The sequence below is a fragment of the Carassius carassius genome, chromosome 16 (assembly GCF_963082965.1).
Source record: "Carassius carassius chromosome 16, fCarCar2.1, whole genome shotgun sequence".
Lineage (NCBI taxonomy): Eukaryota > Metazoa > Chordata > Actinopteri > Cypriniformes > Cyprinidae > Carassius > Carassius carassius.
In genome coordinates, this window is record NC_081770.1 from 28,784,515 (window position 1) to 28,856,603 (window position 72,089).

Here is a 72,089-nt window from a genome sequence, read left to right on the forward strand (position 1 = left end):
ATTTAAAAAATGAGGAAAACGCATCTCTTGGTTTTATTACTAAAAAGTCCTCATTATTTTCTATACAACACTGAAACACAATTTCTTAAATGAAATCCACACAGTATTTTTAATTATCACCTTAATTTTTTAAATGAAAATTACAAGACCCATGATTCATTTTTTAAAGTGCTGAAATAGAGGTTCTCTCTTTCTCTCTCTCTATAGAAAATACAGTTTGTACATTATAAGAACCATTATGCCTATGGTAACCCTACATGTGTATTTGCATTGCACCGAAGAAAGATCAAACCAATTTGGAACAAAATTTTCATTTTTAGGTGACCTGTCTATGGAAACAAAACGTAACTGAGCCCTTTCGAGTTTCCTGAGCAATAAAAATGTCCTCAAACCCCTGAGTCTTTAATTTTCTAAGTAGACAGGTGCTGCCCTTTAAAGCCTCCTTCCAAACCAGCATCTCTTATACGAGTCAACGTCCTCTCAGATGTTTATCTTGGCCCTGTGTCATATGATATCAGAGCCTTCCAGCTACCTGAGGGTGACCCTCCCATAATGTCATCTTTTGTGCGCTCGGGTTGCGTTGTGAAGAGACGTGAGGAACGTGGGTGTGAAAGTGTGTTTTTGTGCATGAGTGTCTGCTTCACGGGCATAATCAGAGTGATTATTCTCATTGTTCCCTTGTTGTTTGCTCAGCTGCTTGAATGTATGCTTTTCGGTGCATTTTCTGAGCCTGACTGCTGATGCCTACAACACCTATTAAAGATTGAGAAAACAGAAAATTAAATCAAAGCCAAATTTGTCTAAAGATTTTAAAAGGAAAGCAATGTTTTTTTTTAAAAAGTTAGCATCAGTGTTTCTATTTGTAAATAATTGATCTTTAAGGACATTTCAAAATAATAAAGACAATGTTTTATGAGTTAGGTTTACTTAAAATTACTGAAAAACTGTAACTTGAAGACCTTGCTTTTCTCTTGCTAAATACTTACACAAAACTTAGTTCTGATCCACTAATCTGAACAATGTGGAAAAGTGACATGCTGGCATTATTGAAAGTTAGTCAGCATTAACGTCTCAAGGTTACGTATGTAACCCTAGTTCCTTGAAGGAACGAGACGCTGCGTCGAAACGCTTTTGGGGAACGTCCCTGACGAGACCGACTCTGAATATCGTGTGCAATCAGTCCATCGGAAAGGCGTGACGTCACGGGCGGGGTGACGTAGCGACCAGGAAGCTATAAAAGCACGTGCCGTGCAGCTGGCTTCAGCTTCGAGTAGGGAAGCAAGCGCCGGCAGGGGTGCCGGGAGTATGGCTCTGCGACGCAGCGTCTCGTTCCTTCAAGGAACTAGGGTTACATACGTAACCTTGAGACGTTCCTTTTCAGGAACTCGAGCTGCGTCGAAACGCTTTTGGGGAACGATGTGCCCAAGCTGCCAGACTTCCAAATCCCTGCCTAGTGTGTAGTCAAAAGAGCACAGCTAAGACGAGAGAACAGAAGAGCCCGGCGTGGCTCGCATGTCAAGATCGTAAAATCGGACAAATGTGGAGGGCGTGGACCACCCCGCAGCGTTGCAGATGTCCAAGAGGGACACACCTGCTGAGAAGGCCTTGGAGGCCGCCATACTCCGAGTAGAGTGAGCCTTGGCCCCCAAAGGAGGGGGAAGACCAGAGGACTCATAGGAGAAGTTGATAGCCTCGACTATCCAACGACTAAGGGTCTGCTTGGTGGCAGGAGAACCCTTGTTAGAAGGACCGTAGCAAACAAGCAATTGGTCTGATTTCCTCCACAGGGCAGCTCTGTGGACGTATGCGTCCAGTGCTCACACTGGACACATACAGTTTAGCTTCTCTTGGTCTGGCTCCCGAAAGGGAGGAGGACAGAAGGCCTGCAGTACGATAGGCTGTGGTGTAACAGAGGGAACCTTCGGAACGTAACCCGCTCGAGGGTATAAGAATGCTTTGGCCATACCAGGGGCAAAGTCTAAGTAGGTAGGGGGCACCGAAAGGGCCTGAAGATCTCCAACTCTCTTTAGTGAGGTGATTGCCAGTAATAGGGCAGTTTTAAGTGTCAGATGTCTATCTGAGATATCTTGTATTGGCTCGAATGGAGCTTTACAAAGAGCCTCTAGAACCACAACCAAATCCCAGGGGGGAACACGGGATCGTACTGGAGGTCTCAGCCTCAGCGCACCGCGGAGGAAACGTGTAACTAGGGGGTGTCTACCCACTGACTGACCATTGAAAGGGACGTGGAAAGCAGCTATGGCCGCCACGTAAACCTTTAAGGTGGAGTGGGATAACCCCGCAGAGAGCCTGGCTTGTAAAAACTCCAGAACTGTACCAACTGGGCAGTCTGCTGGGTCAAGCTGGCGGTCTCTGCACCATGAAGTGAAGAGCTTCCACTTCAGGGCGTACAGTTTCCTCGTAGAGGGAGCTCTGGATTGGAGTAGGGTCTCAACAACCTCGGTTGAGAGACCAGCTGCTAACAGCTGTGCCCCCTCAGGGGCCACACCCACAGCTTCCACAACTCCGGGCGAGGGTGAATTATCGTGCCCTGCGCCTGTGAGAGTAGGTCTGTCCTGATCGGTATCTCCCACGGAGAGCCGTCGAGGAGCGAGACTAGATCTGAGAACCATACTCGGCCCGGCCAGAACGGGGCTACTAGTAGTAGACGGGCCCCGTCCCGGCGTACTCTCGCCAGAACTCCCGGGAGCAGAGCGATAGGGGGAAAAGCGTACAGACGAAGCCTCGGCCAGGTCTGTACCATAGCGTCCAGTCCCAGAGGAGCTGGATGAACTAGAGAGAACCAGAGGGGACATTGCGATGTCTCCTGAGTCGCAAAGAGGTCCACCTGGGCTGTCTCGACAGTATGTCTGCTCCCACATTCAATCTCCCAGGAATATACGCTGCTCTGATCGAGAGGAGCTTGCCCTGGGACCACAGAAGGATCTGGTGTGCCAGCTTGTACAAGGGGCGCGAACGCAGACCCCCGTGGTGATTGATATAAGAGACCACTGATGTGTTGTCGGTGCGCACCAACACATGGTGACCTCTCAGGTCTGGGAGGAAATATTTCAATGCTCGATAGACCGCTAGTATCTCTAGGCAATTGATGTGCCATGTTAGATGGCGACCACTCCACAGACCGCGGGCAGGGTGACCGCTCATGACCGCACCCCAACCGGTGAGGGACGCATCTGTCGCTAGCGTTACACGGCGACAAGGAACTCCCAGCACCGGGCCCTGATTCAAGAACCAAGGTTCTCTCCACATGTCTAAGGCACGAAGGCACCGCCGCGTGACCTTGATAACTCGACGTGGATTTCCCCTCGGGGAAAGCCCTTGGACTTGAGCCACCACTGTAGGGGTCTCATGTACAGCAGGCCAAAAGGTATCACGTTGGACGCAGCTGCCATCAGGCCTAACAATCTCTGGAATTGTTTGACAGTGAGTGACTGGCCTTCTTTGACTCTCTCGACTGATGTGAGGATCGACTCGATCCGAGCAGGAGACAAGCGTGCCTGCATCGTGGTCGAATTCCACACTACGCCTAGATAGGTGGTTCTCTGAACTGGAGAAAGCACACTCTTCTTGGCGTTTAGTCTCACACCCAGCTCCCCCATGTGTGCGAGAGCCGCATCCGCGCGGGCAGGGTGGCCACTCATGACCGCACCCCGACCGGTGAGGGACGCATCTGTCGCTAGCGTTACACGGCGACAAGGAACTCCCAGCACCGGGCCCTGATTCAAGAACCAAGGTTTCCTCCACATGTCTAAGGCACGAAGGCACCGCCGCGTGACCTTGATAACTCGAAGTGGATTTCCCCTCGGGGAAAAGCCCTTGGACTTGAGCCACCACTGTAGGGGTCTCATGTGCAGCAGGCCAAAAGGTATCACGTTGGACGCAGCTGCCATCAGCCCTAACAATCTCTGAAATTGTTTGACAGTGAGTGACTGGCCTTCTTTGACTCTCTCGACTGATGTGAGGATCGACTCGATCCGAGCAGGAGACAAGCGTGCCTGCATCGTGGTCGAATTCCACACTACGCCTAGATAGGTGGTTCTCTGAACTGGAGAAAGTACACTCTTCTTGGCGTTTAGTCTCAAACCCAGCTCCCCCAAGTGTGCGAGGACGACATCTCGATGTCGAACCGCAATCTGCTCTGATTGAGCTAGAATCAACCAATCGTCGATATAGTTCAGAATGCGGATGCCCTGCATACGGAGGGATACCAGAGCCGCATCTACACATTTCGTGAACGTGCGGGGTGAGAGTGCGAGGCCAAAGGGAAGTACTCAGTATTGGTAGGCTTTGCCCCCAAAAGCGAACCTCAGAAACTTCCTGTGTTGTGGAAGGATGGATATGGAAGTATGCGTCTTGAGATCTATTGTGACAAACCAGTCCTCGGATCTGATTTGAGCTACAATCTGTTTGACAGTGAGCATTTTGAACTTCAGTGACATTACTGAGAGGTTTAGATGACATAAGTCTAAGATCGAACGCAACTCCCCATCCTTCTTTGGAACTATGAAATACCGGCTATAAAACCCGGACTCCCTGACTAGAGGAGGGACCACCTCGATGGCCTCCTTCCTAAAAAGGGTATTCACTTTTTTTGTTCCATAACCAGAGCCTGCAGGAGGCCGACTATTGTCTTTCCACTGTGCGCAGGACCCATTGAGATACATTGGCAGTAGTTTCCACGCTGCTAGCTAATGTACTAAGGGGATCAGTCTCTCGAGACTGATCTCTGGAGTAAGAGGCCCCCGAAGGGGAGGCGAGTATCCCAGCTCCGCTACGCTCACGGGCGGAAATAACTGAGTAGTGCTCGCTGGAGGCCGCTGCACCCTGAAACTCCGGCAGGGTTGGCAGACCCACCTCCCGAGGGCACTGAAGTGAGCCGGGCACCGTGTAATGAGGTGGACACCGCTCTACCCCAGTAGGGGCTGCCCTCTGTAGTCGTGACTGTTTGTACGCGGAGGGGGCTGCTCCCGCCCAGCAGTCCCTCCAGTACATCTAACTTCATGAGTCAAATAACTGTCATTATATTCCTCAGAATTTAATGAAATCAAGCAATCAGACAAGTAAATACGGTCTGGATTGTGATACAATACACATTGAAGTGATATATTGAACTTCTCGAAGTTAGATAACAGTCGTTAGATTCCTCAGAATCTAATGCAATCCAAATTCCTCAGAATTTAGTGAAATCAAACAATCAGACAAGTAAACACGGTCTAGATTGTGATAAGGTACACATATAGTGATATATTGACTTCTCAGAGTCATATTCCTCAGAATTTAAAAATAATTAAACAATCAGACAAGTAAACACGGTCTAGATTGTGATAAAGTACACATTGAAGTGCTAGAACCAACTCCTCGTTTTTAAATGGAGTTAAAATAACCAGACACGCGGTCGGGTATGGAAAAGTTCACATCAAAACTGAAAATGATGTAATACACGCGTTGCCTCGACAGCGCGCGAATAGCTTAGTCACACAAACAATATTAATCCCCTCGGAGATTAAATAGCTGCTCACTAACGCTGCCCGTATAATGACACAGTTTGTTTTATACTGTGCTTATGCAACTTTGTTTGTGCAACTACAAGCTCGCCGACGCTCTCCGTGTCAATCTCCCCGGAGAAAGAAAGGCGGAGCGTCAAGCCCGACGCTCGGGGGGAAGAGCCGAAGCTCGGGCTTCCAAACCCCGGAATCAGGCAGATCTGGTGGAAACGTAGGCGATAAGGACGTGCCCGTCTCCATACCTTCCAGCAGATCGATCTGCGAACCCAACGAATGCCGGCGCGGCTTCGCCTCGGCGAAAGCGGAACCGGCATCGCGAGGAACGCTTGCGAAGGCTCACTTCTCGAAGAGAGCCCTGCGGGATCGCCCTTCATATGTTAGGTCTTTTGCTTTTGTTTTGGCATATTAAGCTGTTTTAGCGATCTTTTAATGGCTAAGGGACAGACAACAATAAATAGGACCAACAGGACAGACTTTGACATGCACACACAGAGCGCTTGCTGACAGATTCGAAGGTGAAGCCAGCTGCACGGCACGTGCTTTTATAGCTTCCTGGTCGCTACGTCACCCCGCCCGTGACGTCACGCCTTTCCGATGGACTGATTGCACACGATATTCAGAGTCGGTCTCGTCAGGGACGTTCCCCAAAAGCGTTTCGACGCAGCTCGAGTTCCTGAAAAGGAACTCATTTATTCATTTATTTCATTGCATTTGTGCAGTAATCACACATTTTATTTTGTCATATTTTTGGTTTGTGTACCTAATGTATCTAAAAAAAAAAACAAAAAAAACACCCCACCTTATTTTTAATATATTATGTTATTTTGTTGTGTTTTCTTTTACTTAGATTTGTGTTTTGTTTAGTTAAGTTCTATTTTGCTTACTTTGCTTACCTTTTTTCTATTTAAAATAGTTTGTGCTTTGATTAAGTTTGTGTGTGTTTGTTTAATAATTGTATTTATTTATTTAGTTGTTTTTTCTTTGACTTGTTTTGTTTTGCTTGGTAATGTTTTGTTTTATTTAATTGTTTTTATTTTGCTTTGATTTTGTGTTTTGTTTCATTGTGTTTTATTTATGTAGTAAGTGTGAAACTTCACCCATGCTTCAGAATCAGTTTAATGCAATGGACTGTGATATTATATTGTGATTATTTTAATTCCTTCATACTCCTCTTATTTATGTTTAGATTTGCTGACATTAATTCGAATTCATCTAATTTTGTTACAAAGTTTTAAAATTGTGATCGTTTTGTGATTTTGTTTTAAGGAAATAAGATAAAACTTCACCCATGTTTTAGAATCAAGTCAACAAATCCATATAATGAATATAATTAGCATTATTATCATTATTTAATTCCTATAATAAAGACTCCAGCTTGTTTGATCAGATCAAACCATTTCAACCAATGCACTTTTGATTCATATTTGATGCCAGCATCATCATTTTAAACATCTTTACCAAAATTAAATGAAATGGCTTAAGCAACACAACTACATCATTTATCTGAATATAAATAATAGGATTAAAAAAAAAACATTATATTTGCTTTAGTAAAATTAGAATGTAATTATGTCAAAGTTAAACAGGACCACTGTGGTGGAGATTTTTGATGGAGGATGAAATGTATTCTAAAAAAGACTGGTAATAAAGTATTTTAAGGAATATGGAAATTCTTATAATTATTAGTTTAATCAATGCAGCAGTGGGGAATTTTATCTGCTCTGTAACAGAGTCGTGTCTGGTACTGCAGCATAGCAGGTTCGCAGGACACTAGAGATATTTAATTCCCAAATGATAGTGTCCATAGGGGTCTGGACGTATCCGACTCAGAGTGGGGATAATATTAGATTGGGGTCAACCAATCTTAGGTGTCTGGGGCAGATACCAGGTATGTGAACCCCTGCATACGGTGCAGGTCAATTTGACCTTATCGAGTTTTGAGTTGTCAAAAATACTAGTTAACCTATGTTTTCTTTTCTTCTTGATATTATTTTTGCTCATTTAGTATAATGATCATGCATACAAAGTCTCAACCGTTTTGATTCAACATTTTTAATACAATTGATATTTATGAGTCAAAAAGTAATGTTCTTATGTTTATATATATATATATATATATATATATATATATATATATATATATATATATATATATATATTTGTTATGTGTGAGAACCATTAATGTTAAAGGGTTTACTTTTTTTTACATGCTTTTTTCTTTTCTTTGTTTTCTTTTTTTTTATTGTGTGATTTCTTGGAAATTATATTGAAACAAATTAGGGTCAATTTGGCCCGCACCTGATGCAGCTTCTCTAACATTATGATGGGTGCGGTCTAATAGGATATATAAAACGATATAGATTACATATTTATGTAATTTCTCACCCTCTGACACACCATTTAGATGATAATGTGATTCTGTCTCTCATTTTCCATCAAATGTTTTTAGTTGCAATGGAAGTACACAAGTACTTATTCCTTCTTAGAGAAAAATGGTATATGTGAGGATTTCCAGTCAGGATTTAGACCGTATCATAGTACTGAGACTGCTCTCCTTAGAGTTACAAATCTGCTCTTATCATCTGATCGTGGGTGTATCTCTCTATTAGTTTTATTGGATCTTAGTGCTGCGTTTGACACAATTGCCTACAACATTCCTTTGCATAGACTTGAACACTTTGTTGGCATCAGTGGAAGTGCATTAGCATGGTTTAAATCGTACTTATATGACCGCCATCAGTTCGTAGCAGTGAATGAAGATGTATCATATTGATCACAAGTGCATTTTGGAGTACCTCAAGGCTCAGTACTAGGGCCGCTACTCTTCACGCTTTATATGTTACCCTTGGGAGATATCATCAGGAAACATGGTGTTAGCTTTCACTGTTATGCTGATGATACTCAGCTCTATATTTCTTCGCGGCCCGGTGAAACACACTAATTTGAAAAACTAATGGAATGCATAGTCAATATAAAAAACTGGATGAAGAGTAATTTCTTACTGCTAAATTCTGAAAAAACAGAGGTGTTAATTATAGGACCTAAAAACTCCGCTTGTAATAACCTAGAACACTGTCTAAGACTTGATGGTTGCTCTGTCAATTCTTCGTCATCAGTTAGGAACCTAGGTGTGCTATTTGATCGCAATCTTTCCTTAGAAAGCCACGTTTCTAGCATTTGTAAAACTGCATTTTTCCATCTCAAAAATATATATCTAAATTACGGCCTATGCTCTCAATGTCAAATGCAGAAATGTTAATCCATGCATTTATGACCTCAAGGTTAGATTATTTTAATGCTTTATTGGGTGGTTGTTCTGCACGCTTAGTAAACAAACTACAGCTAGTCCAAAATGCAGCAGCAAGAGTTCTTACTAGAACCAGGAAGTATGACCATATTAGCCTGGTCCTGTCAACACTGCACTGGCTCCCTATCAAACATCGTATATATTTAAAAATATTGCTTATTACTTATGAAGCCCTGAATGGTTTAGCACCTCAGTATTTGAATGAGCTCCTTTTACATTATAATCCTCTACGTCCGCTACGTTCTCAAAACTCAGTCAATTTGATAATACCTAGAATATCAAAATCAACTGCGGGCGGGTTGCGGGCAAGACCTTTTCCTATTTGGCGCCTAAACTCTGGAATAACCTACCTAACATTGTTCGGGAGGCAGACACACTCTTGCAGTTTAAATCTAGATTAAAGACCCATCTCTTTAACCTGGCATACACATAACATACTAATATGCTTTTAATATCCAAATCCATTAAAGGATTTTTAGGCTGCATTAATTAGGTAAACCGGAACCGGAAACACTTCCCATAACACCCAATGTACTTGCTACATCATTAGAAGAATGGCATCTACGCTAATATTTGTCTGTTTCTCTCTTGTTCCGGGGTCACCGTGGCCACCAGATCCAGTCTGTGTCCAGATCAGAGGGTCACTGCAGTCACCCGGATCCAGTACGTATCCAGACCAGATGCTGGATCAGCACCTAGAAAGGACCTCTACATCCCTGAAAGACAGTGGAGACCAGGACAACTAGAGCCCCAGATACAGATCCCCTGTAAAGACCTTGTCTCAGAGGAGCACCAGGACAAGACCACAGGAAACAGATGATTCTTCTGCACAATCTGACTTTGCTGCAGCCTGGAATTGAACTACTGGTTTCGTCTGGTCAGAGGAGAACTGGCCCCCAACTGAGCCTGGTTTCTCCCAAGGTTTTTTTCTCCATTCTGTCACCGATGGAGTTTCGGTTCCTTGCCGCTGTCGCCTCTGGCTTGCTTAGTTGGGGTCACTTCATCTACAGCGATATCATTGACTTGATTGCAAATAAATGCACCGACACTATTTAACTGAACAGAGATGACATAACTGAATCCAATGATGAACTGCCTTTAACTATCATTTTGCATTATTGACACTGTTTTCTTAATGAATGTTGTTCAGTTGCTTTGACGCAATGTATTTTGTTTAAAGCGCTATATAAATAAAGGTGACTTTGACTTTGACTTTGACAAGTCAAGTCAACTGCTCAAAGTATCAAAGTCATCATTAAAAATAATTTCAATAAATTACAATTGAATGAATGGATGAATGAATAAATGAATGAATGAATAAATAAATGTTCATCTATTTTATTTATTTGTTCAGTTCATTTATTTCACGAGCTGCTAATTTTTTTTTTTTTTTTGTAGTTTTATTTATTTATTTTGTATTTTTTTTGTAAATTTAACAAAATGCATTTCTTACCATAAAAAGTAACTAAGTAATGCAATTAGTTACTTTTTTTCATTGAGTACCACAATATTGTAATGCATTACTTTTAAAAGTAACTTTCCCCAACACTGGAAATATATGATCACTGGGTTAAGAAATCATAATATTTGTCGCCACATTGTTTATGTTCACATAACTGATCTTATCAGGTTCATAATTGATGCCAAGCTCTGCATTTTCACAACCGAATGTGGAAAATACTGCATGTCAGGACGGGCCACCCACAAAGATATGATAATTTCATTTATGAATCTGGATGTGTGTGTGTGTGTGTGTGTGTGTGTGCGTGTGTGTGTGTGTCTGTGTAGTACAATGTTCTAGTCTGAGAGGGAAGCCACACAGATTGACACTATGCATTATGGGCATGCCACATCGCATATGTCAGCATTCATATTGCAGCTGTTTTTTATTTTTCAGACATGGATGAACAAAGCCATGTCCTCGTATGCTCCGCTGAACTCATTTAACCTAGTAATTGAGACATTTTTGGCCACTTTACAAATAAATTGACCAACAGAGCTATATATACAAACAGTTGCTACAGAGCAAAGATGCCAAGTTTTGGGGCATTCAGTTGTCCTCTTTGTCTGCTAGCTTCCCTCATGCAGCCCATTTGTGGAGGCAATAAATTATTAATCAGAAAGACACCGTGTTCACCGAGATGTCCTGGTGTGACTGGGTTAATCGCCTCTGGAGCGGAAAACTAAATGGGCCGGCACAGGTAGGCATGTGCAAAATCAACGCAGACATTTTGCCCATCTGCATCTCGGTGTTTGCTGAACTATAGAAGCAAAACTAAAGCAGACACATCCGTTATGAGCAAGTGCTCATGCATCAAAGCATGTAAATGTCATTTTTTAGCCGACGCACTTTAACACAACCTGAGAAGTAAGCATAACCTCTGTATTAAATATTCATGATGCTCTATAACCCGGGTAAGCATGCTTAATGCTGAGTGCTGATGCTTCCTACTGTGAACAAACTCAATCCTTACAAACACTCACAATCGGTTTATCACAAATCTGATGTAAAACTGGTATATATGTATATATATATATATATATATATATATATATATATATATATATATATATATGTATATATATATAATATATATATATATAATTTGTTTTTTAATTTAACATAAATATAAATGATATTGATATTATGATAAATGGGAATAAAGATGTCACACAATTATTTTCATAAAACATAATTGTTTTGATAATTAAGCCCATTTTCTCCAACACTTCGTATTACTGTAGTGTTTCCGGATGATTTACTTTTGAGTTTGCTTGTAAATGTAATCATTTGCTTTGATGATTCTCTTTGGATTCTCATTACTGCAGTACAATTACATGTGTTTTATTCATTATAATAAAATATTAAATTCAGCATAAATTAAAGATAGTCTAAACGTACTATGTTGCCATGATGTAAAAATTAGTAAAATGTTTATTAAATAACAATATAACATATAAATGATAAGATAATGTATGAAAACATTTACTTATATATACATTTATATCATAAGTTTTAAGATATGCTTTGAGACAGCCCATGTCAATTATATTATATTATATTATATTATATTATATTATATTATATTATATATTTTTGCTGATTGTATAATTCTACAATATCAAATATATACTATGAAAATTGTGTAAACGTAATAATAATAATATTTAGGTAAAAAATAAACATAATAAATACAATTAGGCTAAAAGTGTTTTTATGAAACAGATAGGGAAACGCCTGCAAATGCATATTCAATAAGGTCAAGTGCAAAAATAACTGTCCACAACTTTTCAGCGCTAATTCATCACTGCGCATCTTTAGTAAAACCTCACAGTATTATTTAACACTGAAAGATAGTTTTCACTGGTGCAAGCTGTTGGTAAAACTGAGTCTATGTTTCTTAAGTCTTTCTTGTCAGTTTTGTACATTAGGGTTGTATGTTACATCTAATGTTGATAAAATAATGTTTATTGTGTTTATTCTGTTTCATGGGTTACCGTGATAGTGTTTAGTGTTTAGTTTAGTGTTTTGTGTGAAATGCATACTGTGCACCTTCTGTATATGTATGTTTTTTTGTTTGTTTTTTTTTTTACATATAAAAGAAGATGTTTAGCTGAATATCCAATATGCTTTTTTTTGCAGTACCACTAATGACCTGCAGTTGGAGCAATTCTAGATTCAAATTCAGATTTCTGTACAAAAATGGCCTGTGTTTGATCTAAAATTACAAAAATAAATAAAAAAGGCATGACTACTAAAGCACTTGAATTGTGGCAATGTTGGTTTCTTTATACTTGTTTCTCATCTGCACTTAGATTAAGTTGTATGTTCTTTTGTATACCAAATATCCAGGTATGAACCACACAATATGGTTGCTTTCTACTCAGCTTTATATTTCCAATCAAGCTTTCTGGAAGCTCTCAGGCGTTTCCCCATCAATCAAATGTCTGGTTGTTTCTGGGCTGTTTCCTTTAAATGTGATCGCAGGTACTTCGGGGACATTCGCCCTTATTAAAGATGGCCTTTATTGATCTGTGATAGCCACCCCAGGTTGTCTCTCAGATGAGCACCCTTTAAATCCAGAAATGACTGGATATTGATTGCAGAATGAGAAACTGTGGAGATGTTGCTAATCTTATCCTCTGCAGAAATACAGAGAAACACCAGGGACCAAAGGTCTCCTCGTTTCCCCTCAAATCTGGGTATTCGCTGTCCAACTCAAAGTCTGGCTGATAGAGTATAAAACTACTGCTGTACTACTGATGACATCCGAGCTGGTCCTGAGACAAACATTGTGCACGACTGCATCTCTGTGTCTAAGGGGATTATGTGACCTGTGTGAGACATACAGGGGCCTGGAGACCTTCTGAGGAATGAGAAACCTTATCTTACTCCGTCCTAGTAAGACATGTAGTGTCAAAGTCAGGGAAGATGTAAGGTTAAGCCTTAACATGGGTGAAGAGGTTATGAATGCGTGGAAACAATATATAGAAACTCACAATATCAAACGTTATAGGTGGATAGATAATATCTATCTATCCATCTATCTATCTATCTATCTATATATATATATATATATATATATATATATATATATATATATAGTGATATATAGTGTATATTGTATTACATAAAACATTTACTACATTAAATGAAATTTTGAAATTGAATAATGTAACTAAACACATTAAGCATTTGTATAATCTGATACTGGCTAATATTAACATTAATAATATTAATAATAATGTTTTTCTATTAGAGTATAACTATTGTTTAATAAAATGTGTCAGTAAAAATGTTAATGTTAAGCCTTTTTATAATGTAATATTGGCCAAAGTTACTATTCACATTTTTTTTAAATATAGAGTTTTATATAATATCATATCATATCAAATATAAAAAAAAGTTTAATTAATAATAATATTATTAACATAATAATCGTTCATTTATACATACAAAACATTATTATAAATTATTTTTGTTGTTGTTTATATCATATATTAAAATATTATATAAAACCTTCCTATAATCTACATAATAGCTCAATAATAACATGCATGCCAAGCATTTACTAATGTTATGCTAATTTTATTAATTACAGTTTGCGAGTTTTATATAGCCTAATATAGCAAATATAAGAGGTTTGGTTTAGTATATAATAATCATCATATTTTATCAATATTATATATATACAAAAACCTCTATTATTATAAATTATTACATTATATTAAATGTATTGCTACACAATCTCTCTCTCACTCTCTCTCGCTCTCCCTCCCTCTCTCTCCGTGTGTGTGTCTCTCTCCCTCGCTCTCCCTCTCTCCCTCTCTCTCTCCCTCTCTCTCTCTCTCTCACTCCCCCTCTTTCTCTCTCTCGTCAGGTCTGTGTACAGTAGCGCTGAGGTGGAGTCGTGTGAGGGGTGGAGTGTGAAGGTACTCGCTGCTCCTCCTCCATCTGAAGGAGCAGCTCTTCTTCTTCTTCTTCTTCTTCACAGCTCAGACAGGGAGTTATTAAACAGCAAGTGCAGAGCAGCTCATACACACACACTGCGAGGCTGGAGAAACCCTCGACATGTGACCGCTGCTGACTGTCGACACGTACTTTCATTTTATCTTTCTTTTCCAGTTTGATTTCCTTCGCCCTAAAGACTCCAAGCAGGACTCGTAATCAAGCGCCGCGCAGTCGTCCCGTGGATTTCATCAGGAATAATTCATCCTCGTTTGGCAATCATCGCTCGTTTCTCGGACGAACCTCCTGTAGGACGAGGAGCGAGTGTGAACACAAGAGAATAAAAGCGTCTCACTGACCCCCAGCAATAACCGCCGCCGACCCACGACGACACCTGTGCTTTAACAGCACTATTTATTTATTTTTCGCCACTGGAGAAGCGTTGAAAGGGATTTTTTATCACTTTCGGAGTCAAGTCGGTTCATCTCCGGCAGTGTGGACAGCTAAATCAGCTTGTTTTTGCTGCGGTGTGGGAAATGATTCGTGAATCATCTTTATGTTAAAGGGCTCTGGGATCGAGTCTTCAAACTGGACAGCGACAGTACAAAACGGTACAAATCAGGTCTCACAAATTTAATTGTGTTATAAGACAAAAAATAAAAAATAAAAGCTGCATCCAGAACTAACACTACTACTACCGCTAATAACAACAACAATTAAGTTATTACTATGTTAGTTAAGCTAAAAATAGAAGGAGTAAAAATATAAAAATGGGAAGCAGGCAATTCATTTCAGAGAGGCTAAATTGTTATAAGGTGTACATGTAAAAAAAAAAAAAAAAAAAAAAAACCTATCTTTCTCTCTCTCTCTCTGTTGAACATTTTATGTTTATTATTTATTTTTTTTATTCAAGCAGTATGTTTCATGAAGTTGAAGTGATAGGTAGGTAGATAGATAGATAGATAGATAGATAGATAGATAGATAGATATTTTCCTAATATGTATTTATTTCAAGGCAAAGAAAAAAGCTGTACATTTCATAATACGTAAAAAACAAAAATAAAATAGGAAGAGCAACATCAAAATACAAAGTAATAATATATATGTACAAAATAACAGGAATGAATGAATACAAATTGTGGGGAGTTGCATACATTTGAAAACCTTTCAAATTGTAATTGTTTTCTCTTTATAAGTTTCTTGTTTTGTATTCTGATTTTTGAAAGGGGTTTTAAGCACATTGTGAGATCAGCATTATAAAAGGTAGCCTAAAGATTAGTTTTTTTTTGAGCAATTGAATAATTAATATATATATATATATATATATATATATATGTATGTATGTTAATTACGTAATTTAGTTTTTCAGAAAAACAAAGTTTTTGTAAATTCAATTTAAAAAAAGACTGAAGTTTTTTTTTTGGGACAGTAAAAAAACTGCAGATTGGTGTGAGTTCATCTGGGCTCGGCTGGTCGCGTCTTGAGGTTGCACAGTGAATTGTTCAATCGATGTAGGTGACTCTGGGCTCGACTGGCCGGGTCTCGAGGCTGGACAGTGAAAGTGTGTGTGTGCAGATTTATTCGTGTAGATGGAGAGAGAAGAGAGCTAGAAGGGCGAGATTTCTTCTCATCCTTGCGCTCGGATGCGTTTATAAGCGTGACATCCAGACATGATTATAGCTGCGATGTGACGCCGATCTTCGACCGAGGTAAGACGTCGCGTAGAGGACACTGGAGACAGTTGGGCTGAATTATAGCGATATTTTTGGCTTGGCTGTGTTTGTGCTGCAGAGCGACTGACGCTCCTAAAGCAAACCAAATGCAAACAGGTGTAAGACCCCCCGAGCGCCGACGCGACGCGATAAACTATTTGGAATCGAATAAGCTTCGTTTAGTTTTTCGCGTCGCTACAAAAAAACGAACGCGTCGCGTCACGAACTGGGCTTCTGCGAAAGCTGTAACGCTCATATTTTGAACCAGAATTCAGATTAGATCCTAAAAAAAGGTCTCAGACGATTAATTGATTAATTCATGTGTCAAGTTGTTTATCATTTGAAATCGATAACCTGACTTTTTAAATTATGTGCTGAAATAGCTATATAGATAACTCGTTTCTGGTGTAGAATTTTCGTTGTTGTCATTATCTGGTGATTTATTCCGCTTATTGCTATTTTAAACGACATTATCGGGTCGTTTTAGATGTCATCGATCACCAACAGATAACAAATAACCTCAGTCCAAGCGGAAAAAGGTTTAGATTTGTTATTGTACATGTTATGTACAAATATATTGCAGCCGACTTTAATTTCCGCGTAGAATTTGGTTTCTTTTTTTGAGTTTATAACCTATTCTGGTGCTTGGGCTTTTGAAGATTGTGTTATTTTAATACACTGTCTCATTCATGGTGTTTACACGTCAGGTTTGGCTTTGAGCTGTCGTTGCAAGATGTAAATAATATAGTATTGTTGTGTCTGACGCTTTAGTATAAAGATGTTGATAAAAGGGGTTTACATTTGGGTTTAAATCAAAGTGTAGCTCATGGGGTTTGTGAATTAGTTTTTGTCTCTTCAACCTTATAACCTCAGTGTGTAGCACTAATGAACTATATATATATATATATAATCTCTTATTGGCTTGTTTGGCTTTTTAGCATGTCCATCACGTCAGCCTCTCCATGGAGACGTTTTTAAAACCTTTCAGCTGTGTGAGGGTTTTTTTCCCTACTTGTCAAGGGACAAGAAGACCTCCATGAGCTTGCCAGGCATTTGTTTTCCACGCTATCCTTCAGTATTTGACTTGATCATCCTATGCTCTTCGGTGAAGAGGCAAATGCTCTTCATGTGTTGTCGGTTTTAACTAAACACGAGATTCACTCCAACACAAGGCAGTGGTGAAATTGTGGGAAAAAAATACATAGTTTATACATTTTGTTTACGATGATTATAATTAAAAGAATTCTGAACCTTTATTATCCAGACACTCTTGGATTGCATGTTTCCTTGTTTAATTTAAAGAAAACTAAAATAGTTTTGGACACAAGTACTGATATTTAAATGTCTTTTAAATGAATTTTACTAACGACCGAACAATCATTAGTTTCCAACATAGAAACATGACATGATTTATGAATGTTATTAATAATAATATGCTATGATATTTATTCTAAGTCGTTTTTGATTCGTTTTGGCTTACATGTTCGTAATGTTAACGATGGTAGCAAAGAGTTGCGTTTAAAATGTTATGCATTTGCAAACTAATGGATGATGTGTAAAATGTGCGCAATTTATGCAGTCAACACATTACGTAAGTTACTTTAGCATTAATGAGACCATAAAACCAATATTGAAGATCTCCTAACTAAAAAAATAAATAAATTATATTTAACCCAAAGCTGAGTGTAACTGTACGTCCAGTTTTTATTCATGTTCAGTCTGTCAAAGACAGATTTTAAAAACAAAAAAACACCCACATCACTTTCTCAGTGTTGAGTCGGTTGGATGTTTAGTCACCGAATGTCTCATGTCAACAAGGTTTAAAGTTGTTCTGGAATAAGGCCATATCTCTGTCTTGGCATGTAGTTGAGTCTATTTCTGCAACCCCCTCATTTCGTACCAAGGGAAAATCCAGTGAGTAAAGGGGGTTAAAATTAGAGGACAGGTATAAGTTTCCTTCCTGCCCTTTTTTATTTCTTGTGTAAGTTCTCCAACGTGTTGTATTTCACGTCTTCTGCGAGTTTCATATTGTTACTAGCTCAGACCAGGATCTCTGTTGAAATTCTGAAGTGGGAGACTCATTTAGTCCAATTTTTTTCTCAGGTGCCCTTAATTGAATTGCGATTGCAGGTATTGCAATACCCTTTGGGCTGATCGTCTTGCAGAAGATGTTCTGGCCTGTTGTACTGTTGCACTTGTCAAGTGTTATTGATTCACTTGCCCCTGAGCAGAACTCTCTTGGCTCTGTAATTGCATGTTCATTTATGCCTTAATTTGTTTGAGCTAACCAGTCCACCGAGATATTTATTCCTGGTGTACCTTGCAAAACGTCCTTTTATGGTGCAGTCCTTCTGAAGGAGTGCTGAGATAACATTAGCAGAGGGTGACTGTATTGATTTACTTCCAGCACACGTGACTCCGTTGTTTTCGGGTTTTAAAGATAGACAAAGTATGAGATGCTCCACCCCCCACCCCGGCATGCAGGTGCCCAAAAGTTTATTGTAGATGATTGCACAGTCGAGTCTGCAAAGTGCCTCTTTGGGCTTTGCACAGATCTCTCTACACAAATAAAGACTTAAACTTGGATTACGGCACACAAAAGGTGCGCCCAGGAGAAAATTCCCAGCTTGTGTAGAGTCATGCACCGGACCTCTCATAACTCCCGTGCTTTCGTAATCAGACACGTAATCTTGCAGGCTGATTGGATTTGAGATGATGCCGCAGCCCGAGTCGGTGGCTGGCTGCTCTTAGCATGAGCATGTCTTTTTTCGCGCATTCATACACATGCAGATCTCTTGTTTATTTTCCAGTAAGCTGCTTCAGTCTTTGGAGGCACTGTCTGCTGCAGTTTGCTATAGTTCACACTTCAATTGCAGCCTAACCTAGATTTCTGTAGCACTGCTTGTAAATAACCCTGGGGCTCTGTTCAGAGGGAGGGGCTTTAAAGGCAGTGGGAAACGGCTCTAATGCAAGGCTGCGTACTATCGGTACTGTGATAAGACTTGCATCATCAGCAAAGGTGTGGAGCTGAGAAGAAGATAACCGAGAAATATCCGCGTTACTGACTGGCACCAAGCGAATAGTATTTCTGTCGAATACTGTGCACTTCTGTAATATGCAATAACATGCATTCCCGCCAAGGAGACGTGCGTTTGCTTAATGAGTTAATGTTCTGCCACGTTGCTTTACCCATGTGGCCCGAGCTTAGTTTGCAATCTCCTAGTGTGCCATAATGCCAGAATTGACCAATTGAGGTTTAGCGTCGACAGGAAATCAAACGTGACCCTTTTTACATGTTCTTGGGTTTATAGTCAACGATTTAGCAGTGCACGTTATATTTTTCAGCTGATGTTAATAAACCATTGTTTTTTTTTTATGTTTTTTTTAAATCAGTTTGTATTCAATTTACACTTTTTATATTCAATATCTTGCATATTTGTAGTAGTTCATCCAAAAATAAGAATTGTTATTATTTACTTAACCTCATGTTGTATTTGTAAAGTGGCACCGTTTAAAAACATATGACGCATAATATTCATTTTGTTTCATGTTGAGCATAACCACAATAGAGATGATTTCAATTAAGTTTCTACCATTTTTTTATGTTTATGTCAGCTACCCTATTTTATCTGTGTATGTTATGTTGTAAAATGTGAACCAATTTTTCTGTCCCTTATTAAAGTCTCATGTCAGCAATACTGCATGTTTAAAGAGTAAAACAATTTGCATGCCAAGACAACTTATTTCCTTTTATATAAATGGATTTCATGTCTACAAGCTCTGCGTTTAAAATTATCCAGCAGAATTCTAATTGGCAAGGTTCAGCTGTATAATTTGTAATTGTAAGCAGTTCTTAACGCTTAGTTTTTTTGGAGAGATTGGAGAGATAAAGCAAAAATAGTACAGTGTTAGGAAGAAAAAATAAAAACGACCCAACATGTTGTTTCATGTAGCTGTAATGCTGCTGCACAACTCGGGTCAAGACTTTCCGCGCTGTCAGAGGCCTTAAGACCAAAGCTGCACTTTGACATTTTGGAGGGAAAACAGCTTTGAGTACATCGTGCAACCTTTTCCTCCATGCACCTCGAACACAAAGCGGCGATTAAAAAATAGCAGCTTTTCATCGGCGCTCGACATGCCGAGCTCTCGCTACGGTGTTTTTCAGGTGGATTTCTATGGGCTCAATGGAGGTGTCCTGGCCTGTGGTCTCAGCAGAGGGAAAACAGGAGGGAAGATCTGTCTTACAGAGAAGACGGCATGATTCACTAGCTCAGCACGCTGTAGAAATGCGAGTTTAATGTAGCATAGGATGTTAACGCGATGGCCTGGAGACTCAGACATGTTGTCAGCACTGGATGGGAGAAACTGGGCAGATAAAGGCCACCTCTCACAGACACACTTAAATTACCTGCTTACAAATGCAATAATATTGATTTTTAAAGATGTTGTTTACATATTACCATGCCTGATGTTGTGTCTGGCTGATCGATAACAGTTGGGGGTTGCGTTTAAGGATTTGAGAGGAAAATTAAACATTGGGCCTGTTTAATGTTTGCAAGCACCAATTTGTGTCCAGCAGCCTTTTGGATGAAGGGAGGCTCTCTGTTTACCCCTCCTGAGCCGCCGGTTTGAGTTGATCTTTGACTCCCACACAAATTGCCTGCTGTTTACCGAAGTGCGACTCTGTCTGTCGTGATCTTTGCGAGAATGCTTTAGGAGGGTAATTGTGGAGTTGAGTGAGCTTAGAGCTGCTACTACCTCCAGAACTACGCCAAGATGGGAAGAAATCAGTTAACGCTTGTTAACAGATTAGCCCGGTAAACCGTAAAGAGTGAGCTTGGTTTGGACTAGAGTGCCAGTTGTTCTCTGGCCACCTGCGCGATCACGTCGCCTTAGGCTTTTTAAAAAAACATCTACTTGGAGTTAGTGATTTACAGTGTGCTGTTTAAACAATGATATATTAACCTTTTATGATTTGGCCCGGATGTTTTCTTTCCATCTTCAGCTACTTATTGCAGTGGAAAGCAAATTTAGGTTGAAACATAAATCTAGGCGTCAGTTTAAGTATGTCAAGCATGTTCTTGCTTCTGGTGTTCACTGTTATATGGACTGAAGGTCTGCCTTTTCTATAGAGTAGTGGTTATCAACCTGAGGGCCTCAAGGTGACTTAAAAACATTTAAAATTAGATTACAAAATCAAGATGTTTCTTGTTTTCATTACCCCTCCATAACAACTATTTTATTCCATTGAAGAACAAGGATTCCCACTGTCTTGGAAAACCATATGATGGAATTATAAAGGTGTGATATCTAGACCTTGAGAAGTCATGGAAAGTATTAACATTTTAAAAAGCATTTTTATACTTTATTTATTTATATATATATATATATATATATATATATATATATATATATATATATATATATATATATATATATATATATATATATATATATATATACATTTATTTATTTATTTATTTTATTTATATTTATTTTGTATTAATTTTTTTTTACATATATCAAGCTCAAAAATATTTGGAAATGGAAATTGAGTAAAAAAAATATTTAAAATTCTTATCCAGTAATTGACAAATAACAAGAAAAGTCACAAAGTCTTTAAAGGGATAGTTCACCCCAAAATTAAATTTGTCACTAATCATTCACCATTGTGTCATTCCAAACCCATAAGACCTTTGTTCATCTTTGGAACACACAGATATTTTTTATGATATCTGAAAACTTTCGGACTCTCCATAGACAAAAAATGCAACTGACACGTTCAAGGCCCAGAAAGTTAGTAAGGACATCATTAAAATAGTCAGTGGTGACATCAGTGGTTCAACCGTAATTTTATGGAGCTACAAGAAAAAAAAAATCAAATCAAGGTTGTATCACTGATATCACATGGACTATCTTAACTATGTCCTTACTACCTTTTTGGGCCTTGAATGTGTGAGTTGCGTTTCTGGCTATGCAGGGTCAGAAAATTCTTAGATTTCATCAAAAATATCATAATCTGTGTTGCTAAGATGATCAAAGGTCTTATGTGTTTGGAATGACATGAGGGGGGAGTAATTAATGACACAATTGCCATTTCTGGGTGATTTATCCCTTTAAGTGTTGTTGTGGACAATGGGGGCCCTGGAATCAAAAAGAAACCACTAAAATAGAGTGGAAACTCTTAGCCCACCATTTTCAGTGGGTCGTCTTTAAGATGTGGAAAAATAGCACCCTTCACCGCCAACATACAATCATAATACTCTTTCAGCAGAAGCCCACTCTGGAATATTCCTCTATGGTTTTACGCTTGTCATCGATCACAGGTTTTAACATTCATACGTCCTTGGTCTAGGCCATTTGCTCTTTCTTCTCACATTTAGAGAGGTTTCCTTAATCTTCTCTTTTTACCCCCTGTCTATAATAAATCCTAGAAGTATGCGACACCATAAAGCGGACACTTCTAAGAAAATTTCTTCTGATATCTTTCCAGAGTCTGTGTTCAGCTACGCCATTTCCACCACCAATTGAAATCAGTGTGGGCAATAAGCAAGGGGTCTGATTAGAGTTTAATATTCAGGGCATGTGCCAGGCTGTGCTCCGTCCACTCCTTGTGAATCTTAAATCCGTCAATTTAATTTTCTTTGAATGGCACTGGTGTAGAGGACGGGGGTGTCCTCGTGCTGCACGACTTGTCAATTTTGTGGGATATTGCTTGAAGGAATCGTACAGAGTGCCTAGTGGATTTTACAGTAAAACCCAGAAACGACCCGTTTAAAATACCTGCATTTTATAACTCATTAGGGATGTTTGTTAAAACAAGAATCACTATTATTGCTCATTATTATACTTAACTCCAAGTATTTCATTTTGAGGTTGGATCTAGCACATATGTGCCCACACTAATAATTAGTTAGGCCTCATCTAACCCAGCAGTCCTTAAATCATTAAACAACTCGGACAGCAAAGATCACTCTGACTAGAATGCGCTTTTCACACCGGCTTTGGTTTCGAGATCTTAGCCTCTGATATTGTGTGCTTTAAACAGGCACATGGAGGAGGGGGAAATGGGCCAGACCAGGTGTGTTTGACGCTGACAAACAGACTAACCTACCAACTGGTTCGTAACTTGTAGTGCTGACCAAGTAAATACATCAGATCCTCTGTGGAACCTGAGGAACGCAAGCATGTTATTTCTTACAAGTCAACACCACTACGTGTCTTCACACTTCCTGGTGTCTGAGGAGCCAGACATTTTCCTCATTATGTAAGATCACCAGGTACTTGAGTTATTTTACGTTAGTGCATGTAAGTGCTCCCATCCATAGTGTAAACTAAAACCCCAGCAGATTGCGATTCCAGTAGCATTCATTTTGTCAAATAGATGCAATGGAGAAGGGTGTTTCCACATTGTTCAGATTTTCGTGTGTGTGTGGGAAGGTAGTCACCTTGGTAAGGTGAGACTACTTCAGGAATGCATGTCCGCAAAGAGAAAGACAGTAGTATTATCTTGTTTATGAATGAAATGCTGTAAGTGGGTGGTTGGAACTGCATAGAATGCAGGCTAGGAAAGAAAGGTGGAACTAAAATCATGTTCTGTAGCCCCATATAAAGAAGATAAAGAATTAGTTTTTTTCTCATGCACATCATTGATTTTTATATTTATTTATTTAGGTAAGGATCTAGTTCAAGGTTTTTAGATTTCCAAACAGTCAGTCATGTTGAGTTTTTCCACCAACTAACCACTTACATTGGCTGTAGTCTTTTGAATTTGTTCGTTTGGTTACAGGGTTCAACAAAAAGGAGCGTTCTTCTATCTTCTTCTTTTTCCTCTCTGCTTGCTTGGTAAGATTAGTAGTTGAGTTTTTTTTAATATATATATATATATAACTTGCCCTGCCAACATTTTCACTACCCACATAAAGATGATACTAAAATTGTCAATTTTATTTCAAGATACTGCCAGATATGACAGAAAAAAGCTATTTATGTTTTTCATGAAACAAGTTTTCTTCACATTATGGTAGGTTTAACTAATTGATATTAATTTTATTTTTAAATGTTTTATTTTTTTGTCAACATTAGGTAAAGAGTAGATATTTTAGGTAAAATAATGTTTGAATATACAAGAAAATGTGTAGGCTGTGTCACCACCACTAGTGCATTTTAAATAATTCTAAGTACAAATAGGCTATTTCATGTATGTTCTCAGTTAATATGAAATTATTACAGCTGCATGAATACTAATTATAAATAAATAGATGGTGTCTAGATGTTAATATAAAATAGCATCTCATCCCTTCCTAGAAATACTTTGCTGGAAAGCAATGGGATGAATTCACAGCAATACTGATTTAGGCCTATTTTCAGTGAAGTCGAAGTAAAACTTCTAACTGAATCGCACATTATAAAAAAAAAAAGACAAATACTATGTTAGTCTGATAATTTACACTTCTCAATTTTCACTTAGTCTGATAATATGCACAATTCAACAAAGTACTGTTTAATCCTCAGAACTGGCAGTTTTTTAACTGCTTGAATAATTTGTCAGTGCAAGCCAACAGAACGTTCTCAAATTTTAATGTTAAGTATAAAAAATAAAGTTTATAAAAATCTAAATCACATCCAAGACTGAAATTAGCAACACAGTGAATGAATGAATGAGTCTGTAAGAGGATTGGGCTGAATTCATTGCAGAAACTTTCATGAAAAGCAAAGTTGTGTGCAAAGGGATAGTGGTGCCCTGCTGCCATCACTGTGAAGAAGAAAGGTCTTTTGGTACAGTATAGAAGTTATTTTCTGCAAATTATTAGCCTCTTTCTGGTCAAAATTGCAGCTCTCTTTAAGCATACTACAAAACGAATAGGATCACCTGGGGTTGTCATCCAAAAAGAGTCTGTGAATGTGATTATTTTTAGTTTGCGCTCACATTTGGCTTCTTGGTTGTTTTTCTAATATCTCAGTGTGTTTGATTTATGTGACTTGTATTTCAGGAAATGTTTTCCTGAACAAAAAGCTATGAGCTCTTCGACTGGTGTAGGCTTCTGAAGTATCACAGATATCTCGGCACAGTGTTATCAGTGATTTGCACTGTTTTGTGTCTGTGTCCGCAGGGTACAGTTCCTGCCTTCCTGGTTTCATAACAAACAGATATCCTTGAGAGGTTGTGTTATTGTCTATCCCGAACCCAAATGTATCTCCGCATCTACGTTAAATACACAGTTGGGTTGTTGATGTCTACTGTGAGTTTTTATTGACACAGACCATTGATCTAGGACAGACTTAGCAGTTGTGTTTCTGTTAAACAAGTCGGTGGTTATGTCTCTCAGGCCATCTGTTGCCCTCCTGTTTTGGGTTAAGGGCACTACTTACCGTTCACACCACACTGAGTCCGTTTACTGTTTGGGAAAACAATTGCTTTGATCAATTCTTGCCATCAAAGTTGCAGCAAATGAAAACGTGAAACTCGCATTTCACCATACTGTTGTTTGTTTTGAACAAACATCGATCTTCTTTGAAGAGCTAACTTTTTGTTGCATCTTATGCAAGAAACATATGCACAGTTTAGTTGTATGGTTAAGCATGCTCTTGTGCACTGGGTTTGTAGACACAAAAGAGAACAGAAATGCTGATTGTTGTATAGGCACTGAATGCCATTGTTGGCCCCTTGCGGCTTGTCCTTCATTTCTGCAAATTAGCAAACTCCAGCACCCTCACTCCTCGTATTCCTCACGTCTGCCATCCCGCCATCCCTCCTGCCCTCCCTGGCCATCCGTAGCTGTGTGCCGAATGTGACAGTCCCAGTATTGCACTGCTTCAGCCCAGCACGTCGAGACCTTGTAGCTCATTCACAGATATTGCAGATTCACTCCCCCCCTTTGCGTTAGGGCAAGTGTGTGTGAAGGAGGGCCATCTGGCCATCTTATGGTTTCAACCGTGAAAGCACTGAAAATCTCTTTCAGGTTTCAGAATGATGAATTCTTAGGGCAGGATATGTGTTTTGTTTTGGGTTTTCCATTAGGGCAGGTGATTTGGTTCTTCTATGTTGTGGTTCATCATTCACCGAGAGGTTTTATCCATTTTATGTTGTTGGCCAAGTCTCTTTTTTTTTTTTTTTTTGTGGTCTCTTGCACACTTTTGATTTGACCTTGTAGAAAGTATTTTTCTGTATGTGCGTTTGTTGTTTACAGCCGCCTTGGCGATTAAAAAAACTAAAACAAAAAAACAATATTGAACCTTTTTAATTTCATAATACACATTACTGGTCTTACTGCGAATGATTCATTTGTGCACAAAAGAATAGAAAGAAATAGAAAGAATAGTTGTAATCTTTAATCTTCCACCGAAAAAGTAGCCTATTCTTTTTGAAATGTCAACAAAGCCACTTAAGTCCTCCGCAGTTTTTAATGTAAATGGACAAAGGTTTTATTCATAGGTGTCTGATTTATTTAAAAATTTATTTTAGAATTTTCGTCTAGTGTACATCTGAAATGTCTTTTATAAACTTTTGTTAAATGTATACATAATTTATTCAGAGATTGCCAGTAAAATAGCTTTGAATCTGGCATGGCGTTAAAAAGTGAATAAATACATAAAACAAATCCAATCTCGTAATCCAATCAAATGTAGGGTTGCGAAGGGGTGGCGCATATTCAAAAACCTTCCAAAAGTTTCCTAAAATTCCTCAAATTTTCTGAAAGATTCCAAAAATCACAGAAACTTGTAAAAGTGAAAAGTTCAGGATATTGTTTACTACTTTGCAATCCTAATCAAATCCCAACAGATAAAACCAAGGCCCACACTATGCCTTATAGATAGTAGTTGTTTTCAAAGATGTCAAATCACTGAAGAATATTAGTAAAATGGTTCACAAACATAGGTTCATGGTGAGAGCTGTATATATCATCTACCGTTTTATCCCCCCAAGATTGGGACATGAAATCAATCCCTGCAACCACAAATTCTGCCAGGAACTGGGAGTGCTGCTCCTCTAGCAGTTGGGGTGTATCTCTGGGGTGTTTTTTGGGGTCAGGATGGTGTCCTGGTACATGTTAACAGCCTGGGGGTTGCCAGCTGTCACTGGTATCCTCTACCAACTGGCCTCCATTGTCTATCTGTTCCAAGATTATGGTTTTACTGGTGGTCTTTAACAGGAATCTGATCCGCCCCTTAAAAGCACCTGCCAGAGAAGCAGCCTTCGTGGGCCCTCCACGGTTTACCCTTTTTTCTCTTTTGTGTGAGAAAAGTGGTTATTCTCTCAAGATGGTTGTTTCAGATGATCAAAGTTGAGCAAAGCCCATCAGACGTGATTACAAAGGTGTTTTTAAAGAGGCCCCTCTTGCCCTATGTGACTTTTATTTGAAGAAACGGTGTCATTTATTTACCAAATTCAAAGACATTTTTCAAGTTGCAGCCACATAATATAATCAATCAAGGTAATATTATATAATATAATCCATCAAACTGACTATTAACATTCTGAGATTGCACTCTATAGCTTGGATGTAGGCTATTGCTGTTAATCGCAACTTGAAGTGCAGTGCCTTCTTAAACTAACTTAAACTAGGCAAGGTGTTTTTAAACATTGTTTGTAAGTAGCGCTTTATGCTAAAAAGCATTATCATGCTACCTACAAAATTGAAGGATTTAACGAGTATGAGCTTTTTTTCATAATCTCGTTATCTTTTTGTTGCTGTCACATAATTACAGGCAACCAAGGAAACTCTCTAAAACTGAGCACAGTTAGACTCTTCACAAGCCATACTGCCATCTTGAGAGAAAGAGCTGACGTCTGACTTTACCGAGTTTTAATCAAAGTGAACATGCGTTCCTTCTCGTTTGGGAAAGCGGCACAATTCCCTAAATTGTTTCTCACAATTCATTTTAGCTCGTCATCAAATTAAAAACGCATCGGAGAGAGGTGTACAGCACCACTACCCTAGCTTTGTTCATATCTTAAAGCACAGCAGCATCAAACGTTACTTTCCAAGCAGAAAAGTCACATTACATCATTCCTGCTTGTAGCTATTATCCGTTAGCTTTGTTTTCAATGCTTCTAATACATTCATTGCTTATTAACATGATATGGGAAAGCAGGGGTGTTCATAATTGTGACATAATCTATTTAAGAGCCTGGTTTTTAAAAACAAATTGTGCAGTGGCCTACAGGTGGGTGTTGGAACTCGAGATGGAGTCACTGTAATAAGCCGAAGGGGCTAAAGACTCCCATTGTTGTAGGTATGCATGTGGGGTCAATATGTTCTCCACACCCCATTCTCAAGTATCGCGATGCTGACAGGTCCTTCGGTTCATGTTTGCTCTACAGGCATGTTTGGACCTGTGTGTTTGCCAGGGTACTTTCTTTTAAAAAGGACCCTGGGTGTGATGGTCCAGCCCCTAGCTGCAGTATGCCTGCTGGTGGCTTTTTTATGTTTTGTTTCACTCTGTTGTTTTAATATGGATTTACCTCATGCCGTTATTTCCTGTTGTGGTCCACAAAGGCTCACCCAGATTCACTCATGCATCTCATGAATTGAATTGTTAAGGGACATAACATGGTCGCTGTTCTTGGCGTGCTTGCACACTGGAGTTTACTCTGCGTCAGAGAGCAAATTCAATTTCAGGGGATAGTGAGTCACAAGGACATAGAAGAAAAACGCAATATGACATAATGCAAATAGAAGTTGTGAATTTTAACTATGCAATGTGCTTTGATGTAAACCACCATTGTCTAATGGAAATTTCATGGCAGTTTGCTGTATTTCTATTGACAAATTTTGCTCTCCTCTACTGATGTTTTCTTACCAAAGTAACTTATTCAGTGATAAAAGATGTTATTGTCAGAGTCATGGTGTAACGGTTAGCACACATGCTCCAAACACTTCAGGCTATGACGCTAAAGTCAGAAAAGACAGGTTTTGGGTCATTGACACTTCCTGGGCCAGTGCTCCTTTTCTTCAAATAATTTCTCTAGTGTCAAAGGATCAGACCTTGAACTGTCATGGAATTTTAATATTGTAGTTTTTCAGACCCAGAAATGAATCGGAGAAATGATGAAATCATACAATGAATACTTTTTTTTTCCTAAATATTTTGTTCACACTTTAGTTTGGGTACCAACTCTCAATATTAACTAGCCTAACTATTAACCACGACTTTTGCTTCAAACTCCTAATTTGCTGCTTATTAAAGGGCTAGTTTGGACAGCTATACAAACGGTCTTGTCTGAGCTCAGAACAGCTGATTTTGTGACACAGATGTGAACGTGCTGTGAGATCCAGTGAGAAGCATTTGAATTTGCTGCACAATGATAAGGTTTCTGTGAGATATACTGAGAATCGTTCAAATTCTGCACATAAATCTGTTATAAACAGCGTTGACATACGTCAGGAAACCAGAAACGGTAACGCTAACTGTAACCATGGTGTTGTTTTAGAAATACTTGAAGGCATTACATCATTTATTTCAGGGTTTGTAAAACCTTTTAAGAGAAAATTTCAAGCACTTTTCAATGACTTTTAAGCATTTCACACAACTATTTCCAGCACTTTAAATCTCTAAGATAATATAGTTTGAATGTTCATCCCATTAAAAGTAACAAAATATGCTTTGTGGTAAATAAACTTTTGTAAAAAAATAAAATAATAATAATAATAATCAAATCACAATTATAACCAGTAGACAGCAGCAGAGGAGGACTTATTGGCTTATTAGTCATTCATGTCTACTTTTTCTCTATATTTTGAAATTATAAAATCACTATTATAAAATATAAAATAAAGGAATCAGATTTTTTTTTTTTTTTTTTGTATGAAGTAAAAGTCACAAAGTGCCTTGAACTTTTCTTCAATGTGCTACTAAAACACACATAATCACTGAAGTTGGTCAGCTCCATATACTAGAAGAATAATGGTTCATTTATTAAGTGGAATATATAAATTTTCTATATAAATTGATTTTGCCCCTTTTACTGTTTTGTTAAAAGTACATTTTGTATGCATCTTAACTAAAGCTTAGTGCTTTACTGTCAAATCTGTATAAACCATAAACAAGGAAAATAAACAAGAAATGAACATGTAATATTACTAGAAACTGCACTTATTAATGCTACATAATAGTAATTTTATAATTAAATTATGTGTATTTTAATACTCCCAAACACCACCCCCAGTGGTACCAAATCTGCTCCTGGCGCCACCATCTGTAGAATTTAGTTGCTCTGGTGCCACTGCTATCAAATGTTAGTCTGGAGCCCTGAAGAGTCAGAAAGCTCTCAGATTTCATAAAAAATATCTTAATTTGTGTTCTGAAGATGAACAAAGGACATAGGTTTGGAACGACCAAATTCTCATTTTTGGTGAACTAGCTTATCCTTTTAATAGTTTGAGTAAGATTAAATTTAGCTATGAGATAAGATTAATTATTCTTAATATGGTAATACAGACTAAGAACAATAAACAGCCAATATGCATGCTAATAACCAAATAGTTAATAGTGTGATTTCGTCTCTAAGGTTTTAGGCTACAATTTTTTTTTTACTTAAAAAATTCTTGAGTAAATATTGCTTTTTTTTTAATCTAGTTATGCTTCGCTCTCTAAAATATTATAAATAATACCTATCAGCGCAAAAAATAAATAAATAAATCTCCTTTTGTAGTTGCAAATCCCTATAAAATATTTGAAATATCATTATGCTCTAATAACAGTGATTGCTGTTATTTGACTTGTTTTAAAGCCATGAAAACCTAGACTATTGTTTTAAATAGAAACATTAATTATCTCGGTCTCAGTAAAATGAGAGGATGAATTCTTTCTATTTATATATTTCACTGTCAAGTAAACTTGCCAGAGTCTGGCCTGCATTGGTGACTTTCATCCTGTTGCCAGGGTCGGCTTGGTTTTCCAGTCGTGAATGACTTCTTTAGCCAGCCTCTATCTTATTTTGCTCATGCCCTGCAGTTGCCATTAATAGAAGGCTCAGCTATGTCAGAGGAGGGTGGGGAAGGAGTACAGTGTGAAGTGGAGAAGGTCAGCTTTGAGCTGACCGGGGCTTAGGCAATAGCGACCGTTCTGATTGGCTCCTGGAGGTTTTCCAGGGTCGGCGGACATCCAGGCTGACTGCTCACACGTACAGCGTGCTATTGATGGCACCGTATCGGAGTCATTAATCACCACTGTCAGTCTCTTCGGGGAGAGGCCCGCTCTCCGTTACACACTCACCAAATGAGGAGTGTGGTTATAACCCTTGACCCTGCTGATGGTGCATACCTCACTATAATGGGAAGGACTTCAGACTACCACTGAGGGACTCTCTGAACTAATACTATGACAGTGAGAGCATCGCAGGGTTTTACTGTTTTGGCAGTACTTTGGGTTGGTAGCTATTTAAAGTCTTGGCGTCTAGTGCCTTGCCAACACTAGTGAGGAAAATACAGACATGCAGTATGAAATGACCAAAGCAAGTAGTTGCCGATGACTTGTAATGAAATGTAGGATCTCTCTCGGTTTAATAATTCATGAATACTTTGGTACTTTCGGAAGGTAATAAAGAAAAAGAAGGTGCCTTGTATACACCTTTCTCCTCATGTTCTGCTCTGTTCCTTCCTATAATGCTGCATAACTGCATTTTTGCACAAACAAGACGCTCCAAGGCAGTTTACTCTCCCTGCTTGTTTAAAAAAAATCTAGTTTGTTTAGCTAGAATAAAATTCCTGTTTGAGATCACCTTGTCTGTGGTCATATCCTCAGTTCTCAGCTTGAAGCGTTTTAATAGCAGAATATTGCAAAAAAAATTGTATTTTGCCAGGCTCTAGTTTCAGAATCCTTAAAAATAAACTTGACATCACCTTGCGTACATCGGGTTACTGGGTTTTCAGTTGCTGATGTTTATTTATATCATATTCTTCAGAACTCTCTTGCGGCGCATTTATATTACAGCTGTGAGCTTTGGTAAATGTGTTTTTATGGCATCAACAGTATTTGCTCTGAGGTAAGTGTGCAAGACTAGTTCTTCCAGTTACAGATGAGTGAAATATTTTTCCTAAGGATCATCAACTATGAGTTTTGATTTAATGGGAAATACATTTGTCAGCTCTTTTGGCATATTAAACAACTAAATTAAGGTGGCGATTCGTTTTGTTATTGGACTTAATCACTTTGGACTTATCCACCTTGGCTCTTTTTTTTCTTTTTTTTTTTTTTTTTTTTAAAGTTAGAGGCTGTGAGTAAACATCGGTGACTTGCTCCAGCTGGAATGCGTGACTCAATGCCTTTTATAAGCTTGTCCAATAGCATGGGGCCCTGGGGGTGATGGACAAGGGGTGTCACCATGGTACCAGGGCAAAGGGCGCTCTTCCCCCTTTGCCAACTGCACTGTTGTCGGCAAACCTATTACTGCTTACCCTCTCCCCCAACCTACATACATCCCTGTCAAATCCTAATCTCCCGGAGCGTCCACTGGGCTGTTTCAGGCCTCCAGCACAATGGCCCTCTGTAGTTGTGCTGGCATGTGGAGACTAGCCTTCAGGATCCTCTTTTTTTTTCCCACACATGAAATGATTTCCATTTTGTCTTTAGAGCAAAAAGGTCCATTTCAAAGGCTTCTTGGGTCACGTTTGACTACTGAAAGAGTCCGAGTCTACTGCCGGTGAGACTGGCGGCAGGGTTCTTGCGACCAATGCAGATTCTTGTGCCGGGCTGATCAAGGGAGGAATGCTGTGATAGGTCCCTTTTTCCACCTTTTTGAAAGCAGCCCGCCATTCCTGAGAACTGAATGGGCGTCTTTATCCGTAACCGGAGATGAGGTTTAAGTTCTTTCATGTACCTGCCAATTCCATCAGGCTCTTTGTGAATGCTCAATGGTGGGACTGTAGTGGAAAAGTGCGGAAAGCTGAAAAGGGTCATGCTACTGACTGTACCTCCAGTCATACCTGTCAGCGTCAATGATGTGTGATAAGACTTCAGGCATTCTACAGATTTAAAAAAAAAAAAATCTTAAAAAAAGGGTGACATGGTTTTCAGCAGGAGGTGGAGTTCTCGTCTTAAGTCTACAGTGCGTGTCAAAAAAGATTGACTTAAGTTTAAAACTAGAGGATTGGCGGTGTTTAAAGCACGTGTTTGGCAGGTATTACAAAACAGCATGATAATCTGCTGTCTGAGGTGTTGAATGTTTAAAGAGTGAGTGTTTTTGTGATAGAGCCTTGCTGAAGGAAGTCGTGGTTGCAGGTGTCTCAGTAGTAACATATTCATGAACAACAGTTCTGTAATCTTTATATGTGAACATAAAGTGTTCACATCTCGTTTCTACTTGCATGACTTTTCTAACTATCCAACAAGAATTGTCTGTCAGGAATTGACTGAGGAGGGGTTAAACAATAACAGGACTTGCCAGAAAGTAAACTGAGTTCAGAGGCAAGTTGTTCCCTTTTTTTATGATTATCAGGAAACATGTCTTTGGAACAACATGCACAAATTTCACTTTAAAACCACAAGTATTAGGAAATTAGTGAAAAAAACTGAAGTAGGTATTGTTTATGGTAACATTTCAAAGACTTTTTTTTGCTGGGCGAAAATCGAAAATGGTACTGTCTTCACTCCTTGCAAAATCTGAATAACACATTTCTAGCAGATTTATTTGTTGGCCTGTGAGGTACATCAGCAGTTATTATAAATTCTCAACTAAGCTCCTATTGGAAACAAAAATGTAAGAGACTCTGGACTTCAGTGACCCTTTCCAAATGACTCGAAATTTGAGAGCCTGCGCAAGATTAGTCGGACACTAAATCCCAATGATTCAGTCGGTGGTGACTTGAAATGAATAGCTTATTGAACTGAAGGAATCTGATTTGAATTTATTTTTATTTAAAAACCTATGGCGGAAGCTTCCCAGCAGTTTGTCGGGAGTTGATGAGCCTTGGCTCGCACACAGTTTGAGTAAATCTAATGTTTTGTTAAACATTTCTTTGAAATTCCTACTCTTAACCTGCAAACACACCTTATGTTTTTTCACAGTATCACAATATTATTGCTAGAGATCGACCGATATGGGTTTTTCTATAGCCGATGCCAATGTTTAGAGGTCAGGGTTTTTTTTGATTTGATTTTTGATTGTGACAGCCCTTTGACATGCTTAATCTTTGATAGGCAGACGCGTGATAACAGCTCAACCGTGAGTGAAACCTAAGCGTTTGCTCACGGATGGGAGGGGCGGGTGACATTCATTTTCGGTTTACGTTTTCGGCTGTTTTTTTTATTTCGGCCCGAAACCGATAATGCCATTTCGGCCGAAAATTTTCGGCGGCCGAAATTTCGGTGCACCCCTAAAATATATATATATATTATATATATTTACATAAAAGCTTTAGAGCATTTATCAAGTAGAATTTTTCAAGTTTGTTGGAACATAATTGTAAACTTAAATATACATTTAAATAAATACAATTTTAAAAATAAAAATCTGAAAAATAAAAAAAAAATCAATATATAAAAAATAAATAACAGTAGTGCTGCAAACACACTAGCAACCAGCAACCTTTGTGTTTGGTATAAATGCCACAGAACATCTAAAGTGCATTCTAATTTCAAACTTACATCGCAGTCTGTTCATTATTAAAATAAAGTATGTTCAACCAAACATTTAAAAGGTTACACTGGTCAGTTTAAATAGACCGTAGTATACCGGTCCACTCTGCTGTTATGCCAAGGTTTTTGCTCATGTGAAGAGGATCTTTATAGTCTAGTTTACATTAAATAAATAAAAAATATTATAGTTTAACATTCAGATACATTGCGAATATGGAAACATTTGGATATGTGCAGAACGAAACGTGAGCAATAACCTCCAAATACATCTAATCAAACCCGCGCTCGCTCGTCCTCGTATGGATCGGATCATTTTTCGGATCAGCAAAAAAAAAAAAAGGCCAAGACAAATAAACATACGTTTTGTCTTTTTTATTAACATTAAATTATTAAATTAAAATATATGAAATCAACTTAAAGTGCACATAATATCTTCTTTTTAACATAATAGCCGGACTTCTTATCTCCCAGTGTGCTGTGATGAAGTGAGCAGTTATCATCACAGAGCTCTCCGTCCCCCTGGACGTCCACCCGTCTGTCGTGAGCGCAACAGAGGATGCTCGGGATAGTTCATCCACAACTGTTTTCTTCTCCTGTTCATAAAGATCTGGCACAATATTTTCACTCTATATTTTCACCTCTTTCCTCATCATTATATCTGACAGGGAATCCAAAATGAACCGGCCGTTCAAGCTCCTCAGTTCCTCCGCTCGCCATTACCACTGAGTGTGGACTAAACATGCGCAACTTTTTTTTTTTCATAAATCAATCCGGGGGTCACGTGTGTGCCGTACCGAAGATATTGATCAATGATGATCCGTTGCACCACTACTATAGTGTGTCATTTGAAAACATTGCAGATGCGTTTTAAAATACAACAACGAGCACCACGAAACCATTTAAAGAGGCGCATTCAGTCTCCTTGATGGGAAACAGTCAACAAAGTAAAATGATCTCCAATGTATGGCGCGCGCTCTTCATTTTATCAAATGATCATAATCACATCTATTCATTTTACAGTCCTGCTACTAGCATTTTATTCAGACTAAAACCCCTTTAATTCAGATGAGAAAGCTTTTTTTCCAAGTGGCTTTTGCACATAATAATAATACCGCTGCAGACGCATTTTGCAGCATTAAAGTAATTAATTAATCATTAATTTAAACGACGATCGATCATGGAAATTATCAAATATTGACATTAAATGAGTTGGATGGAAAACTGGTTATTGTCTGCATCAAACCATGCCTCCAAACAAATGTGATTCACCGTTCTGGGCAGCTCCAGGACAGCTGTCTCTCCGAGCACGGTGCTGTCTGTGAGTGGGGCGGAGTAACGTCAGAGACAGTTTACTTTGGTAACGTCACGCTGCAGTGTTTGTTAGAGCTGTCAACTTCTCCACCCCATTTACAGAGTGAAGTTCTCTGACTACCTTTATCTCCCAGGACTGCTGTTGAATCTTCCAAAATTTTTGGCTTGGGGTGCTTCACATGCTGCTGCAGCAGCACTTTCCACCGCACCAATAACACGGGGCTGCCCGCCGACGTGCCTGACTTTAAATCGGCGCTACTAAACACGGATATCGGCCGATGCCGATATATAAAAAAAATGACAAATATCGGCCTGATATATCGGCCGGCCGATATATCGGTCGACCTCTAATTATTGCTCTCGGTAGTATTCGTGTTTTTTTGTTTCGTTTTTTCCTTCCACCATATGTCTTAGTCTAAGAATGTTTAGATTATCCTTTGGTGTCTTTCTGTGTTTTGTCGGCATCTGGGTGAGACCACAAATAAACCTGACTTTGAAAATGGTTGTTGATTATTTGGACTTTGTTATAGGAGTAACTTCCCTGCTGGCTTTCAGAATGAATCTCCGAAAGATAGCAAGGTGAATTGGACCTACAGTGTTGCTGTTTGGGAGTCTTCTGAAGAAGCTCTCTTCCTACCGAACACAGGGAGCGTGAGAGACCGCCTCACCCCTCTCGTATCCGCTTCTCTCGTTCATAGGTTGGATACAAGGGCTTAAGAGCAGTTCTCAGGGGAAATGAGCTGCATTGTACGGAGCAGCTCCCTCTTCAAATGCATAAAATCTGCGGCCCAGGCTGCACTAAACCCATCCCTCTTTTCACTGCAGGCTTTTTCGTCTTCCTCTCTGAATGAAAGACCTGCATGAATAACAAACTTCTAGAGTGTAGAGCTCTCCCCCCAAGAGACAATTCAGATGGGGTGCATTCCTCTGAAGTGTTTGAATCAGTTGGTCGCTATGGACTGACCCCCTGTCTCTGACCATTTCTTTCAACACTCATGGAGCGGGTTACTCTTCTAGTGCAGGGTGTTTGTTTTCAGGGACATGTTCGGTGACGAATGAGGCAGGGAGCGAATGAAAGGCACAGTGTGAGAGGAGAAAAAGGAGAGAGAGCTGTGAATTGTAATCAGATTAGTCTTGATCCACCTGTCTATGCGTGCATGTGGGTAAGCAAGCACTGCGAAACATCAGTGCTGGCAGAGACCGAAAATCTGGCTTATACCATTAACCTAAAGTGATTTACGGCACCTTAATGATACGTAACTTATTTGATACCTTGGATGGTATTTGAATTGGGTTTTGATCTAATTGACTAATGTAATTGTAATGTAACAAACAACTAGTCAGGCCAACAAGTTTGCATCTTGTGCATGATTTTTTGCATCCAACATTTTTTTGTGTGTGTGTGTACCAAGAGCATTGTGTTTTAAATATCTAAAAGCTATTACTAGCTATAGAAATATATTTTATGCATCTCAAGATTTCTGTTTTAGTCAATTGCATCTACTGTATTTTTCGGACTATAAGTCGCACCTGAGTATAAGTCGCATCAGTCCAAAAATACGTCATGATGAGGAAAAAAACATATGTAAGTCCCACTGGACTATAAGTCGCATTTATTTAGAACCAAGAACCAAGAGAAAACATTACCGTCTACAGCCGCGAGAGGGAGCTCTTTGTCTTCAGTGTAGACTACAGGAGCACTGCGCAGCATAGAGCGCCCTCTCGCGCCTGGATACGGTAATGTTTTCTCTTGGTTCATGTCTCTTAGTTCATTTCTCTCGGCTCATGTCAAATAAATTTTGATAAATAAGTCGCACCTAACTATAAGTCGCAGGACCATCCAAACTATGAAAAAAGTGCGACTTATAGTCCGGAAAATACGGTACCTATTTTTGAATACAAACATATCTATCTTTCCATCATCGTTTTCATTCGCATTTAATTATTCCATTGAAAACAAGTGACGGAAATGTCAATAAAAAATAAAAAAATAAATACCATAACTTGCAAAACACTTTTTAAGCTCCCTTGAGGTTTTTGAATGCAAATAATGGAAGATTGAAATATCTAAAAAGCTTGTGACTTTGCACTATGGGACAGCATAACCTTACTAAACGGTTGACTGATCTCATTGCACAGCATCTGAAATGTTGTTATGGTCATTCTTAAATGCCCGAGCAAAGTCTGTCGTCAAAGTATTTCTGTATTGCCTATTTAATTACATGACTGCATTCCCAAACAGCAGGCATCTTCTCCGAAAGCAATGACTGCATTTATTGTGTGACCAATTTAATAAAAATGAAAATAATTATGCTCAGTTGCTTCTCCTACTTTTCTTAGTGATATTTAGTTCCAGTTTTTCAGGAAGTGAAAATAGTTCTCTGACTCGTAGGATGGAATCGGTGCTTATTCACAAATGTTTCATGCGAAATTCCAATTTCGCATATAAATTAAATCAGCAATTTTGGATGGAAACCCAGCTATGTCTTGTATAAAGACCCATTTCCGATACTATGACCCTGTAGATGGTTGGGTAAACCTGAACAAATACATAGCTAATACCAACACCTTTATTTTTTCCCCATTTTACAGTGCCAACATGACGGATCACTCTGAAGATGCATTGGTCGGACAAATCAGAGTAGTCTTTTGTTATTGAAATGCTTGTTAATTAATTCCTCTCTTTCTCTTTCTCAGTGCAGGTCTCAGAGGCAGCCCCTTAACTATGGGATTTCAGAACTACTGAGGGAACTTCCACAAAAGGAGGGAAAAGGGGCCGGCAACGGGAACAAAAGGAGAGGATTGAGCTTTTGAAAAGAGGATCAGTTCTTTCAGACTCAGTGGGGTGCATGCTGCCCCCTCAACTGGACGTCCTCTTTTGTGCGAGCAAGAAAAAATAAAAGCAGACATGCGCAATAAACTGAGAAAGTTTCGGGATGGGGGATGCCCCATTATGAGGCAGAGGGACAGGACTCTTCTGGTGCTGCTGATCGCAATGGTGCTGACAGTAACAGAAGTGCGGGCTTCCTGGGATCAGAACCCAATGGAAGTTCTAGGTGATGTAAGGCAGTTGGAGGCGTCTATGCACTCGGCGGTGCTGTCAGACCTACATGAGGTGGAAGCGGCAGTAGCTGGTGTGTCACAGCCCGTTGGCTTCCCAGACTCCTCAGCGGTGGTGGGCCGGGTGTTCCAAATGTTGGTGCCCATCAAAGCGAAGAACTCCAGGAGCACAGTAAAGGTGAGAGGGTGTTCCTTCAGAGCACATGGCATCCTTCAAAATGGATGCAAACATATTTGTCCTTTGGTGCTCAGTGGATCGTTCCTGGTCTATCAGATAGCACCACACTCCTCAGCCAGTGTACTCAGTCAGTGCAAAATACGTGACTTTGCCCCAAGCACTGCTCAAATCTTATTCTACGCTTTCCTTATGACTGATGGACCATAAAATGTGTTGGTCCCTGTAATAACGCAATACTACTTGCAGACACGTGGTCCGCATTCTGGATGGCATAGAGCTATCAGAAAACTGTGGGCTGAAGCATGGGGGGTGCTTTACATTTAGATCAACAGCATAAACAAATCTGTTTGTTTTCCAAAATTTCTGTGAGGGCATGGAATTTATTTTCTGCTTTTGTGTAGCTGATGCTACAATCGGCTATTTGTATAAAGCCCAACAAGGTGTGTGCTTCTAGCAGCTTGTCAGCTTGCATTTCTTTCATTCTGAAAACCGAGCAGTGCACTAATGGTGCAGACACAATGCAGCCCTGACCAGGCATCTTTTGTTGACCACCCAGCCATTTATGAGACCTTTTTAACCACCCCGTCCATGTCAACTGTTGTTAAAAGCGTGACCCTGTCCGTATCTGTTCATTGTGTTTCTCCGTCCCATCTGAATGTTGGGTGGCTCTCCCAGAGTTTCTTTGTAATCCTACATTCACTGGATCATTTCTGCCCTGTCAAGCGCATTTTTAAGTTGAAACCACAAGCCCCTTTGTGCACTTTTGGAAAATCTGTCTTGACGGCTGTGCCAAAGAATCTACCGCCCAACAGTTAAAGCTGCCTACAGCTGTTCCTTTGCTTAGCCATTCAGATCTGTCCAGACCAATAGCCCACAGTGAACTTCCCCTCTCGTTCCTTAACAGCATTTAGAATCATCGTTTGCAAATGATAAATAATTTTAAGTTTAGACAAACTTCTATCTGTATTAGACAGAACTGTTAATGATGACATCGAACAAGGAGGAGAATGTGAGCACTGTGTGCTTATGTGCTGCCTTTCTCCGCATCGTCAAAATAAAAGTCCCGCTGCAAACACGTCGGGCAAACAGAAAAACTTAACTGCCGATATTTGAAAAATGCCAAATATTGGCCAATATATCGGCCTTGGCGATATATTGGTCAACTGCAGTGTTTAAAAACTTGGATTGGTTGTACACGGAAATAGCACAAAAACATAGCAGAGTGGTAAAGGTGATTATCAGGGACTGGCTATGAGGTTTCTATATGGTTACGTAATATCCCAAAAAAAGCTAAGTGTTTTGATCATACTGTCATCCGTAAATATGGCCTCAGTATATAGAAAGATACACGGATAACATAAGTAATTTTCCTACAATATAAATGCATAAACAAAAGATTTTTTTTTCTTTAACTTACGACAATAACTATAATTTTGTTTGCACTTAATATTTCAGTTGATTATGATTTTATTTGAAGAATTCTTGGCATCAAGTATTGCAGTTGGTCTCTACCACTTATCAGCAATATCTTGAGTCAGTAAAGTCCAAAGCCCTTTGTTCACACCAGACCCATCTTTATGGTTTCCACGAAATGCTCGGACCCTCAGATATTCATAAATAACCTACTGTGCAAAAGATCCTTTTGAAGTCACTGACCTACTTCATGCTTTTACATTTCTTGCTTCCATTTTATCAAAAGGAACCAAGGAGACAGGCTTAAAAAGAGAGAACTTAACATCCGTTTGTCCTGTTTTGAACATAAATAAAACCGCACAAAGCTCTAGTCTTAAATGTCAAAGCCAATTGACAATTGCTCAATCATTTTGAGATATGGAGGCAGATGCTAATGTCGATTCTGTTTGAATGACTCGGCGAGCTTCTCTCTCCCTCATCCTTTCATTTCTCTGAATTCCTCCCCTCCTGCTCCTTCACACTCGTCCGTGACGACAGGATCCTTCATCTTCTCTCCAGCCCCTCCCTTTTTCAGCACAAAGACTGGCACTGAAACCTAATTAGCCTCAGCAGTGAGGCAGTGGAAAAGTTGTATTCCTGCAGCTGATAATAAAATGGCTTTGGAAATATGAGTCACTGTATGTCGAAGGGGAGACGTATGTAACTCAAGATTGCTCCGTTTGGGTCTCGTGGATGCATATTTGCCTTTTTGTTATGATACTCTCTGCATAGCAACCAGCTTTTGCGATGCCGGTGTCATAGCAGACTAGAATTACTCTGCCGCACCACTGGCCTTTAAACAGTCTTTATGCAGCCACTCGTTTTCAGAAACGAGGTCCTGTAATTTCTCATTTTAGGTGGGATTGAAAACAAAGGGAACAGAACACAGCCTTTGGCTTGTGTGAATGAAACAACACTGCAGTTCCTGTTATGTCCACTAGAGGGCAGTTAGGGGTTAACTAGTTAAGTGTCCTTGACTGTTCTCCTTGTGATTGTTTCAGGAAATGGAGCTCTGTGGATTTACACCATAAATAAGCCCCACTTTTAGAATTTATCCATCTTTCTTCAGGCTCCTCGTTTTGCAGATGTCCTATAAAATAGGTCCTATGTTGAATTCAAATGTCGAGTTACTGTATATACCCATCTCCACCTGTCACCCATAAATGACAAGGCCAGAAGAGCTGTAATTTTCAGTCTTTCATAACATGTCAGTGTTTCGATACCAATCCACGATAAAGAATACTCCTTGCCATTCATGAGTTTTATCTTCACTGCATTTTTTTTTTTTCCTCTGCACGTTTCCGTTTTTCTGCTTTTGTTCATGCTTGTTTCGCAGCTAAGATCAAAAGCTGACATTCCCTCCTCACCGAATAGCAATTTAAAGTTTTATTATAAACAAACAGCTGCTCTCCCGGTGAGCCTTTATTCTGTTTTCATTTCATTCCCTGTCTAGAAAAATGTCAGCATGCAGAATCGGCATTCATTTGATAACTTTCATTTACCCAGATGGTTGAAGAAATGGAATGCCATCAGCCACTTGAAGCCTGTTTTGATTTCTGCTAGACGGCTGAAAATCCCTTCCCCTTTGTAAATCCCTCTCTCAAGTGACCTAAACACACCCCACATTTCATTTTTAATTTTCGGCATAAAAATGGGTCATGTTCCACAGTCCACTGAAAAAGGCCATCCGTTTTCACTAAGTAAGAGTGGGTTAGATCACTCTGTTGTCATTCTGTCTTGAAATTAGAAGTGCAAATACTTCGCTCCTCAAAATGTGATGGGCCTTTATTTTTTTTTAAGAAGCATGTGTAAATGTGTTCAGAGACAGAGATGAGTGGAGTTGCACGAATTTTTAACCAAAATAAATGTGTTAGTCATTTATTGTAAACATCTGCTTGGCCAAACTAAAGGGCTCTCCCACTTCAAATTCTCCCCACCGCCTCCTTTGTCTCCATTTCTCTCTCTAATATCACAAAGACATGCCTGAGCCTACTCCTTCAGAACTATGAATTTTATCTTTTCAGCTGTCTTCATATCCCAACAATGGGATCTTTTATTCCTGCAGACTCTTCTGTAAGCGTGCCCTAACAATGGGCGGCTTTATTCGACCCACAACGAAAGGGAGTTTTGATTTATCCATGTAATTCCTTCATTTCAGTGGGGAAAAGTTTATTCTTCTCATCAGGCCTTTTTAGATTTTGCTATTACAACCCTATCACAGAGGTCCCAAGTGTTGTTAAAGGGATGGTTCATCCAAAATTAAAATTGTCATTAGATGCTCACTTTTATGTTGCTCCACACTTGCTTGACTCTCTTTCTACTGTGGAGCACAACAGCTTTAAAAGTTTGGCAGAATGTTAAAGACTGACAGTCGCCATTCCCATTCCTTGTATGGAAAAAGATTCAGTGAAAGGTGACCGAAGTGGGCTCTCATTTTGCTTAACATGACCTTTGGAAAGGAATGTGATTTTCTACATGTCCCATTCGGAAACATCCCAGCAGGCTTGCCGCAGCAACTGAAATAGGAAGGAAAAATCAACTCGTAAATATTCTTGTTGTTGACGTACTCTCTGCACTCGTTTCTGTCTTTACTTGCTTTCTACATTTAAGTCAAGAGAAACATGCCTTTGGCAGAAGTTATACTGTCTTTAGTGTGGGTTGCATGAATCATCACTATGGAAACTATGTGGTTCCCTAAATGTGTGTGTGTGTGTGTGTGTGTTCGTTTTGTCACTGATGCTCTAGTTTCAGAAGGCAGCATTGAAGACTTGCCTTAACCTTCCGTTTTGTTCTAAAGCAAGGCCTGAAGAGGCATCAGAATGTAGACACATGCCATCTGTGCCATATGTTTCATTGCAGGGATGGTTTCAGTTTGAATATAAACAGAATATGTAAGGTAATTTTTGCCAATGCTGTATATCTATTAGCTGTGGTTTTTACAGATAATGAGGCAAAACGCAAGTATAGATTCAGTGGCAGTGCAGAATCAATTCTCTAATTGAAGGATGATTCCAGAATTGATCGTAGTTTGACACATTCTGTAATTGATAGCTGTGGCACATTTCTATGTTTTAAAGGAATAATTCACCCTAAAATATAAAAGGTTTCCAATTTTCTTTTTTTATATACTCTCTAATGTCATTCCAGGTTGGTTTGACTTTTTCATTTGTGGCGCAAAAAATAGATGTTTAGCAGAATGTTCATGCTGCACATTTCCATACAATATAAATGAATTGAGATGGACATCAGGATAGGAAAACAGCATCGTAAAAGTAGACCATGTTACATTGCACCTCTTTATATACTAAGTAATCGTATAGCTTCCCTTACATACCTTACTAAGCTATTTTATAGCTTGGTGTGAGAAAGTAATATAACTGCCATTTTACTTTACAGGTTATGGTCCATCTGTAGGTGCCATGTTTAAATATATGTGGAAACAAATTAAAATTTGACCGATTCAGCGGTGTAAATGATTGTTATTTTGCATCAGCTAAAATACCACTGTTCTGTGTAAGCCACATACCTTTTGAAGTGAAGCAGTGTTGATGTTTCAAACACACTATCAATCAACAAGACTATAGATCAGCCTATAATTAGACTCCCACCTGAATTATTAATGACTCTAAGTGATCAAATAGGTTCACAATCAAACTCGCACACATGTACTGACTGGTTGATGGGAACATTCAAAATAGGGCTGTGACGGTTGCTGTGACAACCGTGTCATCGCGGTGGTCTGTTGCTACCGCGGTTGTCTGTTGCTACCGCGATTCCTATTTCAAAGAGAGCGCGTGCAGATGAGGAGTTAATGAGCTCGCTTGGTAGTGGAAAAGTAAACCGGATGCAACACTGCTACGTTGCAACAGGTTTAGTCTGTCTAGTGTCTATACAGGACATTTGAACTCTGTGTCGCCTACCTCACAGATCGGACGGGGGATTTATCATGTCGTGTTGTGCTGCATCCAGTGTAGTATCTGATTATAATGAGTATTTTGTCACGCTGAGTCGCTCGCGTCCGTTAGACAAGGTTGTATTTAACTTAATTATTTAGGCTAGTTTCTTGTTTAACTGCATTATTTCTTTGATATTTATTTGTGTTTTGCAGGTGGCGTTCACCGACAGGAGTGCTCAAATAAACACGAACTGACGAGTTAAATAGGATGTGTTAGATGAGTGAGACAGTGCTGGGCTGATTTTATAGACGTGCATACATATAAATATATATTGTATATAAAATATATTACATGCATGCACAGTTTAAGTCAGCTTTAATCACCTTTTTTTGGTAATTCCATGAATTAACTGACCACGACACTGTTTGCACTGTTTCGCAGTTTTATACGAAGGATACGCACAAAGGAAGCGCGCACAAAGTGAAGTGGAGCGCGTGTCTGAAACGTCTCCTGTTCAGTCATTCTGCGACTGAATAAATTCTTGTCATGAGAAAAAGTGACAGAAGCAGCAGTTGTGACTGGGTGGCCATCCCCGCCCCTACGTTAAATATTTTGAATACGTTAAACTGAAAAAAAATGATCGCCTTCGTTAACGAGCAAATTTTGACACTAATATATTTATAAATTTTATATATATATATATATATATTTATTTATTTATTTATTTTATTTTTTCTCAACACCGCGCCACCGGCGGTTGTTGGTCCATGACTACCGCGGTGGTAAAAATCTGCCACCGTCACAGCCCTAATTCAAAATCAAGATTGTAAAAGGCAGAGAGGGGTGTGGTGCTGGTGCATTTTTGTGTCTAAACCTTCTGAAGGCTGTCAATTGAAATAAAAAGCCCAGCTGCTGATGCCCTCACTCCCTTAGTGACTGCTGTGCACTGGTTTGAGTTTTACTGACCCAACCCATGAGCTCTGGCTCTACATAATGTATTAACCAGGACTTATTAATGATAAAATTAAGGGGCTGGAAGCAGAGGATGTATTTTTGTATTTGCAAAGAAGCGTGTTTTTGCTAATGGATCATCTCAATGCCATTGATTCATTATTGGTTATTTTTGACTGAGCGCTCATTGAACAGCTCTCCAGCTGGTGGAGTATCTTCTGCCGCAGGGAGCTCTATGCCACTCTATGAGCACTCATTCATTTTAGTCTTTACTCCTCTTGTCTTACTGAATTTCAAGATACTGACTTTGCTCACAACCAGGAAAGACTGAATACAAAAACTACAAATGATGCGTCAAAGACAGCTTTGATTCATGTGATTGGATATTAGTCATATTATAAAGTGGGATTTACTTTCAGGTTTTAAGTTGTTTGACTTGGCAGTGCATATCTGGAATCACTGTAAGCTCATTTGTCTTGTTACATTTCAGATTCAAGTCATTCAAGTGCGGTAATCGTTATTTCTCCTCCTGTTTTACAGATCACAGAAGCAAGCAAGGATGTGCTCCCAGCATGGTTGCACTGGGATGCAGAGAGTGGCACACTTCAAGGCCTTCCTCTAGAGACAGACAAGGGCGTTCACTACATATCTGTTTCTGTTTCTAATGAGAGCCAAGCCTCCCATAGCCCAGATGTGTTCTCCATTGAGGTGCACCCAGAGGAGCATGCTGATACTGACCCTTTCCAGCTTGCAATTCAACAGTCAGCTAGCAATGATGTCCAACCTTTCATCTGTGGCAATGAGGAACCTGTTACGGTCCTTACCGTCATTCTGGATGCTGACCTCACAAAGATATGCCCGAAACAGAGGGTGGAACTACTTGCTAACATGAAGAAGTTCTCTGGCATGGGACTTCAGCACATGAAGATTTTGCCTGTGGTCAATAACCGTTTGTTTGACATGTCTGCTTTCATGGCAGGCCCGGGAAATGCCAAGAAAGTGGTTGAAAATGGAGCCCTTTTGTCCTGGAAACTTGGTTGCAGTCTGGATCAAAGCAGCATTCCTGATATCAGTAGTGTTCAGGTTCCAGCAAAAGAGGGAACCATGTCTGCACAGTTGGGATATCCGGTCGTTGGATGGCATATCGCTAACAAAAAGCCCCATGTACCTAAAAGGGTGCGAAGGCAGCTCAACAACACCCCCACTCCCATGCAATCATTACCACCCCCAACAACTTACCCTGACCCCCCAACCCGTATCGTTCCCACACCGACTTCTCCATCTATTGCTCCTACCTCAGAGAGTTCTGCCCCACCTGTTCGTGGTCCTATGCCACTTCCTATGAAACCTACCATTCGAAACAAAGATCCCCCTGCCTACACTCCAACCTTAGGCCCCCCTCAGCCAACACGAGTAATAGACACCACCAGCACAATCACCATCCAGCCCACCATGACCAGGCCTGTGTATGTTGGGCCCTCTGTGACCCCAGCAACACCCACTACCAGGAAACCGACCAGAAGACCTACAAAGAGACCCAAGACAACTCCGATACCAAGAGAACCCAAGACCACCACAACCAAGCCACCAAGGCGCACAACACCCCCTGTTATCCAAATTGAAGGCAATATAAAACCCCAGCTGCAAAACCCAATCGACCAGGTGAATGCCTACGTTGGCACCTACTTCGAGGTGAAGGTTCCACCTGATACATTTTTCGACAAAGAGGATGGAACTACTGATAAGTTGAGACTCACCTTGCGCAAGGGCAATGATGTGGTTGGAGATGATTCTTGGATACAGTTCAATAGCACAAGCCAGTTGCTCTATGGATTACCAGACCAGGGGCATGAAGGAAAACATGAGTATTTCATGCAAGCAACTGACAAAGGAGGTCTCTATGCAATAGATGCCTTTGAGGTCCGTGTTAATCGATGGGGAAACAATGTTAAGTCACCAGTCTTGTTTACTGCTGTATTTGAAGGAGATGCACGTTCAGTCACCAATGACATTCACAAGAAGATCCTTCTTGTCAAGAAATTGGCTCAGTCTTTTGGTGATCGCAACAGTAGCACCGTTACACTGAAAAACATCACGAAGGGATCTATCATAGTTGAATGGACCAATAACAGCCTTCAGCAAAACCCCTGCCCAAGAGAGCAAATACAGCAGCTGAGCAGAAGAATCTCTAATAATGAGGGTAGACCCTCACCACAGTTCATGCATGTTATGGAACCAGATTTCAAGGCCTTAAATATCACTGTCAGAGGCACAGCAAGCTGTCGCAATTACATGTTTGTCCCATTAGGTGAGATCCAAGATCCGACCACCTCTCCTGTTACTCCCGCTGTGGGTGCTGGAAGACAGAGCAATGATGATGTGTATCTTCACACTGTCATACCGGCAGTGGTGGTCGCAGCAATTTTGCTGATAGCAGGAATCATTGCCATGATTTGCTATCGCAAGAAGCGTAAGGGCAAGCTGACCATCGAAGACCAAGCAACTTTCATCAAGAAAGGAGTGCCCATTATTTTTGCGGATGAGCTTGATGACTCTAAGCCGCCCCCATCTTCCAGCATGCCCCTTATCCTTCAAGAGGAGAAGCCTCCGCTTCCTCCACCAGAGTATCCCAACATGGCTAGTCCAGAGACAACACCTCTGAACCAGGACCTTTTGGGAGAGTATACACCGCTACATGATGAGGATCCTAATGCCCCTCCCTACCAGCCACCACCACCCTTCTCTACGCCAATGGAGGGGAAAGGATCCCGCCCCAAGAACATGACCCCATACAGATCACCACCCCCTTACGTGCCACCCTAATGTTTGCCAAAACCTCCGGAGCAGGAGGATGGGGAACTTTTGTAGTTCCACACCAGTGCATTGTTTCTTTGCATTATGGGATTTTTAGAAGGGGGTGGGGGGTGTTGCAAATTGGGGTTTGAATGTGATGGGATGATTTTGTTAAACTGGACTCTTAAGGAGATGTGGGACGGTGGGGCAAGTGAATAGTCTACAAAGGACAGCAAAAACAACCTCAGCCTCTGACTACTCTGGTTATTGCTAAACTGTTGGGATGTACCCTCCAGTCCTGGCACTTTGTGTCTCGATGGGCTTTTTTGACTAATTATTGGTTTTGTTTTGATTTTAGTTTTTTTTGTTTCACGATTTTCTGACTCAGAATCAAAACTCCTTGCCTAACAGCACTCTTTCTATCTTCTGAATTCATTAATCTTGGATAATATAAGTGGACAATAAAGCTGACTGAAGGTGCAAAAGGTTTCATTGATAAATTCAATAACAGAAGGGGAATAAAAGAATGGCCTTGAGGGACTTGGACAGCCATGCAGACAGTTACGGAAGATGTCGATTCATTATGGTTTTGCCTTTTAACACACAATTAAACCGTTTTTATTGTTCTTCACATTTCTAGTTAAATCACTACAAGAAGAGGTAGCCAAAATGAAAGATTTGTTTAATCCACTGTATATTTGAAAGTTGTTATGCTCGATCACCTTTAATTTTTATTATAGATTTTACTTCTTCTTTTTTTTTCTTTTTTTTGTTTAAGTATTACACTGAGATAAACACTATTTTCCACCTCTCAAAAATGCTAAAAACATATTAAATCAGTGAGTGAACATCCCAGTGTGTGTTCTGACTTGAGATTTGTGCTATAAAGTTTCTTGCCAGCCATGTGAAACTTTTGGAGGCGGTAATCTCATGAGTGAGTTGTCTATGCAGATTCTGCCTTTGACCTGACAGGCCGGAGCCCGGTACTGATCTCACTTAATCATATTTCCCATAAGCCATGAAGAAATCTTGTGATTTAATTGGTTGTACAGGTTGACGGGGTCTTCACATCGTTAATTCTCTCATAAGACAGCAGGAACCATGTTCAGCACCCTCAAGTCAAAACCGCCAATATAATGGTTCACAAGTTAGATTCAAGCTACTGAGAGTCATTGAGACGGATTGCTCAATTTCAAAGACTTTATTTAACCAGAACAAGCTCGGGTTTCAGATGATTTGTAGTTTGTTTCAAGCTTTCTTTTGTTATATTATATATATATAATATCTCAGTGATGATTATGGAGTATATGCCTTGAATCCACTCGAAATAATTCAAAATAAAGACTGAAGATTATGGTAATGGTGACCCATCCTCTACACAACGGTATTGTTTATTAAATGTCATGTCATAATTATATATTTGCAGTTGAATGCCATATTTTGCCTTGGTGGTATCGCAGCAAGTGTCTTCTGTACATAATATTCTGCCTGTGGATATAAATGTATAGTCTAAACGTGTGTAAATCAGATATGGTAAAAAAAAAAAAAAAAATGGAGAAAAAAAAAAATTACTGTTTGTTTTAGATGAGGGGTGATTATTTTTTATATATAGTGATGGTTATTGAAAAAAAAAATCATTAAGCAAGACCTGGAATAGGAGGAGTGAAGAACTGGTTTCATTTACAAAATCATCATAAAACTAGAAAAAATTAAAGGAAAAAAAAAGATTGATAAAATCACAATCTACTTTTTTACAAAGTTTTTGATACAGCCTCAAATTGTTTATTAAAACAAATATATAGTGTATTGCAATTTGTAAAACTCTAGTCTTGGTAATTGATTCATTATATAGCTTTTCCTCATGGGTCTTTTTCTTAGGTGGTTTTCTTTAAGTTTGCTTTAAGCTTACAAAATAGAAATGGTGGACTGTGTTGTCAGGGAAAATGTCCTATGAAATAGTATTATTATTTTTCTGATTTGTATTTTTCGCTAATTTGTTTTGAGGTTTTGAATTCAAAAGTGACATTTGCAATAATAAAGGTGTGGCATCGTCACGGCTGGTCAGTACAAGTATTGTGCAAGATCTGTGTGACGCAGAACCTCCTCAAGTCTCACAACCCCAGAATTGTTTTGCCATGTAGAAGGTTATGTATGGATATATTTTTGAGCGTGATCATAACTTGTATTTTTATGCTTCCATTTAGTCTTTATAGATTTATCAGCAAACCAAAATCCATGGAGGTTTGATTGATGTTTCATTTGTGCGTACCAGCAAGGTTGAAGATGGAAATGGTGCAGTAGGATTTAGGTACAAAAACATTGCAAAGTGCACTTCATCATGGTACGGCATTGACAGAGTGCAAAATCATTTTCAGTATTTTTTCAAAGAAGCAAAGTTGTGTATTTGTTTTAACCCTGAATCTGACGAATCTGGTAGATTTATACTAGAAATTAAAGCAAAAATGATCACAGTTTGCCAATGGGGTAAGAAAGTGGCTATTTATTGTCATACACAATTTTGCCTTTTAAGTAAATTTCTGTTTTTACAAGAACACTTTTTTTTGGGGTGGGGAGGGGGCAGTGTAAAGATACTGTGTTCTCATTAGCACAACACTGAATAAATATTTTAGGTGGAAAAACCAAAGATGCGGATTACAAAATGGCTTTTGTTTGCTACCGTTATGTCTGCTTAAGTTGATGTCTTTTTCATTTTATTCCGTACAGTATTTGAATAAAAGCAACGATGAATAAGTAAAAATATGATAGTTTCCCCTCCGTCCCTTTTATTTATTTTAGTCTGTGTATGTATTCAATCTATTTGGTTATTTTCACAAACCCTGAGCTAATGTTGAGTTTTATCTATTTTGCAATGTTATTTTTTTTATTCTTTTGCGCATTTTTTTTTGTCAAATCATTCAGCCTTACATATATTTTTAGCCTTCACAAAACGATTTGATTATACTTTCTGTATGAATATAACCAATCCTTAAAAACGAAAATGGTTTAAGTGGGGGAAACCGTCAGTACGTTTTTGTGTGTATGTGTGTGTATGAGTTTATTTCTTTAATTTTATAAATGTATGTCTTTTTCTTTATTATTTTTTTTTTTTCTTTTTTTAAGCATTTTGTCTGAGTTTTAACAATGCTACAAAGTGTGCAACCTGTATTGCAAAGACAAGCTGAGTTGACAAAAGATTGAACATTTAAGCAATGCATTTATAAAGGTGCTGAGGTCGACCTTGGGTCCAGGTGTTAGAAATGACAATGATGTGTTGAGCGAGACACCTTAGAGGTCAGTTGCTAGGAAAAAAGTGCAACCTAGTAAAGAATACAACACCAACGTAATGACGAAAAACACTATTCATTCTCTTTCATGTTACACAGCGTTGGTTAATTTATGCCACCAAACACTGTATGTTTAAATCTTGTATTAAAAAGTGTTCTCACCGGGAATGTGTGTGGGTTCTTTGATAATCTGAGTTTTGTGCAAACTGATTGCGATCTGTCCACCCACGTGCATTAGGTGTTGATTCATATTATATTGCATGTAAAAGTCTTGTAACAATAATATTCATAACTATGGAGGTTAAAGAACGATCTTGGTTTAAACTAAGATATATGAACAGTTTTTTTAATACAGAAAATAATTGCACTTGTTTAAAACCAACAAAAAATGTACAGTATTTACAGAATTAGTCTGTTGTGATACATTTCAGATGAGTTTTTAAAAGCATAAATGTTCAGTGATTTCATTTATTTTTGTTTTACTAGAAATTGAGGGGTTAGCACCTTTTCAGTAATATATATATATATATATATATATACACACATACATGTATACATACATACATACACAGCATTTTGTCAAAGGATCCTCCTCTGTAAGACCCCTCATTATCATCAAAGAATGTGAACCCTCCAGCAAGTGACCTTTTGGGTAGAGCACTCTTCATAAAACCCTTTTGCTTTTGAGGATCTGAAGCGCCCTCGATGGCATTGCAGCCTTTAAAACCCCCTGACAGCTGGAGATCAAGAAGAGAGACCAAATTTTTCTTTTAATTTACTGCCGTCTATCACAAACGAGATTCATTTGTTTTTTTAGATGACTTATACACGCCATACCTGTTATGTTCCCTTTGTCTTAATTTAGAATAAGGAACAAAGTAGACAGTGTGTCTCTCTTGTCAGACAAATTGAGAAGGCAAAGATGAAAGATGGTAGATCCGTTTCCATCGTGAGTCTAGCGTTTGATGAACATGTCTTTATTTAGCTGTTTTCTCTCACAACCTTGTAGGAGAAACTTTAGAGATCCCGGACGAGCCCCCATTTCAAATACGTATTATTTTCAAGATAAACAGGATTCACATCAATACCACTGTGTTGATGAAGCTTTCCTAGAAATGTGTCCTTCATTGGTGTGGCTTAAAAAACATGAACTAATCTTTTTCATCTTAGTCATTGTTTTTCTGAATCATTCAGAACATATACTTTCAGAAATTGTGAGCATTCAATGTTCTCCCAATTCTTTAAATGGTTTAGATCACCTTAAGTACAATGGTTTTTCATCTGCCCATGAAATGCGACGTTATGTCTCTGAAGTTTCTAATAGGATGCAATGTTGCAGTTTACAGATTGTAATTTAAGAACAGGCTACATATAAAGACTAAAGAAGATTCGCCTCTGAGGATGCCTCCTGTTAAAACGTACAGATGGTTGTGTCTCCAATCTCTTGTGTTTACTTAACCATGGGCATTAGGATGGATGAGCCACTCATGCTTTTGCAATGATACCCTACAAAACACAAACTTTCTTCCTTTGTGATACTGAGTTTAAAATTAGCATACATTAAACATGATATAACTGGGGGCTTCACATTACTTTAGGGGTATCACTGCGGTTATTTTGGTATTCAGGATTAATATATAAAAAACACAAAACAAAGGTTTGTATAAAAAAATTACTCTTATTAAAAATAATAACTGGAAGGAAAACATCTGGACCACATCATGGTAATTACAATTTTGTGAAAATAATTGCCATGAAAATAATGTAAAAATAATGGTCTTTTTTAATGAACAATATATTTAGTTTACTTGTTAATTTTATAAAATGTATTTTGTGGTGAAAATAGCCTGCAAGCTTCACCAGTTACCAAAACATAATGCCAAAATAATAACAACATTTCTCCAGTTTTTTTAGTGTGGTATTGCCATCTATGACTACTTCTTGAATCGATCATTGGTGAACAAATAATAGGTTTTTAGCCCAAAAATCCGTGATTGTTTTCTAAAGTGAGAATCTTCTCATTTTAAAACCAGACAAAAAATGTAGAATCCTCCCATTGTTTTGTCTTCTTCATTTGAGAATATTCAGGCGCCACATGGTAGACAGTGGCAATTCATAATTCCATATGCGTTGATGTAGCATCGAAAGCATGTGGCTGTGAACATCATGCGCAGCATCTAGGACTCCACGTGTCAATGCAGCCAGGATTTATTCCCAAGATCTGCTCACAACGTGCTGAAAATCTGCACTGGAGTTCCGTTGGGTTAGGGTTAGGGTTAGGGTTGCACTGAGTGTATCAGCAATACTGTATATATAATGTAGAAGAAGAGGAAGAGTTTTACTTTGCTGTGGAAAAATAAAAAATGAGTACAGCTGAATAAAATGTATTAATGGTTCCACTGATTGGAACAATTTATTTGATTGTCGAAATGTTGGACATACAAGCCTTCATTAATAAATTGCTGAGGTAGAATGCTATTCACCACCCGTGCTCTTAAAGTCCTATGATAATACCATGGTATTTTGACTGGATTATAGAACTTTGTTAGATGTGTCACTGTATATGGATATGTAAAACCATGATTTTGACATTACCATGTATATATATATATATATATATATATATATATATATATATATATATATATCTTAGAAGTACCTTGTAAAAACTTTAGTATCACTTAGTATCATGGTATTATCATTTTGGATTAACTGAACCATTACCATGATTTTTGTACTTCTTACAGAACATGCAAATATATTAATAATTTTAACAAAATAAGAGAGCTCATGAAAATTGCGTCATTTTTTTTTATTTAGTAGTGTCCTGAATAAGCTATTTCAGATAACAGATGTTCATATATACTCCACAACTAAAAAACAATAACTGAATTTATAAAAATGACCTTGTTCAAAAGTGTACATACCTTAATTAGTTAAGAATCTTAATTATGTGTCATTTCCTTGATGATCCATGGCTGTTTTTCTGTTTTGTGATAGTTGTTCATGAGTCCTGCATTGGTTCTGAGCAGTTCAACTGCCTGTTGTTCTTCAGAAAAATCCCCAAGCTCCTGCACATTCTTTGATTTTCCAGCATCTTCTGCATATTTGAACATTTTCTAAATGTGACTGTATGATTTTGAGATCCATATTTTCACAATGAGGACAACTGAAGGACTCATATGCAACTATTACAGAAGGTTCAAATGCTGGCCGATGCTTCAGAAGGAAACCATGCATTAAGAGTTGGTGGGTGTCACACCGGCAGTCGCACCACTGGAGCTGCTTCATATGAGACCACTTCAGCACTGGCTCTATGGCCGAGTCCCGAGGTATGCTCACCGGGTCCAAGTTACATCGGCCTGCCACCAGATCTTCACCCCATGGTCAGACCTTTGAGTTCTCCAGGCAGGAGTGCCCCTAGGCCAGGTCTCTACAACTGGTTTGGGGGTCACGATCGATGGGCTTGCAGTGTCAATGTGATTGTCCCACTTCAGGTCTTGAGAGATGGTGGTTCTCAGGAATCTGAATGACTCCACCGCCACCACAGTTCTGTCTATGATGGTGAGTGGGGGTAATGGGGGGCTCTAGTCCCCAAGAATAGTTGAAACAAAGTCCAGGTGTTGTTGTTCTGCCTCGTTATTCTGATCAGCGAGTTTCTGTAAAGCTGAGCTCAAGTGTGCTTGAGGAGGAATGTAAACACTCACAAGAATGAACGAGTGAAACTCCCGGGGCGAATAGAACGGCTTGCAGTTAATGAAGAGCACTTCTTGATCAGGACAGCACATCTTTTTTAACACAGTTACATCTGTACCTCACCTTTCACTGATGTAAAAGCATGTCCCACTGCCGCGCGATTTGCCCTTCTACCCTTAAAGCCTATGTGGCTGTGATTGCTGCTAACCACGACCCCATAGACGGGAAGTTGCTGTGGAAGCATGACCTGATCATCAGATTCCTTAGGTGGGCAAGAAGGCTAAATCATCAACGGCCCCCTCTATACCCTCTTGGGACCTGACTCTAGTGCTCAGAGCACCACAGCAGGTCACATTTGAGCCTTTGCAGACAGTCTAGCTGAGGTTTCTGTCAATGAAAATACTGCTCCTGCTTGCATTGGCCTCCATCAAGGGGGTAGGGAACCTGCAAGCATTTTTGGTCAGTGATTCATGCCTAGAGTTTGAGCTGACTCTCAGGTAATTCTGAGGCCTTGCTATGTACCCATGGTTCCCACTACTCCCTTCAGGGATAAGATGGTGAGCCAGCAAGCGCTGCCCCCGGAGGAGGCAGACCCAGCCCTAGCTTTGCTCTGTCCCATCTGAGCTTTGAGATGCTATGTAGACTGGACACAAGGCTTCAGGTCCTCAGACCAGCTCTTTATCTGTCACGGAGGCCAGCATAAGGGGAATGCCATCTCTAAGCAGAGGATGGATGACCCCTGACATGTTCGTTAGGTTCTATAGCATTTCGTGTGGATCCTCCTGTGTTTTCACCTCAAACAAGTAGAAGCACTGAGAGGAACCAACTTCAGGTTGGCTTGCTATAACTGCCCAAGAGAGTCCATAAAGTAGACCCTTGATTAGCTCCTCCATCGCCTCTGCAGCCAGATGTGGCGGAGCATTCAGAACCAGGCACTAATTGAATGGGTATGTTTTCCCAGTGTTATCCAGTTTTACTCAGTGGGTAGTGCCATAGTAGGGGTGCAGGAGGCTCCCAGAGTGCTCTCTCCACCCTCAATACCACGACTGAGGTGCCCTTGAGCAAGGCACTGAACCCCCAACTGCTCCCCGGGCGCCGCAGCATAAATGGCTGCCCACTGCTCCGGGTGTGTTTTCACGGCATGTGTGCGTTCACTGCTGTGTGTGTGCACTTTGGATGGGTTAAAAGCAGAGCAAAAAAATTCTGAGTATGGGTCACCATACTTGGCTTTATGTCTCTTCACTTCACTTAACTTCATAGAACACTGGAAGGGGCATTATCTGTGGCCTGTTGGTAGAGATCCCAATTTGTTGGTCATCCGAAATGACGTTGAAAGTGACCGACTAAAAGGAAATGTCTCAGTTACGTATGGTATATCCCCTCGTTCCCTGAACGGGGAACGGAGACATCACTCCCCATTGCCACAGCTCCTGTACCACCACTGAGCGGCCGGGTCACCGGCTGGGCTCCTCAGCAAAAACCTGAATATGCACTGCACCTGCTGTCTACTTATACTCACACAGTACAATTTATTTATTATTTTTTTTACATGAAGTTCCATTTAAAAATTATGGTATATGAATGTTTTAATCAGTTAGTAACATTTTTTTTTATTCTAACTTTTATGATATCCTTATATATTTGAATTGTCATATGTATTGCCACTGCAGTATTTTTTTAAGGGTTGTGGTAATGTCATGGTATTTGTTGATGTACCATGCAAAATCATTTATTTCAATAATATATATAAAAATACGTTATCCCCAAGTCTTTTTGGAGTACCATAATGAACTTTGTGAAGTACCATTGAACTCCTATGATATCATCATGTTTTTGAACAAACTGTAATGTTACTGTTTTTGTACTAGTATCATGGTAATACCATGATATTCTGTGAACTACTTTAATATTGTCATGTAAATATCATAATTATTATTCTGAATATGAAATTGTCTTATTAGCATTACTGTATACTACAGTATTGTTATTAGTTGTCAGCTTGCATAAATGCAATTTAGCATTTTTTTGCCCATTTAATTTTTTATATTCACCGGTAAAAAACAGTATTGCTAGACCTAAAGGGACAAATCATTATGAGTTAGAAATATTCATGAAGTAAATCTATGCAAATTCTAATCAGACATGCACTGTGATGGAGAGCTTATCTCAAGGACCACGTAGACAGAAATTACCCAAGTCTGTTGTCAATTTAGAGCAGACGCGTGATTTAAACCCACATGAGCTGCTTCAAGCCAAGGCTCTTTGCTTGCAGAACACATTCTCTGTTCGGGACTTCACCATATGAGCGGGGAACGCCAGTAGAGTTAACAGGCTCTTCCATTTATCTCTTTGATATGTGAATTCTGAAAGATGACTGCCTTCTTTAATCAGTGGGAAATTCTTTAAACTTTCCTTTCCCACTGTTACTTAAAGGGATAGTTCACCGAAAAATTTTGTCATTAAATTACTCACCTTCATGTTGTTCTAAACCCATAAGACCGTAAGATATTTTTTATGATTTCTGAGAGCACTCAGACCCTCCATAGACAGCAATGTAGGTCTAAAAACATAGCAAGGAGATCATTAAAAGAATCCATATGACATCAAGGGTTCCACTGTAATTTTTACGAAGCAATGAGAATATTTTTGTATGCAAAGAAAACAAAAATAACGGCTTTATTGAACAATTTGTCTCCTCTGCATCAACCTGGTACCATTTTGGAGAGTATTCATCGAACACACACATATTCTATTCTGTGTCTGTTTTCTTTGCATACAAAAATATCAACATATTGATAAAATTACGGTATGTCACATGGATTACAGGTCCTTCTCAAAAAATTAGCATATTGTGATAAAGTTCATTATTTTCCATAATGTAATGATAAAAATTAAACTTTCATATATTTTAGATTCATTGCACACCAACTGAAATATTTCATGTTTTTTATTGTTTTAATACTGATGATTTTGGCATACAGCTCATGAAAACCCAAAAATCTCAATAAATTAGCATATCATGTAAAGGTTCTGAATCAACTAATTAACTCTAAACACCTGCAAAAGATTCCTGAGGCTTTTAAAAACTCCCAGCCTGGTTCATTACTCAAAACCGCAATCATGGGTAAGACTGCCGACCTGACTGCTGTCCAGAAGGCCATCATTGACACCCTCAAGCGAGAGTGTAAGACACAGAAAGAAATTTCTGAATGAACAGGCTGTTCGCAGAGTGCTGTATCAAGGCACCTCAGTGGGAAGTCTGTGGGAAGGAAAAAGTGTGGCAAAAAACGCTGCACATCGAGGTGACCGGACCCTGAGGAAGATTGTGGAGAAGGACCGATTGCAGACCTTGGGGGACCTGTGGAAGCAGTGGACTGAGTCTGGAGTAGAAACATCCAGAGCCACCGTGCACAGGCGTGTGCAGGAAATGGGCTACAGAGAAGCAGCACTGGACTGTTGCTCAGTGGTCCAAAGTACTTTTTTCGGATGAAAGCAAATTTTGTATGTCATTCGGAAATCAAGGTGCCAGAGTCTGGAGGAAGACTGGGGAGAAGGAAATGCCAAAATGCCTGAAGTCCAGTGTCAAGTACCCACAGTCTGGGGTGCCATGTCAGCTGCTGGTGTTGGTCCACTGTGTTTTATCAAGGGCAGGGTCAATGCAGCTAGCTATCAGGAGATTTTGGAGCACTTCATGCTTCCATCTGCTGAAAAGCTTTATGGAGATGAAGATTTCGTTTTTCAGCACGACCTGGCACCTGCTCACAGTGCCAAAACCACTGGTAAATGGTTTACTGACCATGGTATTACTGTGCTCAATTGGCCTGCCAACTCTCCTGACCTGAACCCCATAGAGAATCTGTGGGATATTGTGAAGAGAAAGTTGAGAGACGCAAGACCCAACACTCTGGATGAGCTTAAGGCCGCTATCGAAGCATCCTGGGCCTCCATAACACCTCAGCAGTGCCACAGGCCGATTGCCTCCATGCCACGCCGCATTGAAGCTGTCATTTCTGCAAAAGGACTCCCGACCAAGTATTGAGTGCATAACTGAACATAATTATTTGAAGGTTGACTTTTTGTATTAAAAACACTTTTCTTTTATTGGTCGGATGAAATATGCTAATTTTTTGAGATAGGAATTTTGGGTTTTCATGAGCTGTATGCCAAAATCATCAGTATTAAAACAATAAAAGACCTGAAATATTTCAGTTGGTGTGGAATGAATCTAAAATATATGAAAGTTAAATTTTTTATCATTACATTATGGAAAATAATGAACTTTATCACAATATGCTAATTTTTTGAGAAGGACCTGTATTTTATACCGACCTCCATGCTATGTTTTTGGACCTTGATTGTGGTAATTACATTGCTGTCTATGGAGGGTCTGAGAGCTCTCTGAATTCATCAAAAATATCTTAATTTGTGTTCCGAAGATGAATGAATGTCTTACAGGCTTAGAACGTCATGTGGGTGAGTTATTAATGACAGATTTTTTTTTCATTTTTGGGTAAACTAACCCCCTTTTCTTTCTTTTTGTTTTGAGAATTAAGAATGACAAGCAATTTCTCAGCATCTGAGGAGAAACCTCCATTGATGTCATCTCTCAGATTACAAATCTTAAAACAACAGCCTTACAAAGCCGGAGGACACCTGTCTTTTTTATTTTTTTTATATGAGGGCATGTATTCTGTAGAGGGACTTATTAGAGAATGTCTTAAATTATATTTTCTTACAACATAAATGCTGCCAATCTCCAAAAACCACCATAAAAGTAGCTCTTATCATTTGGCCACCATATTCTAAAGCCATAATGTAGCTTTGTGTGAGGAAAAAACACAATTTATATACATATTCTCTAAGAAGCATCCTAAAGGTTTAAAATTGTACGCACATTTATTCACTTTTGAACTCATTTAACTTACAGTACTCTCGTGGCAATTTGGCAAAAGTATTTTACGTTTTGGCAAATTGTTGATCATCTCATTTACATTTTTGTACAATCTTTTTACAGTCCATTGAGGGTGAAGTTTTTGGATACATTTTTTTTTCTTTCTTATAATCAAATCATACAAATTCATACGAAGTCACCAATTCATAAAATACTTGCGAAAAATAATCCACCTGGTGGTACACCCAGAAATAATTCTGAATTCTGAAAAGTACTTAAAAAAAGCTACATAGCATATTAAAGTAGAAAATATTTACTTTACGTTTTGACAAATTGGAGGCAAAGTTATAGGAAGTAGCCAATTCAAAAATACTAGTTTAAAAACCAGCCAGGGTTTATTCCCGAGATCTGTTTAAATAAACAATGTTTGAAAAGAGTAGAATTTTACTTTACATTTTGATAAACTGGTAGTGAATATGAGTTTGTTCAATCATTCAGTACATGTTCATATAATCTGCTTACGCCCCACTGAGGCTTAAACACCAAGTATAATTCATTTTTGTACTGTATGTTTATGCTAGCAGTTAGCAACGCTAGTTAATGCAAAACATGCTGGTTAGAAATTTTGTAAAATTTTGTATTCAAACACTACAGGAAGTAGGATGTTTCTGACTTCACACCTCTATTTTCCAGGCGAAGACACCTTTGATTGATTGTTGCATGTTATATATTTACCCACAAATGAGGTTTGTGAGGAACAGAACTTTTTTTTTTAGATCATGCATTTCATGTAACTTGACACGGTGACCTAAAGAATTGTTCACATATGGCGTCAGTGTAATGTATGGAAAACAGAAGCTCTGGCATTCTACTAACTAACTCCTTTTGGGTTTCATAAGGTAGGTAAGGAGAGTAAACTCTAACAAAACCTTGTTTTGCAGTGAACTATCCCTTTAAGAACACTATTTTTAAGGCAGATCAGATGTCGTTATACCAGAAAAAAAAAAAAAAAAAAGGTCAGCTTGGATGGACTTGAAGATAAAAGAGCAGAGGACATCAGATGTGTATGTTCTTCTCCATTCCCGCTCTTGCGAGCTCATTCAGATTCGTCCTCAGTAACCCAGGTGTCCTCTCTCGTTGCGCCGTTCCAGGAATGATGAAGCACTGGGCCTCAAGAGCTCCACGCAGGCTGTTGGCACAATCTATTATGCATGATGAGATTTGGCCTCTCTCGAGCTCCCTCCCTCCCATCCTCTCTTGTTGGCCAGCTAGCTAGAACTCATTACTTTGTACTTGTTGAGTGGAAGCCGTTATTTCAGGCCTATTAGTTAGCCATAAGGGATTGTTATGTGACCACAGATGCACATTTGCTACATGCTAGCCTTCATTTTTTAATCTTGAGAAGCAAATTGAGGTTTGGGGCAAAGTGCCCCGTTTTGCTACTAGCGTGTATGTACATGTATGCATGGCGAGTGATTGAAATCTGCTTGTATCCTAGAAATTTTATTCAGATACTGTAATGGCATTATTATAACTTTAAAGGGATAGTTTTCCTCATTATTTACCACTAGACCCTCAAGTTGCTCCAAACCCATTTGATGTTTATTTTATTTTATTTCAATGGAAAAAAAAGAGGAATTTAATTTTAATGGATTGTGATTTAAAACAAAAGAAAACGAAAATAAATATATCTAAATTCATAAATGTGTTTGTTTTAATACTTTTATTTTGGCAATTAATTAATGTATCAGGAAAAAAATATATATAAAATAAATTATTTTTTATTAATAATTTTTTTTTATTATTAATCAATTGTCAATCAAATGTGTCATTCTACATAGTTTATTATTTTTATTATTATTGTTATTATGGAAATTGGCTGTACAATTTTTCAGCAATTGGCCTTAATCTTCTGAGACACATGGTCAAGTTAAAAGCAATTGCTTTAAGAAATTATTAGTCATTAGTCAATTAGTATTTAGTCAATCCATTTTCTGTCATTGTCCCACTAATCAAAATAGTCTAGCAAATCCAGCTTCCATCTTTATTGTGGATTTTATAGAAAACCTCTCTTGCTGGTTGGAACAGTAACGTAAATCTTGCCAGTGGTGGGGAGAATTAATGCAGGCCTGATACATGCTCAGTGGCCCTTTAATTGTGATCATTGCTGTTAATGCCAGCTTTCTTGCTGGGACTGCTTGATGCATATTATTGGATCATTGCAGTAGCGAACTGGATGACACTTCAGCAATCTTTTTCATTACCAGGTCACATAAATCCTTGTGTCCTCTTGTCACTCTCTCATAAAGCCCTCTAAATGTAATTTCCTCTCTAATGAGCTCTTTAGTGTAAATATAGAGTTTTGGGGGATTTCGTGTAGTGGCGATTGAGACAGAAATTACCATAAGTGGGATATGACAAAGTGGAATGAAAGAAAATGACAGAAATAATCAGTGTAACAGTATATATTAACTTCTGATGTTGCTCGTCAGCCACTAAATGTGTGCTGTTGGCAAAATAAACATGCTAAGCATATGATCACACAAAAGTGAATTTAAATTGGCAAATCAAGTGGCATGAAAGCACACACTATAGTAAGCTGGCTGTTGTCCTTAAAGTTTATATATATATATACAGGTCCTTCTCAAAAAATTAGCATATTGTGATAAAAGTTCATTATTTTCCATAATGTAATGATAAAAAATAAACTTTCATATATTTTAGATTCATTGCACACCAACTGAAATATTTCAGGTCTTTTATTGTTTTAATACTGATGATTTTGGCATACAGCTCATGAAAACCCAAAATTCCTATCTCAGAAAATTTGCATATCATGAAAAGGTTCTCTAAAAGAGCTATTAACCTAATCATCTGAATCAACTAATTAACTCTAAACACCTGCAAAAGATTCCTGAGGCTTTTAAAAACTCCCAGCCTGGTTCATTACTCAAAACCGCAATCATGGGTAAGACTGCTGTCCAGAAGGCCATCATTGACACCCTCAAGCAAGAGGGTAAGACACAGAAAGAAATTTCTGAACGAACAGGCTGTTCCCAGAGTGCTGTATCAAGGCACCTCAGTGGGAAGTCTGTGGGAAGGAAAAAGTGTGGCAAAAAATGCTGCACAACGAGAAGAGGTGACCGGACCCTGAGGAAGATTGTGGAGAAGGACCGATTCCAGACCTTGGGGGACCTGTGGAAGCAGTGGACTAAATCTGGAGTAGAAACATCCAGAGCCACCGTGCACAGGCGTGTGCAGGAAATGGGCTACAGAGAAGCAGCACTGGACTGTTGCTCAGTGGTCCAAAGTACTTTTTTCGGATGAAAGCAAATTTTGCATGTCATTCGGAAATCAAGGTGCCAGAGTCTGGAGGAAGACTGGGGAGAAGGAAATGCCAAAATGCCTGAAGTCCAGTGTCAAGTACCCACAGTCTGGGGTGCCATGTCAGCTGCTGGTGTTGGTCCACTGTGTTTTATCAAGGGCAGGGTCAATGCAGCTAGCTATCAGGAGATTTTGGAGCACTTCATGCTTCCATCTGCTGAAAAGCTTTATGGAGATGAAGATTTCGTTTTTCAGCACGACCTGGCACCTGCTCACAGTGCCAAAACCACTGGTAAATGGTTTACTGACCATGGTATTACTGTGCTCAATTGGCCTGCCAACTCTCCTGACCTGAACCCCATAGAGAATCTGTGGGATATTGTGAAGAGAAAGTTGAGAGACGCAAGACCCAACACTCTGGATGAGCTTAAGGCTGCTATCGAAGCATCCTGGGCCTCCATAACACCTCAGCAGTGCCACAGGCTGATTGCCTCCATGCCACGCCGCATTGAAGCTGTCATTTCTGCAAAAGGACTCCCGACCAAGTATTGAGTGCATAACTGAACATAATTATTTGAAGGTTGACTTTTTTTGTATTAAAAACACTTTTCTTTTATTGGTCGGATGAAATATGTTAATTTTTTGAGATAGGAATTTTGGGTTTTCATGAGCTGTATGCCAAAATCATCAGTATTAAAACAATAAAAGACCTGAAATATTTCAGTTGGTGTGCAATGAATCTAAAATATATGAAAGTTTAATTTTTATCATTACATTATGGAAAATAATGAACTTTATCACAATATGCTAATTTTTTGAGAAGGACCTGTATATATATATACATAAAGTACAGACCAAAAGTTTGGACACACCTTTTCATTCAAAGAGTTTTCTTTATTTTCATGACTATGAAAATTGTAGATTCACACTGAAGGCATTAAAACTATGAATTACCACATGTGGAATTATATATGGAATTATATACATAACAAAAAAGTGTGAAACAACTGAAAATATGTCATATTGTAGGTTCTTCAAAGTAGCCACCTTTTGCTTTGATTACTGCTTTGCACACTCTTGGCATTCTCTTGATGAGCTTCAAGAGGTAGTCACCTGAAATGGTCTTCCAACAGTCTTGAAGGAGTTCCCCGAGAGATGCTTAGCACTTGTTGGCCCTTTTGCCTTCTGTCTGCGGTCCAGCTCACCCCTAAACCATCTCGATTGGGTTCAGGTCCGGTGACTGTGGAGGCCAGGTCATCACTCTCCTTCTTGGTCAAATAGCCCTTGATGCCTTCAGTGTGACTCTACAATTTTCATAGTCATGAAAATAAAGAAAACTCTTTGAATGAGAAGGTGTGTCCAAACTTTTGGTCTGTACTGTATGTATATATATATATATATATATATATATATACACACACACACACACACACACACACACATTGCAGTACTGAGAATCTTAGGGAGAATGTTCTTTATTTTCATCAATATTGAATTATAGAAAATTGTAATGCGACAGAAAATAAGAATATATACGTTCTATTGCAAACTTTTTTTTCTAATGTGTTTTTATGTAGAATAGCATGTTAAGTTAGTGAAAATTAAAACTTGTCAAACTAGTGGAATTGACAGATATTTTCTTGACTTATTTCTTGAGATTCACTCCGTTTATACATTAACATTACATTCATTTCTTCAGCATACAAATGGCCCCATACTCCACATGGTCAATTAGAAATTGAACACACTTTATCTGACTGTCAAAAATGAATTTCTCGAAATGCGTATAATTGTAAATGCTGTACACATCTGCAAGTTGTTTGTAGCGTTACGTATGATTAAATATCTAATTGTCAGCAGTGATGATGTATTGTTTTCTCTCACTCTTGTCGCCATACAAGAATGATCAACTTCCACATCCTCTCTACAGTACAATAAAAGAAAAACTCTAATTTCACATCATCTTTTACGACTTTATTATCCGAGCTATTGATTCAATTCATGTGAAATGGGGTGCCTGAAATCTTACATTTTCCCCATTCTTGTAGTAAGCCTTCTGAATGATACGTGCTTGAATTACGACTGATAATGGATGGCTTGACATTTTGTTTTTCTAATGAAATCCTCCAAGCCTAGCTAATTTTGCTCTTTCGCTGATGAAAACATGAGCCATTACAGAATGATTTGCAGTATAATCATTTGGGAGCTATTTCTGTAATGTTTTTTTTCTTTCTTTTTTTCAGGTAAGGCATGATGGGATGTTTGTTTGTCAGTGATCGATGCACGTGTATCTGATTTGCGGTGTGTTGTGGGATGGTCTGCCAGATGGATTGTGGGACTGTGCAATCACAAGTGGTTTCACTATCAAACAAACGCTGATGTAATTGGACACATGGACTGCAGAACACAATAAAATCATTCTGCTGCATGTTGCTGCAATCCAGTTCTTATGGGATGTTCCGAAAAGTATGTGCGTTCCAGTAATCTTGGCTGAATGCATTGGGAAACGTTATATCCCTTTCATAATTTCATCTTTATTTTTCTACCTGATAGCTTTTTATAATGCATTATGTTGTGTAATTAAAATGTAAAAAAGATTAAAAAAGTCCATCACCTCATAAAATGTTTGAAACAATTTTACCACCGTTCTTCATTAATTAAAACGTAACATTGAATTTTTTTCAAATGTTTTTTCTTTCTCCTGAAAATATTAAAATAAAGAATTTTATTTTCTTTTTTTTCATAAGCCATGTAAACAAGCAGCATTTCAAAACAATTTAGCAGCTATTTTTAATTAATAAATTAATTTTTAATTAGAAAGACATACAAATAAAAAAGTCTTATTTTCCTTTTTAAAAACTATTATTATTATTATTATTATTAATTTATTTTTTAACCAGGTAACAATACAAACATATCCCCAACTGACATTTGTATTTTTATTTTTAAATTATAAATGCATATGGTTTAGCAATTTTTATAAGCAGTGAAAAAAAAAGTATACTGTAAATAAAATGCTTAAACAGTAATATTTTATTATATTTTTGGAAAGAAATAATAAAAATCGAAATATGAATCTTGTTTATGTTTCTGATCACATTTGCGCAGTTTGTTGTTCTTGTTTTAAACATAATTCTTATGAGGCTTAAAACAAGATGCATATGAAAGGCTGAAAGATTCATACATGTTTATGACAGGAAGTTGGCAGATATTGCAGGGTGAAAGAGCCATAAGAGCCTTGACACGTATTCAGTGCTGACAGCCATTGTCATCTCCCTTCCTCTTCTTTCCACACTTTCTCATCCTTTCTCAGTTTCTCACTCACACATCCCTTCTCTCGCACCTATAAGCTCTTTCTCACACGTTCCTCTGGAAGACTCAAAGTCATTAACTCTCTTCGGCCCGTGTGAAGGGTCGTCAGTCACTCCTCATTCTCTCGCCCAGCCAGCTAATTTGAAGGGAAGGTTTTTTCCGACGGGACCATCCATGCAAGGAAAGGTAGATTTCTCTGTGTGTTTGTGTTTCCTGCAGCTGGTTTGGGAGGATCTGTCTGAGGAGAGCGTGATTGCCGTAGCGGTGGGCATCAGGGAGCTGCCAGTCCTTCTGCTTCTTTGACAGACTCCGTTTTTTGTGTCTTGACATCTGGCGGCAATCGAGCTGCACTTTTTCCTTCCACAGGAATAACTTGAGTACAGTGAGGCCTGGACTAGAGAAAAACTTGACAATGAAGGTATATGGCTTCAGAATGGATCATTTTATTTTGTGTGGTCTTCAATGTGGACCAGGTGTTTACAGTCAATAAAAGTGATAATATCTGATTTTTGTATTTGGGTCTGTTTAACTGCTATCAACAAGTCGTTTGTGGCGTGAAAGATGCTAAGTTGCTGCAACCTCAAAAATGTTGTTGCTCACTGGTTTAAGGGTTATAAAGCTTATGTATACAGCGCAGTGTGTGCACAATTCACTTTTATGTCATCTCGGCCCGAGGGTTGCACAATTATCCACGCACGACTTTGTTTATGACGCCCACCTGGGCTTGTAATGAGGGGATGTGGCAAAGAGAAATGCTCTTTAAGTATAACCCACACCAAGATAATTAGTTTTAAGCAGAAATGCTCTCAGTCCAATTGAAATGTTCATATGTCAGACTGTGTTTGTGCATTAAGTGTTATCAACTTTAATTCGATTCTGATTGTAGAATAATTGTTGCCACACTTTCCCAACAAAATCAAAGTACTTGTGCAACAGTAAATCTGAGTTGTGTAACAGCTTGACCTGAGGAGCATGTCAGGCTGTGTCACGATACACGGCTAGTTTTATTTTATTTGATTAAACAGTTTATAAATGTAAAGATTTAAATTAAAACTGCGGTGTTTTAAACACTGACAAATAGTTGAATTATTTATTTTAATTATTTTATTAATTTAACTTATTTATTACAGTTTACGTAATTCTATTACATTTTATTTGTAATTATTTTATTTCAAAATATTCTGTAAAAGTAAACATGTTGTGCTTCAAACATGTACTTTTTAAAACGAATTTACCAGAATAAACAATAAATGTCGAGACAACTACTGTTCAGCTTCAAGCCACTGCTCTATTTCTAAAATGCTTCTTTATTTATATTCATTTGTTTAACATTATTTTTTAAGCATTTATTTAAAATTTTAATTGTTATGTATATATTTTAATAATTTTGTTTGTAATTATTTAAATTTCAAAATACTGAAATATTTTCAGCAGTAGTTTTGTTTGATTGTTTTTAAATAGTGCTTTGAAAATCATGGCTTCGTTTTTTTAGCAGCTGCTCTGTAAATGTGTTTTTCAAAAATATGTTTTCACCATCAGATAAAATATGTATTCATCACAATAAACAATAGTTTTTCGCATCGCTGCTAAGTAGCATTCAGGTGGCAGTTATCTGCAAATCTATCATTCATCTCTTGGACTCTTGCATTCTATTGCGATTCGTCTCTTTTATCTTATCATTCATGACAGAGCGGCTTCATTGATTAAGCAGAAACTCCCAAGCACGTCTGGTTTAGTATTCTAGGCTGAAGCTGAACGTTGCATGAAAATATCACAGGCTGTTCATTTGTATGTTGATAAAAATGCAATCTCTCGGTACCTGACCGAATTTGTAAATGCGATCCTTTTGACATTTCCGAATGCCAAGCAACAATTACTCTACGCTGAACTCCTATGCGTCTAGGCCTGTGGATATCTGTGGGGATTTGATGGTGTTTACACCTGGCTGTCGATAAGATTTTAATACCCAGCCAGATGTGAAATCTAAAGATAACGCTTAAATGTGTTAGCTAGAGCAATTAATCATTCCACCTTTAATAATCTTCCTCTGGGCATGTGCACGTGCAGGGGCGTCGGACTGGGGGTAAAACCAGTACTGATTACCAGGGCCCAAAGGAAGAGAGGGCCCTTGAAAAGTCTGGAATATATATTTTCAAGGCGAGGGGGGCCCATTAGGACTGCTTATGCATAGGGCCCGGGATCTTGTGCTGCGCCCCTATGCACGTGTGCAATTAAACAGTCATCTGACTGTATATGTAGAGCATGGTTTTATGTTTAAATTATAGGAGTATGGTATGCTTGATTAAAGGCTGTTTCATCCAGCTCTTCATTAGCTACCAATTGTCGTTTGTTTCTTTAAAATGACTCATTTGATTCCATCTGGAAATCAATGTCGGATTGGGTAGCCTTTAATACATTGGTCCATTTTTGACTAAATGAGCTTAATGGATAATATTTGTCTTCGGTGAATATGCACAGCGGAGACCAAAAGTCTGAGAACGCATTAAAAATCCAAGATTCTAAATCTAATTTAAACCATAACAAACGGAACGTTTTGGGATTTTTAAAAACATTCAAAGTTCAAGAAAACGATTGAGATTTATGCACTATTTCTAATCAAATAAGCACCCGAGATACGTTCTCAAATCTCGAAGGATAACATCAGGTTTCATCCATATTTAGTCAAATTAGTAAAGCAAAAGAGGGACAAACTAAATTATTTTCTAGTCGTTTCATACTTTTTGACCCCGCTTTATATCTGTATATATGTTAATATACTTTTCTTCCCATCTGTTTCGGTGTTGTAAAACATTTGACTCAATTCTTTATCAAGCCGCCTCATCTTGATTGTCAGCTTCCAGAAAGGGAGGGAATAATTGCTATCTGTGCTCCCAGTCAGAGCAGAACTAATTGGCACTGATGAGTTTGCAGAGTATCGTCAAAACATGACGTCAATGCACACATGTCTTTTTGACTGTCAATATCTCCACACAGGCAACGGAGAGAGTAAAAGGGAAGTTTTATGGGTTTGATCAAGTCAAATGGCTCTATTGTGGTTTTCCTACTCTTGGTGCTAATGCTGAACTAGCTACTGATTCAAGATGGTCTGTACTACCTCTAGAAAGCTATCTATAAGCTATCTATAAGCTATAAGCTATCTAAGCGCTTACATTCACCTCTGTAAGAGTTGGTGCTGGTACAATGTGAAAAAAAATGTGTTTGTGCATTCAGTTTTTTTAACCAATCAGCTGGGTTTCCATTCCATACCTAAGCTTACAATGCTTTTGGGAAACGCATCCCAAAACACAACATGAGAGTTAAATAAATAAATAAATAAGTAAGAATATACAGGAACACTTTAGTATAGAGACCAATTCTCACTATTAACTAGTTGCTTATTGGCATGCCTAAAATTTAGGCTCTTTATTAGTACTTATAAATCACATATTCTGCAAGACAATATTCTACATCCCTAATCCTACCTTATACCTACACTTAACAACTACCTTACTAACTATCAATAACTATCAACCTACACTTAACAACTACCTTACTATCAATAACTATCAACCTACATTTAACAACTACCTTACTAACTATCAATAAGCAGTAATTAGGAGTTTAGTAATGGCAAAAGGCTTAGTTAATGGTTTGTTTTGCGAGAATTGAACCTTAAAGGTGGGTTATGTGTTTTTTCAAAAACGCTTTAGAATCAGTACCAAAACGGACCAAATACCAAAATAACTTGTAGCCAATCAGCAGTAAGTGGCATGTCTACTCATGATGGATACGAGAGAGAGCGCACAGTGCACAGGGCGGACAAGCTGAGCGACGACAGAAAGATAGAGAAGGCGGATAAAAAACAAAAGAGGAAAACATCTGCAGAACAAAAGAAGGCTTACGATAAGGCAAGAAGTAGGACCCCTGTAAATATCGGATCAACTTTCCAGCACTGGAGAGAATTCAAGGAGTGAAAAGGCCTTCTTTCTCGATAGCTGAGTAACATTGGTCTTGCTTTGTTTCACAGAACTAAGCAGCGAAAGAAGCTTTAATGCTGGTTTTTGCTTGAATATGCCTGTGTGTCATAATAGTTGCCTTGGTTGCGTACGTATGTGTGGGCGGAGCTATCAAAATAGGGGTGAGACCCTTTTGGGGTAGGGTCGTGTTTTTTTACGTGCTTTGAAATATCATCATTGGCTACTAGAAATCATTTCCCCCACCTTTAATTTAAAGTGTAAATATACTACTACATTTGAATCGCAGAAATTGAAGAAAGATGTAGCACCAGATGGTGTAGCTACAGCATCTACTGTACAAAAATGAAAATCTGTGGAATTCATAAATGTGTTGGAAAATGCGGGCTCAGTTGGTAGCACTGTTAGATCACAACAAAAAGGTCCCTGGTTCAGGGAAACATCTTCTTTAAGTTGAAGTTAATATATTCTCTTCATGCTGGTGCTTTTAGTTTGCTCCCGGTGCTTCTACTGGTAGCTGAAAGCACAAGCAAATTAGCAGAAACATTTAATTGAACACACAAGAGTTTAGGGACGTGTAGAACATTGTAAATAATGAGTTTTCCAAAATGGAACCGAAGGTACAGATTCTGCGTGTGCCTATAGCATCAGTTGTGAAATAAGATGCCACTCCAGCTAAATTATATAATAATATTTTAAATGCATAGAAATAAGTTACATTGTGTTTCTAAGCAGTCTGACTGAATTATGCCTGGAGACACGAGGATGGAAGATGAAAAGATTTCATCATCTATTCCCAAAGATGTTGACGTGACTTGAGGCCCAACTCCATACTTGGCCCGGTGTGGCATCCTCATGGGAAGTGTGCCAAACAAAGCGTGCAGAATATGAAAGAACCAGGATCCCCTGATCTATCTAGCTACTCGCGAGAGGGTCAAGATGAGTGGAATTCATTAGAAAACACATGCTGTGCTATGCCGACGCTCTCCTGATGGGTTTTGCATTTGAAAAAATACCCCAAACACGTCACTTGCATGCTCTGACTAGAGTGACAGTGTCTTTTGTCATGTACAATATAAGTGCGACCCATCAATCAAAATGCTGCGGGTGCGAAGAGGGTCACTGTAAAATGAATGTGCTGACAAAAATGCTGAAGCAGTGCTTTGGACTAGAGCAATACTTCAGGCCTTGTTATGCAATCCCATGTGTGTTGCAAAAAAAGCAGATGAACGAAAGGTTAATCTGTTATATGCGGCGCAACAAATATTAAAAATTATCGTGGCAGAGGTGTCGGTGTAACGTTCATTAGCATGATGCAATGAGGTGCATGGCAGTATGGCAATTGTTTCGCAGCAATTTAAAACTGATAAATATGGCAGAAAATTACCCCCTTCT

General features: G+C 38.8%; 1 protein-coding gene across 1 annotated transcript; it reads left to right on the top strand.

The window, feature by feature from the left end:
• The first annotated feature begins 15,743 nt into the window (after window positions 1–15,743).
• LOC132160085 (dystroglycan 1-like) lies at window positions 15,744–51,665 on the top strand. The gene is made up of 3 exons (XM_059569794.1): window positions 15,744–15,990; window positions 38,581–39,121; window positions 45,961–51,665. Exons 2-3 carry the CDS (start codon window positions 38,792–38,794, stop codon window positions 48,241–48,243), a joined length of 2,613 nt encoding a protein of 870 aa, XP_059425777.1. The 5' UTR covers window positions 15,744–15,990; window positions 38,581–38,791; the 3' UTR covers window positions 48,244–51,665.
• The last annotated feature ends 20,424 nt before the right edge of the window (window positions 51,666–72,089 follow it).

Bases quoted from the DNA above. Each gene is read 5' to 3' on its own strand.
- LOC132160085 (XM_059569794.1), top strand. From the start codon at position 38,792: ATGCGCAATAAACTGAGAAAGTTTCGGGATGGGGGATGCCCCATTATG. The intron at 39,122-45,960 runs GTGAGAGGGTGT...CCTGTTTTACAG, and splicing joins ACTCCAGGAGCACAGTAAAG to ATCACAGAAGCAAGCAAGGA.